Source organism: Chelmon rostratus, chromosome 6 (assembly GCF_017976325.1).
Source record: "Chelmon rostratus isolate fCheRos1 chromosome 6, fCheRos1.pri, whole genome shotgun sequence".
Classification (NCBI taxonomy): domain Eukaryota; kingdom Metazoa; phylum Chordata; class Actinopteri; order Chaetodontiformes; family Chaetodontidae; genus Chelmon; species Chelmon rostratus.
In genome coordinates this window covers 2,252,454-2,324,542 of record NC_055663.1, presented here as the reverse complement: position 1 = coordinate 2,324,542, position 72,089 = coordinate 2,252,454, and the positions used below count along the sequence as shown (strand labels likewise).

At 41.1% G+C, this 72,089-nt stretch overlaps 2 protein-coding genes across 2 annotated transcripts in view; both read left to right on the top strand.

Annotated features, from left to right (window-relative positions):
• The window catches only part of znf423 (zinc finger protein 423), a 160,323-nt gene extending 151,194 nt beyond the window's left edge, over window positions 1-9,129 (top strand). Inside the window, exon 21 of the mRNA XM_041938722.1 lies at window positions 8,226-9,129. Within this exon, the coding sequence (XP_041794656.1) occupies window positions 8,226-8,255 (30 nt within the window). The 3' untranslated portion in view covers window positions 8,256-9,129. The remainder of the gene's footprint in view (window positions 1-8,225) is intronic.
• Window positions 9,130-18,946: 9,817 nt separating this feature from the next.
• si:ch211-212o1.2 (uncharacterized protein LOC492735 homolog) lies at window positions 18,947-66,111 on the top strand. The gene is made up of 6 exons (XM_041939043.1): window positions 18,947-19,241; window positions 40,480-40,599; window positions 40,859-40,950; window positions 49,154-49,298; window positions 58,751-58,963; window positions 65,301-66,111. Exons 1-6 carry the CDS (start codon window positions 19,082-19,084, stop codon window positions 65,423-65,425), a joined length of 855 nt encoding a protein of 284 aa, XP_041794977.1. The 5' UTR covers window positions 18,947-19,081; the 3' UTR covers window positions 65,426-66,111.
• Window positions 66,112-72,089: the final 5,978 nt, after the last annotated feature.

The window sequence follows — 72,089 nt, the reverse complement described above, 5'->3', positions numbered from 1 at the left end:
ATTTGACATTTTGACACAGTTAGACCACTGCACAACATCAGAGCTACTCTGTCAGCAGCATGTTATTAATTTGTCTGCAGTCAGTATGGACCACCTCTTCAGCATGTTGTCCATACCTGAAAACTGAAAGAAATATTTAAAGTGTTTCCCCCAGAGCTAAAGTAATGAATTAAATCTTTGTTTTGGCAGTTAATGCAGAGCAGAGAATAGCTTGGCAGACTGTTCAGTGCCTATGGTTGTGATCAGGGCAGGGTGTGTGTGTGTGTGTGTGTGCATTTGTGTGTGTGTATGTGTATGTGTAAGTGTATGTGTGTGTGAAACAAGCTGTGTTCACTAGTCTGTCTGTGAATAATGTTGTCTTTTCCTTTGTCTGAATATAAGAGAGTCACTGTCTCCCTCTAACTGAATTATGGAAAGGTGTGGATGTGGCTGAACTGGAAATAGGATTTATCTATGTGTGTGCGTGTGTGCGTGCGTGTTCATCATTGTCTGTGTGTAGCAGTCAGTTATGAGTGTTGTATGAAGTCATAGTGTACTCTCTAGTCCATGTATCCCATGGCTCTGTGTGTGTGTGTGTGTGTGTATGAATTTGATATGTAGATCCCTGTGGAGCACACTCAGCTGCCCCACCACTCACTGGGAGACTCTCTGTTATTAGAAAGGGGGCCTGGGACACACACATACATACACTTGCCTCCCTGAATCCCCGGACTGAAAGGTATTTGCAGCAGGGGAAAGAAAGAGGGAAACAAAAAAGATTTTTTTAAAAGAGAGAGAGAGAAGACAGTGAGACAGGCAGACAGAGGCTGTCAGTGAGCCAGCCTGACCTCACGCTCAGCAGTTCTGCTCTGTAAAAACAGACTTTTTGTTTTTTACACATTCTCATTAAACTGTTGTGCAAAATTAAAAACTACATTATAATAATCCCCTTGACTCCAAATATACTTATAGAGCAATTGTTTTATTCTTTTCTGTCTCAAAACAAGAGTGATTAAATCATCTTATAATGGAGCGACCGCTATGTGTTGTTAAAGCTATTGTTAGTTGTCTGTGATCAATATAAATATGTCTGTTCTGAGTCAGTTGATCTGAGTAAGAATGATTCTGTGAATACATACATGAATGTCAACACAGTGATAACTTCCACTTTGCAAAAAAAAAACCACTTAATACCTTTTATTAATTTCCTTCAAGATTTCACTTCATATTTTAGTCATTTGGTTTCAGCTGGCCGAGTCATATAACCACAATGTGCTAATTCTAGTTTTTATGGTGATCTTTGAAGGAGAATGACTGGGAGGAGTCTCAGTGAGCGAGAAGTAAAGCAACTTCCCAAACACAGGAATCGAACCTACCTGGGGACAGAAATTTAAAGGTGGACAATTAATTTTCCTTTTGGTCATTTATTTGAATTACCAACGCTCTGAACAGGGACATGTGTTTAAGTTAATTATAATATTTTGAAGAACTTGCTTTTTTGTATTATTTTGTGTGAATGCAAAACTGAAGAGTGAACTCCCATAGTTCTCAGAGAGTTGTTTTTTTCCTGTTACAGCCTAGATTGTCGATATTGGTGTATTACTATTCCATTAGCATCTAACCATTACATGATAACTAGTAGTTACAAAGGGACCAGGTAATCGTCTGGAAATATTATAACTATAGACATGCAAACCCCAGAGTGTTCATGCTTTGAGGAACTTGCCACAAGAAAAGATAAAAGATATAAAGATGTAAACAGAATTAGGGACAGATACAAAAGAATAATACAATGGTGCCAACATCTGGAGGGTTTCTAACAGCTTGGACCATGTTCCTGTTATTTTGTGTGTGTGTGTGTGTGTGCGTGTGCGTGTGCGTGCGCGTGCATGCTTGTGTGCATACATGACAGGTGAACAAAAGCAATGTGCCACAGAACAGGATAGGCTCTGCATGGCGAAGTATTCTTTCAGCCCTGCCGTAATATACTCATACAGATATGGGCACAGCACACACACACACACATCTCATCACATTTGTTTGGCTCTGTATAATAGTATAACAGGCCTATTTGTGTTGACTTTTCCTCTCACTTTTTCACTTGAATCAGTCTCTGACACTCTTGTTGGGTAAAGTTCATTCTGGCTGTGGGGCTCTGTTTCATTAGGACTCTGTATTTCATTGGAAGCAGTTCTGTGTTTTTGGGCTATTTAAAGGAGGTTTTCATACATTCTAAGTAACTGTAACATTTTTCAGCAGTACACAATAGACAGTATTTGTTACAGGCTTCATTATACCTATTAATTCAGTGGTTCCAACTTTTTTGGGCTTGTGACCCTTTAAAATGAAGTAATGTGTACATGCTAGCCATCATGAAAGGGTGCATATGTCTTGGACTGCAACTGTTTTTTTTTTATAGTAGAATTTGCTTCTCAATTCATCGATTCATCCTGTGTTTTATAAAACGTTAGAATGTAGTGAAAAATGTCGGACACAATTTTCCAGAGTCAAAGTGCATGCAAACTCAAAGATATTTAGTTTACTATCATACAAGACAAAGAGCAAATATTCACAATCAAGTTGGAACCAGAGAATTTTGGCCATGTTTGCAAATGATATGAACAGTTAATTGATGATAAAAAATTGATTAGTTGACTAATTGTTTCATCCTTACTTATGTTATTTATGTGTGTGTGTGTGTGTGTGTGTGTGTGTGTGAGTGAGATCATTTTTGGAACATACCCACATTTTTCTCTATAACGTTGTGACTTAAATGCATCTTGTGGACTTCAGGAATTATTGGTTATTTGTGCTAGAGGTGAGGTCACATCCTAATTTGTGTAACAGCTTTCAGCAGGGAGCCCTCATCTTCGCTGTGAATCTGGCGAAGATCTGTTCGTGTTTGCCTTTGACATTGTGTGTGTGTGTGTGTGTGTGTGCGTGTGCGTGTGTGTGCGTGTGCGTGCGTGCGTGTGTGTGCGCGAGTGTGTGTGTGTGTGTGTGTGGGTGTGTGTCTGCCCTTCATACTGTGAGTGTATTTTGGGTTGTGTTTACTGGTCCAAACCTGGCTGTTTGGGCCAGCAGCAACAGGCAAGAGGAAGTCCCCTGGGAGAAAGAAAGGGAGTGCTCCAAACAGGACATGGTCAAACGGGTCACCCTGGGTGGGGTGGCAAGTGAGAGAAGTGGGGGTCATCATGACTGAAAAGAGAGAAGAAGCCGCAAAATGAAGTTTTGGACAGATAATCTGAACGTGATGTATAGTTTGATTTACAAAAGAAAGAAGCAAGACAGAGGAATGATGGGGAGAGACAGGTACAAAGACAGACAGAGAAAAATGGAGGAGGAGTGGGAGGGACACAGAGAATACGTGTCGGCGGGATGTTAAGGGCAGGGGGTGCGTTTATTTTTGATCTGCTCCCGAGGCAGCATCCTGTCCTGGACGGGTGGGGCGAAAGACAAGCCACGAGCAGAGGAAGAGGGCTAAAACAGCCCATCTGCTAGTCCCAGACACACACACACACACACACACACACACACACACACACACACACACACACACACACACACAGAGACATAGACACACTCACTCTGTTGGAAGAGTCTCAACTCTGAGCTATAAATATACTGAACCCAAAGAAGACCACAAGGCGACTAAGGTGATTTTTCATTTGGTGTTAAAAACAGCAGTGGAGATGGGGCACACATGCGCGCGCAAACGCACGCACACACACACACACACACACACACAGAAGGCATTGTTCCAGCAGCAGTGTTTCCTCTTCCTGTGTCTATTAGAGACTTGGCACCTACTTTTCAAGGAGTAGTTGTTATCATTATAGATGATTGCAGAGTTTTTGTGTGTTTGTGAGTTCAAACTATATTGAGAGAAAATGATATTGTCACCCAACTGACTACTGCCCAAGAACAAGGTCATTGCCGTATGTGGCAGAGGAAAAGTCTGGTTGTTCTCATTCTGATTTTACTCTAATTACAAGATGAGTCTTTTTTTTTACCTCAGTTTTGGCCAGATGGCGCATGCAAACACGCATGCATGTTTCTGCTATACAGATGAAGCTGACCAGGCATAACAGTGATCATGTGGTTGCACATATGTACACATGCATATTAAAGGTGACAGTGGCCCTCATCCGCCCCCCTAAAACACAAGCCTCAGCATCGTCACCGCAGCGCAAAAGCACACGCAGACAGTTTGTGTATAATGCAGTGGATAGCAGAATGGAGCAGGACAAGGCAGATTAGATTTTCTCTTATCTCTATCTCTCAGTTTCCTCATACCCTTCTCCTTTGCCCATGAGACGGTGTGTGTGTGTCTGGCAGTTTTGTGCGTGGGTAATGCGACAGGGCCGTATTTCCCCTGGGCCCAGGGCTCTGCAGGCTTTAGCCTCACTCTCTCTAAGCAGTTTAGGAAAAACAATGACAGGCCTATGTATTGACTGGTCTAGTCTGGCCTGGCCTGGAAGATGGGTTGTTCTCACTACAGCACACCCACCCTCTGCTACGAAAAGAACAGTCGAAACATGGTGAAATCAAGTCCAAACCAGGGTTCATGTTCATATATATTTTTACAAGACAGCACAATCCATATTGACTACCTTGAGAAAAATACACAATAGAGAAAAACACACTTCCACAGTAGAGTACAGTAAAACACTAAAAGGGCTGCAGCGTCGTATTCAAGCTAAGCTGTATCCAGCCTGCTGTTACATTGTGTTCATACCGTAAATTATCACAGAGTGGTTGAGGCCGTTCTTCTTCAGCTGAAGAGAGAACCTGGCCTTTATTTGAAATGCCTTAATTTCGTCTTTCCTCTGGTTTACACATACATTACATAGTCTGATCATGTTTAAGTCAAAAGCCTTCCTCTTTTTATTTACTCTTTACATTTTTGCACACTTGCCTCATCTGTTTCAACATTTAAATATTACCAGAAGTTTGAGGGACCCTTCACTTTGCTGGAAGGCTTTTATTGAGACCACCTACAGGTGTGAAGTCATTAAAGGCTTTGTTTGAGAACTGGCCACACTCATCACAGGTTCCACAGTTAATGCTAAACTTGCTTCTTCTTCTCCTCATGTGATCTGCTGTTTCTGTAAAATGTATCAATTACTCTGCTGCAGAGCAAATGTCACACTGTAACACACACACACACACACAGTCATTCATCTGTCCATTGTACCCCCTCTCTCCCCTCTACTGTACTCTGGGCTATATCCAGCAGTCCAGCGAGCTCCTCCAGGGAGTGATTGCAGCCTCCCTCCCTCTATGCCTCACTTTCCTCCTCTGTCCTTTCTTCCCATCCCTCGTTCCATCTACAAATCAATATGGCAGCGGCAGGACCGAAAGAACCTGGGGGAAAATAATTACAAACACACACACTTTCTTTTCCCTGTCCTCTCTACTTCCTTTTCCTTCTTGCAATCCTTCCTACTGGGTCATTTTTACTTTCCTCTCCATTCTCATTCCTAATACTTCTGCCTCTATCTGACCTCATTGTTAGGGGTCTTATATGAAGCTTAATCACCAAAGCCAGACATGGCCGTACTCTTCTAGAACAACCCCCCACCCACCCACCCCTCAACTCTCCTGTCCTCTGTAACTTCATCTCATAAAGAGGGATGAGCCTGACCTCTTCTGGCAGTGAGTGGAAGTGCATCCAATTAGCCTGCTGATAGAGCCGAGAGGATCAGAGCCAGCAATGAAGCGAGAGGCAGCAGACAGAAAGAAAGAAAGAGAGAGGAGGTTTTCTATCATAATGGGGTCAGTGGCTCCCAATGAGATCTGCTTCCTCACTAGAAAGGCCTCCACACAAACACACACATATATAGAAACAGATTTCACTGTCCGAGTCGTTATTCACTTGCACATTTGACACCTTCTCCTGTCTGTGTCACTGAGTAAGTTAGTGAATGTGTGTAGCTGAGGAATGCATTATGTCAATGAAGGTCACAACTATAGAAGTACAAGTCTCTCTCTCTCTCTCTCTCTCTCTCTCTCTCTCTCTCTCTCTCTCTCTCGTGTGTGTGTAAGAGAGAGTGTATGCTGTATGACTGTGCATGTGTATGACATTGTCTATCACTTTTCTTGAGAGGTCAACCTGTCCAGGAAAGCCAAGGGTTAATTCTTACACACACTACAGAGGCCTCCACACACACACACACACACACACACACACTTGCACACAAGGGCTCAGTGAAACATGCACAGCAAGATAAGAGCCATAGAATGACAAATAAGTGTTTATCAACCCCAAACCATGCATAATCCTTCACATTTCTGTCCCCATCCACCCCTCCATTGCCTCTCTGTTCATCCCCATATCCCCGCCTTTTTTTTCTATCTCACATCCACTCTTCTTTTTTGTACTTTTTTTCCTTCTTGTCGTAGTGGGGCCTTTCTGTGTGAGAGAGCGATTAATCTGAGAAAGCTGCTTTTAGTGGTGGTGAAGGGTGGGGTGATGGGCGTTGATTGGGAAGATCTCAGTGGGAATTGTGTGTGTGTTGTCTGTGTCTGTGAGAGTATGTGTCTGTGAAGAAGTAGGGATGACAGGAAAGATTTCAGAAGAAATTTGTGTGTGTGTGTTTGAGAGAGAGAGAGAGGAGGAACATTTCACAAGGAGAAAGCTGTACAGTCTGGGGAAAATGAGAAGACACACACACACACACACACACACACACACACACACACACACACACACACACTTGCATGTACACACAAATTCCAAGAGAAATCTTTCCAATCATCTCCCCATCCTTCACACACACACACACACACACACACACACACACACACACTGTATCCCCCAGCTTTAGATGTGATGCTTGCTCAGTTCCAAACCAGCAAGTCCAGATTATCATGAGTTCAGTTCCCCATTGTAGCTGATATGAAACAGCCACAGAGGACTGATGGTGTGTGTGTGCCTGTCTGTGTGTGTGTCTGTGTGTCTGTGTGTATAGAACACATTTTAAACCAACAGAGTGAGGGCAATTCTGGAAAGTGAGGACATTTTGACCAGTCCTCACAACTTTCACAAAAGGGCTGTTTTAGGGTTCAGACATGGTTTTAAGGGTTAGGTCAGAATTAGGTGTAGATTAGGGTTAGGGTTGAGGTTAGGATCTTAGCTGTGATGGTTAAGGTTACGGTAAGATGTAAGGGAATGCATTATTATGTCAATGATGATCCTCATTGTGTGTGTGTGAGATCATGAAGCAAGCATGTACAAGCTTTTGTGTGTGTGTAACATTCCACAAACAGGCGTGTTAATTCTTATGTATGTGTGTGTAATACTATATATCCTTCAGCAAAAAACTGATTATTAGTTGCATGTGTGTGTGCAGTATACTTGTCCATTTTCGTGTGTGCCTACCTGCCATTTACGGAGACAAATCCGTCTCTGTTCCTCCACTCCAGTTTTTACCCAGAGATCACTGCATCAGTCTCCCTTTGTGCTGTCACTGCTGCTGTGAATTTTAATTTGGGAAAAAGGTGTTTTTTTGTATTGTGATTGTATATTGATGTGTAGCGCACTGATGCCTTTGGAGAGATGTGAGTGTAGGCGTCTCCGAGGTATGGAGACCGTCTCTGTAAAATATTAATCACAATATCAAAAGACACAAGGGTTTCACGGATCTGAATAAACAAATTGAGGCGCTGGATTCCCAAAGATAAGAAATAAAACAAAAAGAGAACAAATACGATATAATCTGTGACCAAAATTTGGTTCTGCCTTTATTGGATGACTGGTATGTTTTTGGGTGTGCCAGAATGTGCAAAAATGGAAGTACAGGTGTCTCCCATTGTCAGTGTTGTATGTCTAACATAAGCAATGCATCTATGTGTGTTAAAATGCATGGTAAATGTTCTAAGATATGTATCAGATGGGGTTTATACCATTAAAATATTTCCTTCCCATCTTTCAAAGGTTTTGTGTGAGCAACAACACCACAGTAATGTACCTACTAGTTTCTCGTCTGCTCGTCTTGTTTCGTCTTCATTTTTCCTCTCTATTCTCTTGTTCTGTGTTCTGTCTCTTCTCTCATCAGACTATGTATAAAGTGAGGAGGCTTTGCTGTCTGTACCGTGGGAGGCAGTTGTGTCTCTGTTCTCTTCTGGTCTTTTATTGGGTGGAGGTGCAAGTGGAAAGCACTATGCTCGCGTAGCCCATTATTTCTCTCATCATGTGTTCTCACTTCTTCTCTCTCTCTCTCCCTCTCCCTCTCTCCCTCCAGAACCACACACTGAGTCAGCACGCGCAGTGAGACGGAGGCCTGGCAGGATCTCTCGGCTCAGCCGGGGCCCCCGACCCGGAAACGGCAGGGGACTCCCATCTCCACATCACAGCCAATCAAAGTGTCATTTGCTACTCACATGTAAAAGTCTAACGATCGCGCCACTGGGCGCGGCTATTAGGAGCAGCGGGGGAAAGGAATATTAATGGGATATGCTATTAAATAAAGAAAGGAAAAGTGGGTGAGAGAAACGGTAAGAGCTAGATGAAGAAAAGAGAGGAGTGCAAAAAGGTATTGTACGTGCAGTATTTTTTATTGTCCATGTCCAACCCCCCAACCAGCTTCTTCCCCTTCCCCTTTCTCCTCCCTCCCATTGCTCACCAGGTCAGGCATTTTATTTTTTTTAACAAATAGAAAAAAAAAAAAAAAAAGCAAGAAAGCACCCATTGTTTTTGGATTTTTTAATAGATTGTAGGAAAGAGCTTCACTTTCTTGTCCCCTCAGTTGCTTACTGTATTTAACTTCATAGGTGCCAATTTCTTTGATTTTCTTTTTGCCATATGTGCTTATTTTGTTTGGTTTCATTTTTGTACCTTTCCTTTCTTGCCATAAGTAGGTACTTGTGCTGTGTTGTGACTGTTTGCCAGTTGTAATATTCCTGAGTTTTTTCCCCCCAACTCTCCTTTTTATGATTATTGTTATATATTTTTTTCCTTTTTGTAATTACTATGAAAAAAGACAAACAAAATAAAGTGCAGAAAACCATACATATGTTTCTTTTTTTTGGATTGGGTTTTCCAGTCTCTATGGGGCCTATAATGGTTATTGTAAAAATGAATATCATCAATTTCAATGCGTCTGGTCAATGACTGCTTTTTAAACGTGAATTAACCAGATTGCAATAATCTAGTACAGACAAAAAGATAAAACAAATAAATAAATGACAAAGAGTTTCTGTGTGTTTGCATTTGTTCAAAAGACATGAATCTGTGAGCTTGTATGCATACCCACTGATATGTCGTCGATCAGGAGCATCTCTAGTAGTCCACTGCAATACTCCTCAGAATTCTCATGAGGGTGATTCAGCTATATGTGTGGTCAAAATCAATTTTAAAAGACTCTAAAAGGCAAGGAAGGGATTTATATATATATATATATATATATATATATATATATATATATATATATATATATATATATATATATATATATTATTTTTTGTATTATTTTTTTTTTCTTTCACAAAAGACAAAATTGGATTCTGGCTATGCAGTTCCCAACATGGGTGTTAAGCCCCTCCAGTAGGGTCAGAAGATGACCACTGGTATAGGACAGGAGAAAAAACATATTTCTGCTACATTTATTTTTCTTAATTTAATATGCTAATTTTCTTCAGATTTCTATTTGCAAAGAAAAATCCATTCTTGAAAGACTTCATCTTCGTTCAGACATAAGACCTCCAACTAACTGACTCCTACCACCTAACCTGGCGGGAGCATGAATGTGTACTCTCTGGATATATTATCAAATTGGCACCTTCTTCTCTGATGCTTATCTTAATGTAATAAGAAGGTACATTCCAGCAAGGTGGAAGTCATTTTCTTCAGTCTATTTAGTGTTAATTTCAACACAATGTAAAACGTTCTGTATGTCTACCATATTATGTACCTGCAGCAATGCTACCCCAGCAAATAAGACCAACACAGGTCCATCCTGAAACAGGAGGTAGATTTCCTTTTCTATACAAAGGTAAGGCCATGCAATTGTCATATTTGAGGCACAATCACTGTAGAGATGACTAAATGAAACAGTGCCATGCCATTGCAAGGTATTTGGCAACAGGGACAAAGGTAACGTTGACCAATTCACACACTGCTGTATGAGAAATACAGGTAGCCTGAACGGTTATAACAAGTGTTTGCAGAATTCTTTTATCTCCATTTCCACAAAACAAAGTACAGACTCTCTGCGTCATGAGACTGGGAGACTGTGCTGTCAGGCAGTGCAGTGTGATTATACCAAGGGAGTTCATTCACAAGGTAAGTGTGGGATTGATCACACTTTGCCACAATCATCTCAGAATGTACCAACTGATACATGCTGCTTGTTTTTACATTTTAGTACAGTGAAAGTGTTTTCAATTCCACTCATTCAGTAAGAAGTCACCTCTAACATCCTAAAAGCTTACAACCAAAGGTGCAAATTACTTTTAAATGGAAAATAATATTTGGAATGAAATGATGGCCAGGACAGGAACGCCCTGGCCAAGATAGCAGCAGCACACAGAAGTTACGAAACATGTCAGACTTTAATTAAAACTTAAATATGAAGAGCATAATAAAAGATCAACAGTTTGCATGAGATTCCAGGAACAATTTACAGTTTTTCTCAATTGCTTTGGTGCTTTCATCACATCACTCGTAAAATTTGCACAACAGTTAGTGCATTTCTCAGAACGATTAGTGCAAACTGTAAAACCTAGTGGCAAAAGCACATCACTTGCTAAAAATGTATAGTCCATCCTTCCAAAGCAAGTATTTATGTTGATGAAACTGCCAGTGTCATCAAAATGAGAAGTCTTGACACCATTGTGTATGAAAAAGACATTCAAATGGCCTTGTCTTGTTTTCATTATGACAGTTTATTCTGTCAGTGTTTTTCAATGCCAAAAAAGGTCAGAACTCTGTGACACTACCTGAAAATGCTCAAGATAGCACTGTACACTCCTTGTACAACCATTTGAAAACAACAGTAAAGCTACACATTGCTGTAGTTTGGGGAGTAAGTGAGTACAAGATGTACGTTTCACATTTTTACTGTATATGTGCTTTGCAGTTTTACAGTATTATGCAAAAGGAAAATACACTGCAGTCACTTATTTAGAACAAACATAAGAAACACCCTTTTGGTAGAGCTGTGCACAAATGTGAACAATCTAACAGTACATATTATAACTGAACTCAGGTAAATCATTCTGGCACATCCAGACGTTCCTGTATGTCTGGCCACATAATTGTTCATTTAGGAGACATTTCCAGGAAAAAATGATAAAAAAAAAGGTATAAAATTTGCTTGACAGAATTTGGTAACTAGTTCAACAATTTTGTATGTCATGACTCAAGCAATAAAATGAAGACAATTAGTTTTATTGGGAATGACTATTCAGCATCCATGAGTATAGTTCATTTTGACTGATGTGACATAAGCAAATGATAATGTTTAAAACAGCAGAGAAACATGTCCAAAAACATTTGCAATTGGTTCAGAGGAAGGAGAAATTACTACTACGATGTGCACGAATGACTAAATGTTGTGGAGGTTGAACTAAGAGAATTTTCATTCTGATCTGAGAAAAGCACGAAAGCGACTGAGAAAAACTGTAAAATGGACAAATATCAGTAAATGTGCATTTACTGAAGAAAATAAAACTGTGTGTAAAAACAATAGATGAATTATGATTAAACTGATATGCTTGATGGTAAAAGAATTGAAAAATCATAGCTTAGTTCAATGAGGTAAAATAGTCATTATTTGAAGGTGAGGTAATGAAGAGTGCAGTGAGATTGGCCTCTGACACTTTGTGTTCATGAGCATGTTAGTCAAAGGAAGCAGCAAACATGGTGCATATTTTCCCTAGTTTGGTGTTGAGCTTAGCAACACATTACAAATATGTCAGCCAGCCAACTTCTTTGCATTCTATTAACCACCACCTGATAAAAGTATGGTTTAGTGAATCAAACAGATGGCTAGATCTGGTAAAATGGTATGAATAACCTGAACCTGGTGCTGAACACAGGAAGGACCAAGGAGGTCATTGTTGACTTCAGGAGGTCCAGAAAGATGGGTCACTCCCCCCTCCTCATGGACGGAGAAGTGGTGGAGCGTGTGGACAACATCATGTTCCTGGGCCTCCACATCACATCTGATCTCTCCTGGTCCATGAACACCTCCCGCCTGGTGAAGAAGGCACAACAAAGGCTCTTCTTCCTCAGGAAACTGAAACGGGCTGGACTCTCCTCTCGGCTGCTCGTCAACTTCTACAGGGCCACAATTGAAAGCATCTTCTGCCTCAGTGTGACAGTGTGGTATGGCAGCTGTACGGCACAGGAGAGGAAACAACTGGCACGGATGGTTAAAACCGCACAGGGCATCGTGGGCTGCCCCCTTCCTGACCTAGACTCTATATATGAAGGCCGGGTCAGGAAGTGGGCGAGATCCATCTCCACGGACCCCAGCCACAGACTGTTTGTACCGCTTCCATCAGGAAAGCAGTACAGGAACATCCACCACCGACAGACTGCGGGAAAGCTTCTTCCAGCAGACTGCTCCATCTGTGGAAGTCAGTCTTTGTTTTTGAAACTAGGGGAGTAAAGTTATCTGACAATAGACCTGGTAACTCTCAGGTGACCTTAATGCCAAGATAGTTAAAGCCTGATATGCTGAATTTAAAGGGCCAATCCTGATGCATTAATTGAATAGCATTCACTTTTTAAAGGTTTAACTTACAACCTGAAAAGGAGCTAAAATTGTCCAGGATAGATAGGATAGCAGGGACACCAGACTGTGGATTGGCTATAAACAATGATAAGTCATCTGAAGTCCGTGCTTTTTCCTGCACGCTGAACAACTTAGTAAAACTTTAGTAAATTTCTCCAGCGTGAGATTAATAAAGTCTTATCTATCTTTAAAGAAGGGTGGTTCAATTGCAAAGATGAACAACAGTGGGGAAAGAGAACATCCTTGACTCGTCCCATGTGCAAGAGAGAAGTAATCAGAGTGACTGTCATTAGTATGTATGCTAGCTTGTGGAGAGCTATACAGAAAATGAATCCAGGACACACACTTGCCACCCAACCAATTTTTTTTTAACCCCTGAAAAAAATACTCAGATTCTACCCGATTAAATGCTTTTTCCACGTCGAGAGAAATTACAATATCAGGAAGTTCAGCATGACCTTTAGAATATATCTAATCAAAAAGAAGCATAAGCATAAAAAATATGTGGCTCCCCTTAATGAAAACCACTATGCTCCTCCAAAATTATACATGGAAGCACCTTCTCCAAACAAGAGGCCAATAATCTTGCCAACAGCTTAACATCAATAGACAGAATAGAATAGACAGAGGTCTAAAGGAGTTACAAGAAGTTATCTTTTTTTAGAAGCAGCATTATTAATGCCTGTGTTAAAGAAGGAGGCAAAGTACCACTCTCAAGAGACTCATTATACACAGACAAAAGGATCAGGGCCAACTTATCACAAAATGTGATGTAAAACTCAACAGAAAAGACATCTGGACCAGGAGCTTTGTTAGTTTGCAGCGCTCTAATCGGACATCCAATTTTATCAATACTGAGAGGGGCTTCAAGGTCCTGCACAAAAAAAAGGCCAACCTTTGGAGTCTCGAGCTCATCCATAAAATTGACCATATTAGAGGTATCAAAAGGAAATTCACATTGATAAAGAGATGAATAGAATGTTTTGATGTGTTATTGATTAATATAGGGTCAGAGATTAGGGTGTCAGAAGAATCTTTAATTTGAGGGATCAGACAAGATACAGGGCAGCTTTTTAATTGATGAGCAAGCAAACATCCCGGCTTATCGCCGTGTTCATAGTAGGAGCTACGTGATTTGAGTAGCATCAACTCCGCATCTCTGGTAGAGACCAGGTCAAATTCAGCCCGCAAGTTGAGCCATTCAGGGGAGGGATTTAAAGAATAGTTATGGTCAAGCTGAAGTATTTTTGATGTGAGCTCTTGAAGCCTAGTTTTGTGTACTTTGTTTGAATGGGCTAAAAAGGAGATATTTCCCCCCTGAGATATGCTTTCAGTGACTCCCACAGCAACAAATAAGAAGTAAAATCCTTTTGATTGAATGAGAGAAAATCATCAGTGGACTTTGAGATAAATTCACAAAAATTAGTGTCAGATAAAAGAAGAGAGTTTCATCTCCAAAGAGGAGGGCTTCTAATATGAGAGGAGAATTCAATAACTAAGGACAGAGGTGCATCATCTGAAATAACAATGCTTAAATATTCAGAGGTGTTTACATCTGACTTTGGTGAACTGTCTATGAAAAAATAATCGATTCTAGAATATGAGTGGTGTACTTTAGAGAAAACGGACAACTCTTTAGCAGTGGGATTGCGAAATCTCCAAGGAAAAACCATTCTGATTCATGAAATCAGAAAAAGCTTTCGACATACTGGATTGAAAGAAGTTACTAAGAGTAGATCGGTCCAGAGCAGGATTAATGACACAATTTAAGTTTCCTCCCAAAATAAGCAGATGGGTGTTAAGGAAAGGAAGATTACTCAGTAATGTGTGAGCAAAATTGACATCATCAAAATTAGGAGCGTATATATTAACCTGTAACACTGGAGTTTGAAAAAGAACACCAACTACAAAAACATAGCACCCATTTTTATCAGTTATAACTTTAGTGGAAGAGAACTGCATTTTATTTCCAAATAAAACTGCAACACCTCTGGCTTTAGAATTAAAATCTGTGTGGAACATCTGATTAATTCATGGACTCTGTAATCTAAGGTGGTCTTTAATTTTTAAGTGTGATAAGAAGACAATATCGGCATTCAGCCGTTTTAAATGTGTGAAGACTTTAGCTCTTTTGATTGGATTACCCATCCCCATTATGTTCCATGTTATAAACCTGACAGATGTACTGTCAGGCCTACCAGATGTGCAGTGGTCTGAAATGTAATCTGCCATTAATCACACAAGCACAAGACTGACATCTACACTCAGAGCGAAGGTTCACAGACCCCATAACGTCTTCTTCCACTTATCGCTGGGTCGCGGGGGACAGCAGTCTAAGCAGGGATACCCAGACTTCCCTCTCCCCAGACACCTCCTCCAGCTCTTCTGGGAGGACCCCGAGGCGTTCCCAGGCCAGCCAAGCAACATAGTCCCTCCAGCGTGTCCTGGGTCTTCCCCGGGGCCTCTTCCTGGTGGGGCGTGCCCAGAACACCCTCCCAGGAAGGTGTCCAGGAGGCATCCGATATAGATGTACCAGCCACATCAGCTGGATCCTCTCAACGTGGAGGAGCAGCGGCTCTACTCTGAGCTCCTCCCGAGTGACAGAGCTCCTCACCCTATCTCTAAGGGAGTGCCCCGCCACCCTGCGGAGGAAACTCATTTCAGCCGCTTGTATCCGAGATCTCGTTCTTTCGGTCATGACCCAAAGTTTATGACCATAGGTGAGGGTAGGAACATAGATACTGGTAAATTGAGAGCTTTGCCATCCGGCTCAGCTCCTTCTTTACCACGACAGACCGATACAGCGACGGCATTGCTGCTGCCGCCGCACCGATCTACCTGTCAATCTCACACTCCATCCTTCTCTCACTCGCGAACAAGACCCCAAGATACTTGAACTCCTCCACTTGAGGCAGGAGCTCTACTCCAAACACAGAGGGGGCAAGCCACCTTTTTCCAGTCGAGAACCTTGGCCTCGGACTTGGAGGTGCTGATTCTCATCCCAGCCGGTTTGCACTTGGCTGCAAACTGCCCCAACACATGCTGGAGGTCCTGGTTCTAAGGAGCCAACAGGACAACATCATCCGCAAAAAGCAGATTTGAGATCCTGTGGTCCCTAAACCAGACTACCTCCGGCCCTTGGTTGCGCCTAGAAATTCTGTCCATAAAAATAATGAACAGAATCGGTGACAAAGGGCAGCCCTGCCAGAGTCCAACATGCACTGGGATGCGAACCAAGCTCCTGCTCCAGTCATACAGAGAATGGACAGCCCTTAGTAGAGGGCCCCGGACTCCATACTCCCGAAGCACCTCCCACAGAATGCCACAAAGGGCTCATGCCTTCTCCAAGTCCACAAAACACATGTGGACTGGTTGGGCAAACTCCCATGAACCCTTGAGCACCCTGCGAATCCACAATGACCTCCTTGGTCTTCCCTGTGTTCAGCACCAGGTTGTTGGCTGAACACCACTGGGTGAGCTGGTGTGTCTCCTCTCTGTAGTCGGTCTCGTTGTTATCTGAGATGAGACCCACTACTGTAGAGTCATCTGCGAACTTCACGACTGTGTTGGTGGGGTGGATGGACACAATCGTGAGTAAACATGGTGAAGAGGGCTGGGCTGAGCACACAACCCTGAGGTGTGCCCGTGCTGAGGACCAGAGGGGATGATGTTATGTTCCCTGTTCTCACTACCTGAGGCCTGTTGGTGAGAAAGTCTCTGATCCAGTGGCACAGAGACGCAGGCAGACCCACTGCGTGTAGCTTCAGCGCCAGCTTGTCTGGGACGACGGTGTTGAAAGCTGAGCTAAAGCCTACAAATAGCATCCTGACGTAGGTGTTGGGCTGCTGCAGGTGGGTCAGGGCTGTGTGCAGGGTGATGGAGACAGCATCCTCTGTGGACCGATTCCCTCTGTAGGCGAACTGAAGGCTGTCTAGGTCTGAGGGGATGAAGCCTCTGATGTACCTGAGAAGAATCTGCTCAAAGCACTTCATAGTCATTCAGGCAGGTGATGGATGTCTTCTTAGGTACCGGTATGATGGTGGAGGACTTGAGGCACTCAGGAACCGTAGACAGCTGCAGAGACAGGTTAAAGATGTCCAGGAACACTCCTGCTAGCTGGTCAGCGCATGTCCTCAAAGTCTGGCCTGACACCTTATCTGGTCCCGTAGCTCTGCGGGTGTTGATCCTCCTCAGGGTGGATGTCACCTGGTGCTGCTTCGAGACGAGGGACTGGTGCTGCTCCTCCAGCCGGGGTAGATGTATGGCTTCTCTGCTGCCTGATGTGTCGAAGCAAAGAAGCTGTTCAAGGTGTCTGGCAGGGTGGAGCCGTGGCTGGCGAGGTAACTGCTAGGCTTTGTAGTCTGGCATGGTTCTGATGCCTCTCCACAAGTTCTGGGGGTTGTTGTTATTGAAGTTTCTTCAGCTCTCGAGCCCTGCTATAAGCCAGCCTGTCTCGAGATCTGTAGGCAGTATCCCAGGCTTTCAGCTTCATTTTAGTGAACCCAGATCTGTTTGGATTAAGGCTCTCTTTTTGTTAAATGTTGATAGATGATAAATCTTCACCCAGAGCTGCACATAGTTCAGTCTTGAAGATAGCCGCAGTATCTTTACGCAGATCAGCGAGGAGCTGAAATTTCAGGCATGAGGGATCGATGGGAATGTGAGCTGGGATGGTGGCGTCCACATTGTGGTAATACAAGATATTCCTCTGTCGGGAGATGTGTGCAGAGGGTGTGATCAAATTGAGGAAGTAATTGTTCTTCCACATCCCTGAGAATAACTGCTCTGCACAATTTCATCCTATTTTATCAGTTGACCTGGAACCAATAAAATAGGATGACATTACTTAGTATTTCAATGACTATAAGCAACTGTAAAGACATAAGATAAACTGTGATAAACTACTCAACAGATTAATATTGCTAAAAGACGAGGAACAATTGTCTACTAACAAAATAGCTGTGCAATTGACACTGGCCTGTTGTATATACACCAGTATAACGGTAATACCTCTACTTTTTTTACTTGGTTAGTTTTTGCTTTACCATTTACTACTCGATATTTATCTTTCTTCATGTGTCAGGTTTTCCTTTGGGAAAAATAAAGTACCTATATACAACATAAATATGTGTCTGTGTGCATTTTGTTTGTAGTTCAAGTTATGGTCTGACACTGGCTTTTACCTTCGTGTTTTACCGTTGCATGATTCTTTATTCTTTAAATGCCTTTCTGTTGTCTTCTAAAAGCAGAAGGGGCAGTGAGGTGACTCAGTAGACCTAGGGGGCATGGGTTCTCTTGCATTAGTTGAGATGGTACGGTGTCTAAGGCAGAATGCAAAAGAGGAAAAAGTTAAAATCAGAGTCTACATATATCACATTTCCATTGCAGCGACTGTAACAAGAAAGCCACTGTGACACAAAGTACATAATGTTTAAGTACAATTCCCGCAATGCATTTTTAACATATAAATTATGTATATATACCTTGACTATAGAGCACTACGTATAAAAAAACCCAAAAGATTATTTTCATTTTAGCCATACTGCCAAGATTTAAACTTTTGCTGTTTAAATTGAGCCCGCTGGCTGTGGTTTTCATGACTCACTACAACACTGACAGACTTATTTAGATGTATACTTTTTGCAGTGTGCAACCTTCTGTTTGTGTGTCTGGGCAGCTGGTTTTTTGCAGCTGTTCAGAGCCTCCCAGACAGAAGGTTGTTGCTTGTACACTTGCTTGTGTATTGATGGAACAGTAAAACGTTCCCTCTGTAGGCTCACATACAGTATGTCCTGTGTAAGTCCACTGGTTTCAAGTTTTGTGCAGATAATACTGTATCTGTAAAACGTCCCATGGCTTAAGCATATGCCTTTATTTTGTCTATACATTGGTAAACAATTAATTCTAAACAATTGATTCTGGTCAACTGTTAGTTTCTAGAGGGGGTTGGGTAAGCCACTTCCACTTTTTATCATAACTGCAAAATGCAGACGGTCCCTAGCTGACGTGACAGTGAAACGGGATGCATAAATAAAGTTTGTTCAACAAAACTCATGCGATAATAGTCGTGCTACGAAAAACTGTTGTGTGTCAGGCAAGTTTTCTTTCTCCGTTGTAAATGACCGGTTCATGAGAGGCTGCAGTGGTTAAAACCCTGTGAAATAGGTTTGTGTGTCAGCGCAGCTCAGTGTGTTTCCGGGTGGTACTACGCTGCCTCGGTGCATCCCAGTTAGCATCAGTTGATCCAGCCTGTTTTCTCCATCCAGACACGAACTAAACCAGCCAATTATTAACCGAGACAGATCTCTAATTGATGTAGTTTAGCTGAAGGCCAAAGCGGAGGGCAGCGGGCAGGAGTTATGGCGGCGTTACTTCTCTCCGAGACCGATATCCGGCACCGGTCCATGGCGGAGGAGGATCCGAACGGGAATGAGCACGGGGCGGCTGCACGCAGCGCGACGCCTCGCTGGGGACCGCAGCACGCGGGGGCCCGACAGTTAGCAAGGCTCTACTCTCCCGGTGAGGACGAATTTATTGTCGTTGATCGTTATCACCTGCTTTGTCGGCAATGGGACTAAGAATGAGAAATGGCAGCAGCAGAGGCCTAAAAGCCACAGTGCGACATCAGTGTTGATGGGCGCAGGGGTGATGATAACAAGGATGATGATGATGATGATGATGGAGACACTACTGTTGACAAACTACTTGCTATAGGCTAACTCAGCAGTGATATGCAATGATGCAATGATATGGCATTCATGACAAATCACGACTACGCATGATTGGTCCTTATTATGGAGACAGTACAGCAGGATACAATCTGTCATGTAACCTGCTGTGAATTATTGCATTAATCAGTGTGAAAACTTCCTGTCTGCAGGACCACGTTATGTGTGTCAGGATCACTCAGTTATTTTGACTATATTGGAAGCAACCTCACTCAAAGCCGGCCTTCACAGTAGGCAACATTTTAGGGCAGTGGGAGGATTGTATTTGTATCCATTTTTACAAGGCCCCTCATTCCTGATCTAGGGGTGAGGGGGCTGACCATGAATGTTGATGGATGTACAAATGTTTATAAACTAAATTTTTTTAAAATTTTATTTACTTTTCATGTCTGTCCACTGGCCAAATTTGTCTAAGCTTTACAGGCATTTCAAAATAACAGGAAATATTAACTTTTAGAAAATGTAGTTGTTGCATTGTGGAAGTGCATGTTAAAGTATATTTGGATCAATTTGGATGTGGGTTAAAGCAACTTTTAATCCTCTGTTTTGTTAAAGGGACACTGGTTTTACACATCAAGAGCGGTTCACTCATCTCTTAGCCTGTAAAAGCTGTTGCTTAGGGTCTTTTAGGACTGTAGAAGGGAGCTTGAAAAAATAGCTGGTGCTTGGATACAAAATATAAAAATGAGAAACCTGCATTAAAAATCGGCACTGCCGAGTTTTGTAAGACATGGCATTTTCTAGGCATGGAAGTTCTAAGGTAAGATACTACTGAGTTGCATCATGTGAAAAAGTAGGATTTAGTGTTTTTGTAACTTGGCCCGAACAAGGGACTAAAAGTCAGGATATCTCAGCCTTTGCTGCATCGATTTAGATTTTTCTTGTGCAAGTCGCCTGACTCTGTGGACATGCAGGAACATCAAAGTATGATAATGAATTCCAGCAAAACCCTTTTAACATTTGGAAAACAGATGGGTCTTAAAGGCCAACCACAGTCAAGTGAATGGAACGGTAAACGGACTGTGATATAGTGCATTTCTAGTCTGATGACCACTCAAAGTGCTTTTACATTCGTGCGTTCACCCTTTCACACACATTCATACGATGGCTAGGCCACCTGCTCATTACAAGCGTTTACCCATGCACACACACTAACACATTGATGAACGAATGCACAGCATTAGGGGCAGTTTGGGGTTCAGTTGCTTGGCCAAGGATACTTTAACATCTAGACTGCTGTCCTTCTGATAAGTGGACGACTGCTCTACCCCCTGGGCCACAGCTGCCCCCCGAGGGTGCCAAGTGCCCATATGTTTCAGGTGTCCCTAGTATTTGGATACAGGTGCACGAGCTACGAATACCTAAATAAAATGACAGTGGTTGTTGTTGGCTGAATTGCCTGCCTCCATCACAACATAGTGTTGCTTTATGGAACCTTTCTGGAATCTGAGATTTGTGCTCTACCAAGTGAGCTGCCCTGTTCTCTTTTGTGTTTGTTATCTTGTCGTCCCATTCATATTTGCTTTAATCCAGGACTTTCTCAGTAATCTGGCTCCTTTACTTGCTCGATAATCAAAAACAATAAAAAGGCTTGACTTTATTGGCTGTCATTGGGTTTTGATCAAATGTGAGCTCAGAAAAGAGAGACGGAAAGCAAAATGTAACCAACAGGTTAGAATAAGCCATTTTGTTACTGTAGATACATCGTGGCGTGGTGATGGAAGGCACTCTGTGCCTCAGACCTTAGCAGATAAAACCTTTCTCACAGGTTGTGTACCAAGCTGGACTGTGCTACATTTTGCTTGACCATCTGTACTGCTTTCCACTTCAATGAGCATTTTAATTGCCTCTAGTCAGTCCATGTTGGGTACTTGTTAACACTTCCTGAAATAGGAACGATGATCAGAGAAAAGGAAGGTTTGCACCACTCTAACTAGATTATTGTGAAGTTCATATGAGGACACAGCATGTGTGACTAGGTTGCCACTTGAATTCAAGCCCTCATAGCACCATGAGTGTGGTCATGCTCACAAACTACTGATCCCAATACTGCCTTCTTTGACTCATTGAACTGAAAAGGAACTTCTGACTGGACTGGTTACTAAGGACTTTTTAAAACTTTGTTTTAATTTAACCTCAGTCTGCATGCAGGTTGTCACAGAACAAGCCCCTCACTTCAGTGGAAGCTGGTAAGACCTGCAGTCTTATTTTGAGTAAAGGACTCACCTTTGCCAATAACGGAATTGGATCAACAGTGCCATTACATTACAGCAGGGGTCAAACCTTTCCCCCCCACGAGGGCCAAAACTGAAATTTAATGGTGGGCCACAGACCAAAAGTAATCACCTTTTGTATTTTATTGTATTCTTAAGTTTCCTTAATTGACTGACTTTCTGTGCAAAGTGTCACTCCGACTGACATGCTCACATTAAAATAATGAATAATTAGGAAGCCTACATACTTAAAGAGCATTTTTACTTCACAACAACGGAGCAGCATACACAGCGATTTATATTATATATTTCTTCATTATGCTTTATTTACCTTTTTTTCAATAGAATCATCTGGTACTCATGGTGGGCCAACTTTTGCCCACGGACCCCTATTTGGGCAGCCGTTTATTAGAGCGATAACCATCATGACTCTGGCATTTTGTGTTTTCTGCTGCCAAGCGGGGTGGACGAGATTACCTAAAATTTACATCAAGGTATGTTTATTTTTTTGGTGACAGTGTTATATCACGGTATTCTCAGAGTTAGACAAAGGGTAGGATCAGCAGTACTTATTTGGCAGAAAACCCAAAGTATATTAATAAGTATAGTAATAAGTACAACAGTCAGTGTACCACAGGACATGTCCATCAAGTACATTTACATATGGCGGCAACATACTGACGCAGCGGAGGAGACTTTCCTGTAACAATAAAACTAGCTGAGCCTGTGTTGCACTATGAAGTGTGGAGGTAACATTAGGTCTGGCTATGTGAGGCGACATAAAAAGCTACATAAAAAAATGTTACGCACATGCTGAACATTTACACAGTTTCTCTTGACTGCCTCTCAATATTTAATACTATAACACTGCTCCAGTGTACGAGTCTACAATAGATGCTACCAGCGTCTACCATCCTTGAGCTTCAGCTTTGAAGCGAACCCTGCTTTGTATTGGCACTCAAAGCTGTACAAAAAGAAGTGATTAACGCTCACCTATATAGCCTGAGAGTTTCCCAGTTGTTGCGGGGACATTTCCATCAAGTCAATCCACTGGGTCTTCACTTCCTTAGATGGTGGGAGTGGATGAAGATTTTTGTGTTGGTTCTTGCAGCCAGTAGCAGTGAAACTGGCATACCTTGCCTTTAATGTTGCAGTGCACATCTTCGTGTTACTGGAGTCGGCATTATAGAGAGGGGATAGACTTGAAAAAAAAAAACTAAAATAAAAGTAGCTAGCCATGACCTAAACATGTGCAAAAAATGGCATGAATTGTCTTTACCAGTGAATGATTAAAGCATGTACAATTTCAAAACAAAAACAATGCAGCAGTCAGTAGTTGTCCTTTTATAAAATAATTAAAAGAGCTGTTTGTTGGACAAAACTTTCCGTTTCCCATTCGCTGGTCATAACATGAGCTGTGACTGTAATATAGCTCTGAGTAGCTCGTGAAGTCCACCCATCTGTGCTTACTGAGATGCCCTCTGCTTCTTTGAGGCTGTGTGTCACTTTAGCTTTTGTCTCTTGGTACAGAGCTGCTATCTCTGTATGACTAAAGCGTGGCCTTGATGGAGCTGTAGACTTTTCCTCCAACTTGTTTTCTAGCCTCCTCTTGAAATCCATCATTGTCGACCACAGAAAACGGCCTTAAGTCTTTGGCTTTACATCCACTGATGCGTCTTGTTTCTTCAGTTCTCAGACTGTTATGGGGAAGTGGGGCTCCACAGGCTTCTCTCTGGCTCCTCCTGGTTTTGCGTTTGTCAGTTTCCTTTTCGCCATTGTCAGTGTTTGAAACGAGAAAACCCAAATGTTTCCACACATCAGCTCTGAAAGCTGATGGATCATCCTCAATCTCTTTTCATTATCAGCACATTCATCTGTCATTTTCTCGTTGGGTTTATTTTTAGCAGTGCTTGGCTTGCACGCAAAGGATGATTGGGATTCTGTCTTCTGGACTACTATGATTGCGCCCACTGCTGTTCAATCAATAAAACAATAACATTTCCAATGAAGAGGGATAAATAACCATGTAAGGTCACGGTAGATGAGTCACAGCCCACGCCAGCCTCAAGCCATATTTTTATCGCAATATTGCCACATATATATAACATATATATACATAACATGTTAAAAGATACCTAGTCGTGTGGTGGTGGTTGTAACTACAGTTCTATGAGTAGCTGGGTAGCCCTCTACAGGCATGTCATCACAGCCACAGTAAAGTGTTTAATATGAGCGCTTCTCATATTAAAGATGAATACTAACAGCTGAGATTAAATGTAGTCTCTCTCCCTTACAATTCATTCAGCAAGGCATGTGCCAATTAAGAATTTTACAGTACAGTTATCTTTGCAAGAATAGGCTGACAATACCTTATCCGTTCTGGAATTACATGTCTTGGATTAAATAAAAACATACAAATCACATATCATCACTTTTTAAAACTATTATTACCATTATTTAAACAAGGGGGGTGAAGAGTAGGGAGAGCTTGCTGGACAAAATGCATGGTAAACATACTAAATAAGAAGGATGCTGGTGTTTGTTATGCTGGCCTGTTGCTGTACTGTTAGTGTAGCGCTGATTGATGGTTAAGAGGATCACGCATGCATTTGGGGTCCCGACACTTTATCCGCTCTCGTTTAGTGGCCGCAGAGCTTAGTCCGTACACTGACTCTGGGTAAAAATAACCCAGACAAGGCTGTGATATGAGCAGCCTTCTGACGCAACACAGACTCTGCTAAACTCCAAAATGTTGTGTTATACAATAATAGTCAACAGTGAAGTTTGTACTCAGTCACTGAAACTAAAGTTCTGGTGAAGCTGTATTCATGATTCTATTTGTGATTTCAAAAGGTTAAGTGCAGAAAATGATGTTGACCTGCAAAAATTGTTTGTGGTTGCTTATTTCCTTCTGCTGCTTTGCCATGCTGCTCTCGCACTTTCAGAATGACTTTATTTTCTAACACTTGTGCTATCCATGGCGAGCACAATAATCCACAGTTACTCTGAATAATTCACAGATTTACCTGTGGATAGATTTTATTGGAACTACCATAGTAAAGAAAAAGGTCTAAGACACCTATAAGCTTTGTTAAGTGTTGAGGGTCTAACAAGTTTAAAGTGACTCATTATGTTCTAACATTTGTTTCACATTTGGGTGTACATGAAGGGAAATTTAATTTCATGACAACAAATTCTAATGAAAAGAGGTTTTGGTAATACAACAGTTGATGCCAGTATCGATATTTGATCATTTACTGGGATCAAACTGGGATGTCATGAACACGAATATAGATATTTATGTAGATAAATGCATAGTAAATTGCCTTTTTTTGGAGGATACCTACATATACGATTAGAGAAAACATGAAATGTTTCTATGGTATGGCTTGGACTAGGTTAAGGCTTCATGCTGTGGTCCTATTGTGTTTTTTTAGATGTCTATTTGCAAAAAAAGTTTCAGGTGGAATAAAAGTTCAGAGTGTTTCAGAAGAGACCCAAACCATGCATGTACTCCAAATGGTTCAAGAAGCCATCAATTTACTCTGGGTATGCCTTGGAAAGGTGTTTTAGGCTATTTTTTACTGGACTGGCAAGGGGTTCAAATTAAACTTGGTTGTTACAGAACTGTGGCCTGGCCGACGTATCTGTCGGTCTCATGCACACCACGATTATGACTTATAAATTCGAATTCAGTGAGATTCATTAAGACTCCAAACCATTGTCATGTGCATTTATAAATGTCGATTCAACTTTTTCTGTCATTTTGATACATTTAGCAATGTTATGACGGAAATTCTGTACAGGAATTTGTCATTTCTCAGCTTCAGTGATGGATAAACGCTGCTCAGATGCGGATTAACTTCAGGGACAGGAATAGTGTGGCATGGTTGGCATCAGTGGTCAAGGGGTTTTGTAGCTGAGAAAAACATGATTGTGTGTGATTTCTTTGTGCTTTCACCAGGTACATCTCAGAATGACTTATAGCTTTCCTTCATTCCAGCCAAAGGGCACAGCAGGATGCAAGTGGAAGATATGCTTAGTGACGCTAACAATACAGCTGAGCCATTTTATGATAACTTAAAAGCAAAAATGTTTCCCACATGCTGACAAGTGTGTGTTAAAGAAAAATAAACACCCCAAATTCAAAATGTCAAAGTGTTCATTTAAGGGAGCACCACGCTGTTATGTGCTTAGTTGTTTGGGTCCAGTTCAACACTGGTAGGAGGTAAATCTAAATAGCGGTTTGGCTTGTTAGAGTTTGGAGAAGTTAGATGAGGCGTTGGCGATGCTCCATAGAGCCAAACATGGGCTCATTACAGCAAAGCTAGGATGGACAAACAGCTGGATGCATCTCCCTCTCCCTCTGTTCATGCGTCTCTCTATTTCTCTCACCAACTCTATTCATCCCCTTGTCTCTCTTTGGTCCTCCCATATGTCTGAAGTGTCACGGTCCACTGACTGCCTCACTTCTCCTCTCCTCTCCTCCTCTCCTCCTCTCTTCCTCTCCTCCTCTCCTTCTGCTTTCTGTATTTTGCAAGATGTTGAAGTCTAGTCGAATGAGCAGAATGTATGTTTGTGTCTGTACATCTGCTGTGTCTCTTGATTTATGTGTGTGTGTGTGTGTGTGTGTGTGTGTGTGTGTGTTTGTGTGTGTTTGTGTGTGTGATCTTGAGTTACCATGGGGGATCTGCTCTCAGTGCCTGTAAGTGATCCAAAGAGCGATACTGATCTTCAGCCTCGTCCAAGTCGTCTCACTCTGACTGCTCACGTCGACCTGCTCCCATTTAACACAATATTTTTCTGATGTCTGGTTAACTTCTTAAATGACAACCTTCATCATATTTTATAACCTTGTAACAGAATTTTGTCTATTTTGTTAATTCTGTCCAGCCCAAAAATTTCAGAAACAACTTATTACTGAGTGTTTTATTTACAGTACATTGTGAAAAGTATAAATCAGTATGGCTTACCTGTAACACAGGTTGTATCTTGAGGTCTGACAGTCTTCCAGTAGTGATTTGAAGATCCTGAGGTTTAGCCTTAGTCTGCCAGCAACAAAATAACAATTAATAAAAGTATATTAAAAAAGTAATAAAGTAATTTCCAAACACTAGTATCAGTAACGTGCTTGTGTTGTGTCAATAATGAAACGTGAACATCACCACAATCTGCTGATGAAGTCCCCGTCTGTCATTTCATGATATCATCATATGTCTTACCTTGTGTTTACAGCTCGTTCAGTGTGTCATTACTGGTGAGACCCATATAAATGCCAAACAGTTAAAAAAAAGACAAAAGTCCAAAAACCTGGAGGTGAAAAGCAGCAGAGCCTCTTATTTGAGAAGACTTTTACCTGAAATTTATGTGGTATTACTTGTCACTATTGTGTTGCATCTCATCTCCACCTCTGATTATTAGAGAGTCAGCAAAGCATAATCCCAAATTGTGAGGTCCCTTTAGTTCATGGATCCATTAAAAACTTAGTGACAGTAGTAGCTGTAAAGCTAGAGCAAACAAATGATTTTGTTAAAAATAATTATGTGCAGGTCCATTTTGTTAGTTTTGCACCAACAGTCACAAGTGAAGATCGTCATCAGGCTGATGTGACTTATCGTCTCATGTTCTGGCTTGAGGAGAGGAGGTAATGCTTAACACTTAAAAAAAAAAAAATTCTTCATTATTTCACTGGCTTACTTATTTTGTTTTTTAGAATAAGCAAGACAACATTTTCATCCAAGCAGGTGACAGACACACAGATATCTGCTGATTTAAATGCAAAATGATCAGTTTGAAAAGGTCTGAATTATCTTATGTTACAAAACCGATGTTGCCTTAGCCTTATGTTGACATAATACCAGAACAACAGAAGCATGGCAAGCTCATTTAATTAGGTCAAATCTGAAAGTATGGATAACGGTAACATCATACAGTGTGGTGTCTCATTTCTGAAAGGCAAATCCTGTTCATATCATCATTCATAAGTTTCAACAATGTTGAATTAAAAACATTGATCATCTGGCTAAAAACCAAAAAAAAAATATAATCTCAAAAATAAAATGTGTGCGTGGCTAGTACAGCATCAGAGTCAGCAGAATCAGTTATTATATACAGTGTGTGTGTATGTGTATGTAACTGATCTGGTTAGTCTATTATTGATAATTACAGTGCGAAGAAGGATTGGTTTGCCTACTTTTTCTTTGTCTCACGCTCTCTTTCTATGATCAGTATTTCCAGGAAGTGTGAGTGCACTCAAATTTGTCAAAAAGGTCAAAAATAGTATGCCTGTATGTGTTAGTACTATAAAAAAAATCAATACATGAATGATTAATAGTAGCAACAATAATAGTAGTAGTAATAATAATAATGATGATAATAATAATAATAATAATAATGATGATAATGATAATGACAATAAACAGATGCATATATAGCATACGTCAGTATATAGAAAATGAAATAATTAAATGCATAGATTGCCATTAAGCACTGCTTTGGTACTGTTTGATGGAGCTTCATTTTTATTATTATTACTATTATTATTTTTATTAGTAGTAGTAGTAGTGTTTTTGTTGTATATATATCCCATGCATGCAGTGTGTACAAATTGATTGAAGCAGGGACAAGGGACATGTAAGTTGTAACTTGCATTATTGTAATGGATAACAGAACTGATCAATCACAAAATGTATAACTTGGAGGAGGTAGTCCTGCTTAAACCATGGACCCAACCAGATGCCATATGTAAGCAAAGTGAAAACTATTATTTGTTTGTTTACTTACATAGCTAACTTTGACCTTAATTTTCTTTTTAAAATCATGAAATACAGTTCCCGAGCCTCCGAATTTCTGTCGGTTGCAACAAGGTTTACAAGGATGCACCAGGATTTTTAAAATTGGGAGAGAAATTTTACAGATTGCTCTCAAATCTTGAACATGATAATGTTACATAGCGCTGTCCCTCACAGGTTTCCTCGCTCTGCCGCCATCCTGTTATCTGTCACACACACACACACACACACACACACACTCCCAGACGTGTGAGCTTTCTATCGCTGCCTCTTTGCCTCACACTCTCTTACCTGCAGCTTGTCCACATCTCTTCATTGTCTGTGTGGTTCTGGTTGTTAGCTGTCTCCTTTCCCCCCGCTGCTGTTCCTCAGACCTGCAGGCTGCATCTTCATTTAACCTAAAGTTACTCTAAAGTCATCTCTTTCCTCCTCCTGTCTGTATCTGCAGTTTATTACTGGCATGTTCATTTAGAGATGCAATAAAAGTTAATGTACACCCTCCAGTCAAAGCCATGACCTGGATCTAAAGTGGCTAAAATCATTATTATTGTTGCAGTTGTCAATATCAAAACATTTATTGAAATGTTATGGATTATTACTTTGAATGTATTTTTATTTCATAATAGGATAATTTAGCCCTCCTGTTATGTTCGTTTCTTAGGAACAGCAATGATATTCCTGGCTCAGTTTGACCCGGGGCATGTTTAATTATCCTAAAGGGTTAGAAAATATACATATAAACATTGTTTATAAGTCATTACTAACTCCATTACTAAACATTTCAATCAATATTTAGTGCAATGGTGTTCTTTACCTCTCACAGATCATGCTTCAATGAGGATAAATCACTCGTTTTTCATAAAAAAAAATGAATGTTTAAGTTTTTTTTAATGTGCATTGGAAAGACCTACATATCCACAATGTATTTAATATATTATTTTTGTAATCCAAATTTTTAATGTTGTCATTCAAATATAATGCACAGCACACACATATGCATAAATAATGTGTATATTCAGACACAGGCACATAGACATACTGCAAACACACCTACGCAGTGCACCTATGGCCGTAGGCGAGGCTTCTAGGCAGGATTTTGCTGTTGACCTTGATCAACGCAAGAGAGAAACTGAAAGTGCTGTGCATTTTGAGCTCAGAGTTGAGCTCTGTGCATGTGTGTGTGTGTGTGTGTATAATTATCCTTATGAGGGCCTCAGATGAATATGGTGGTAGCAGAAAGCCCAGGAGATAGCGGGATGGCATACAGCACACACACACACACACACACTCACACACACTCACACAAAGGGACACACACATGATGGGATGTGTCCATCCTTTTTTTGTCTCCACAGGGGAGGGAGGCTGGAGCAGGGCCTACTTACACTGGCTCTCATGTGGGTTCAAATGCGTGTCTATTATTGTGCCTGGATATATGCATCTGTTTGTGTGTGTGTGTGTGTGTGTGTGTGTGTGTGCACGCTTTTGTAAGCTATTGTGTCGGTATGCAGTTATTGAATCTCATTTGCCACATTCCTCTGTTTGTTGTTATTGAATCTTCAGGGTAATGGATTTATTAAGTTTGTCTAGCAGGCGTGTGTGTGTGTGTGTGTGTGTGTGTGTGTATATGCCACGTCCACATAATGTGTTCATGCTTGTGTGTGTGTGTTTCTTCATCTTCATCGTTTCTTCATCCGTGGTATGTGTACATTGTGTTGATGTTGGTTTAATGTGTGTGTCAGTGAGTGTGTAGGTGAGTGGGTTCGCCTGCATCCCTGTGTTGTGTACTATTATTGTGTGTGTGTGTGTGTGTGTGTGTGTGTGTGTGTGTGTGTGTGTGTGTGTGTGAGTGTGTGTGTGTCTGTCCCAGGTTCTATGGTCCACTGAGATCAGATGAAAGGAACGAGGCCTGTGACTGATCCACTCCTTCTCTACAAGGGAATTCGACCTCCCCTCTTTCTCCCCTCTCTCTCTCCCTCCCTTACCCACCCTCTTCGCGTCTCTCCACCTCTCTCCCTCACCCCATCTTCCCCTGCTGCTGTTATTCTCTATGAGCATCTCTCTCCCTCATCTCTCCCTGTCTCCCCCTCTTTCTTTCTTTTTCTCTCTGAACATGTGACCCACTTTTACCACCCACATCTCTCCCTTTCTCTTTTTCTCCCTCTCCCTCTCCCCAAGTCCCATCTGAAGACAGTCTACTGAGAGCAAACCAGGGGACATAGAGACAGAGAATAAAGAGTAGCTCTGCTCGTACATACAGTATCACCCTCTGTGATTGAGTGCCTAATGTTTTAGCAGTCAGGCATATACATCACTTAAAGTAAGTGTTTGTAAATGCAGCTTATTTCAGAGACAGACTGAATGTGATGGAAAAAAGTAAAAAAGCACAACAGGGTGTGGTTCGAGGTGGAAACACTGCTGCACTGAATGCACTGCATGACGCACAAGTCACATAACCAGATTTACCATTATCTGGAAGTTACTGTTGTTTAACCAGGAAAGTCTGTTGAACCCAACATACTTGCATACTATTTCTGATGTGAAAATACACACTGTTTATGCTGTGTCATAATGTTTGTAATCTGTTGCTATTTATTTAATTAAATATTTATTTAACTTTTAAAAGACATGTTCACATTGAATACATATACCCATACAAGTAGTATGTCTAGTATTGGTTTGCCCTGTTATGGGCATATACCCTATAAGTTGTTTCAGAAGGAACAATCAAACATCAGTTTTGGCCAATTTTGACAGCCCTATGGCTGATGCGCCCATTGATCATGGTCTGAGATGCTGGTGCTCTAGTGGCTGAAAATCTCAAGAACACAACCTTAAAGCTTGGAATTTAAACAGTGATTTCAAATAGGCGCTCAGCGTTGTAGAGAGAGTTGGATAATAATGAATGGGAAGCTGGGGTCAAAACAATAAAGACATTTTGTAGTGGTTACTCACAAGTGGGTGTAATCAGACACATCAAAGCCTCCACCCACTATGAAATTCAACTTCAGTTTTATTTCTATAGCACCAAAGTGCAAGAAAAGTTCTCTGAGGACACTTTCCATATCGAGCAAGTCTAGACTACACTCTTTGACTTTTTCACTGTTGTACACATATGCTGTATTTGGCTATCTGAAGTGTCTACCAATCCACAAAATGTGAAATCAGACAGTCCAGGATTTTTTGTTGGCTGGCCTGGTCAGAAAGCATGGGATTCAACAAGCCGTTAAAGATGACTCCCCACCCTACATAAAGAGGTGGCTCATTTGCATAACCCAACCCTCCATCTCAGTATCTCCACCCATGGCTTGAGAAGGAACTTGTTCTTGACGGCGTTGTTTTTCTTGCAAGCGCTGGACTGCTACCACGTCAAAGTTAAGAGCTAAGCATGGGAACTGCTCTGTTGGCTGCACAGAGCAGCACATATCTCTGCAACGGCCTCCAGCCAAAAACCCTTTTCTAAAAGACGCATCATACCAACTGTCTGTAGCAAAGGAGCAGAAGAGGGAAAGGTAAGTATTGCTAAGTGTTTCTTTGGCTGTGTAACGCTATCTAATGCTAACAGTTGAAGTAAATATTAGATGTATAGTTTATGGTTAGTTAGTTGCTGTAGGATCCACAAAAATGCTAACATTACTACTTTATTAGTTGAATGTCTGCAAGATAAACTTCATCTTCATCTTCAATGCATGCATTGAGCTCTTGGTGTTTAAGGCAGGCACATTTGGACAGTTGGCTGTGGTACATCATGTGCCTGTTGTTTTTATAAGTTGAAATTACTTAATATTTTTCAATTTGGCATGACCAATATGGAATGTCTGTTACTAAGTGTCAACAGCAGGCAGACAAGGGTATCCTGTAGTGATGTTGGTGTTGGCACTTCTCAACCATTCCTGACATCAACACTAATAAAGAGACCATGAGACAGACCTCGCTTGGAACTGGAGGAGGACATATGATTCAGCAGACTCTGTCATAGCCTTGACTGAGTCAGCAGATGTGATGTGAGTTATATTTCCCCTGAACATTTTAATAATCCATTTAAATCCATTACTTATTTCAGCACTTGCAGTATGGAATTAGATTTTTTTTTTTGACTTGACTTTTTTGTCTTTCAGGAAAGCAACAACTGCAGCTGGTGATCTGCTGTTCAGAGTCAGTTTCCCAAAGTCCAAATAGGGAGAATGTAAAGCAAAGCTAGTGAAAGCAGAACCAACCTTCATTAAGTTTCACAAGCTTTTATTAGGATCCCACAAAGTCAACTTTCAAAAAATAAATGGCGAACAATGTAACTGTAGTCTTTGATAAATTAATGTGATAATAAAGTGACAAAAAATTTGTAATACTGCAACAGAACTACTGGGTTATTGGACAATTTCACAAACTATACATAATCTTCTTTTCTGTATTACAGATTACATAGATGAACGGTGGGACCTCGTCTTTGATAGGCTTTTCCAGGACCCTGCTCCATATATGGTTGAGGTGCTGGAAATCCCCATTCCTGAGGGTCTTTCTGCCCAGTGTGAAAAAGCAGAGAAGCAGTGAAGCCGGTTACATGTTGAGATTCAATCAAGAGCAGATCTGAACCACAGGCACCTTCCTGGAGCGTCAGGGAACTCTGCCTGTATCCGAAGCACAGAAAGCCCCGACACCAGCTTACAAAGCTTCTGACAGGCTGAGCAAAGTGTACAAGACATTTAGTCAACAGGAAACAGTGACACCCATTTTATGTGTGCCCATCTTTTTTATGACTTCTAGTGTTATGTGATCTGACACAAATTTTCTTCTTGTTGTAAATATTTTTTTTAACATTTGTGCCGATTGTTACAGGACGAGGCTGCTGTCACAGGTGATACATTGAATAACTGTGTTTCAAAAGTTGTGTGGTATCTGCTGTCACAATTCTTCTGACAATAAAAGTCAAGTCTGTATAAAGTGTTCAGCGTTCTTTCAGACTTTAATATGTAACATATTAACATAATATGGAACATAAGCAGTGTAAGGGAACAGTATTTATTGTATTTTCCTCCTTACTCATCTTTGTATTACAATAGCAACTGGCCGTTTATAAGAATAAAAGAAACAGCTTCGAGGCTAGGATGATCCACCATGCATGATGGTTGGTTCTGAAGCTGATGTATGACAGGGTAAGTGCTGTACTACCTGTCAACAGACAGCAGTCTCTGTAATAGGATGTGATGGTCAATGGTGTCGAATGAAGCATTAACATCAAACAAGACTAGTTCAGAGACAAATCCTGTGTCTGACGCAGTTAGGTCATTTCTAACTTTAGGCAGTGCTGACTCTATGACACACTCTAAATCCTCACTAAAAATCTTCAAATAAACTATTGTTATGTAAAAAGTCACACAACTGATTGGCGAGGATTTAATAGAGAAAGGGGAGGTCAGATACACATGTCTATAGTTGGCTGAAACCCCCTGGATCAAGAGGAGGCGTCTTAAGAACAGGATTAGTTACAGCTACTTTAAAGGACTGCTTCACAGGAGCAGCAGAGTCAAGTGTCATCACCAAGATGATCGATCTAGGAAGAAATAAAGCTAGCAAAGGAGTTCTCTGACATATTGACACATGGCGTGGAATTGAATGCTGAAGCTACAACACAGATCACACATCAGACAATTCCATTAGACTCCACCTCATCCTTACTAGTAAACAGACCAAAGAATGATGGGATAGCCAGTCAGTGGCAGTTAATAATCATAGCAAACTCTCAATTTGAATTGTACCTTTAGGTATGTAAAGTTCAGTCTAGATTGTCAGTAGGCAAACTTTTAGGCTATTATTTGTGTTCTTGGTGTTCAGGCTATTTAGTTGGTGTTTAGGCAGCATTGGTTGATATAATTATCAAGAAAAAAGAAATTCAGGTTAAAAATTAATAATGATGAAAATGATGAATTTTATTTGCATAGCACTTACCAAGCATAGAACACAAAGTACTTTCCAAGAGGAACAAAATAAGATGCAATTATGGAACACTATTAAAGAAACATGGTAACTATATTAAAACAGAGCAAGTAATTAAAACAACAACAATCAGAGGAGAATGTAGTAAAAGTAGTGACATGAAAAGCTATCAAGACTAAGCCTGTATACTCTTTCAATCAGACTTCCACAGAGAGGAACATATTGGTGTTTTGCATGATCCCTGTCTGACATACCAACAAGATCCTAGAAAATGATGTCTAGAAAAGAGTGGGAACCCTTTGGTTTGGCCCATGGTTGTGTTGTGTTCTCACTGGATTAGTCATAACACAATCAAAAAGAATGTTTTCCCCGCTTCATGTCCTTTGTTGGTTGACACATATCAAGTGACAAAGCACAGCATTGGGCTACAGTTCATGTACTATTGTATGTACTCTGCAGTTTGTGTACAGTGTGGAATGGCATTCAGTAATATGGCAGCACTGAAAACTGAGTGATTATATCCAGAAATCTTGTAGAGTCAGTTTTAAATGTGGAGAGAGAACTGTCTGTCAGAGCAAAAAAGTTAGTACTACTCCACCCTGAGAACAGGGATGAATCTGTTCCACATCTCTCTGCTTGCATGCATGCACAGGCTCATTACATCCAGAAACAGCCCCAGAATACCAAATATGGTCAACCACATCCCTTTGAAAGTCCAAGTAGCCTTAAGTAGAGCTGTAGACAAAAGAAAAGAACAAAAGAGAAAAACATTATGGACAACGTTAAGGTTAAGATACTCTAGAATATATATATATATATATATATATATATATATATATATATATATATATATATATATACAAAAATCCTGTGACATCCTTGCAGCAGGCATGTGGGCATGTTTCCCAGAGTGCACTTGGCTTTATAGATAAAGTCTCATTTCCCTGCATTGTTAATGGGGTTAATTGTTGCACATTGTGTTCTACAACTTTTCACTACTTCCAAACTTCATGGTTGCCATACAAGTACAAAGTGTGATGCAGTTTGTGTGAATTCTCGTGAGATCCCTGATGTGCAGGTATTCATGTTTACTAGAAATGAAGCTGTGCCTGTTGCAGCACATTAAAATACAGTGTTGTGTCAACAGTGCTCTCTTGATGTCAAAGCTGAGAAGCTGAGATCACAATAGTAATAGATGAAAACATATTAATCCAAACTGTTCTTTCTTTGACTCGTATGGTTTTCCATTCAGTTTCATTCAATTTCAGTATGGGAACAGGCGACTGACAGATGATTCGCTTTCAAATAAAGGTTTGCAGGACACAACATAGGCAATTGCAATTTGTAGATTAGAAATTTGTTTTAATTTGATTTTTATTGTTGCACCTTTTAACAGTTCCAGCATAGCAGCAAATATACCATCACTTGAAGTTACTGGTCCTAAAACATGACGTTCCTTATTCATGCAGTCTGATTAGAACTGAATGTTGTTGCAGATCCTCTGGTTCTTCTTTGCATATTAAACTGCACATTCTCAGTGGTGCAGTACTAAAGAAACAAGACAAGTAGAAACTCATTTATTTCCAAATTAAAGCAGAAATGCATGTATTTAGCAATTATTGTTTACAATATATTCATTATGACATGGTTAACTGTAGAGTCAGGGTTTGTGCATCTGTAATTTAGGATCGGTTTGTCTGGGATCTACCATTGGGAATTTGTTGGTATGTTCAGGAGAGGTTCTCAATGTGTATGCACATTTCAAGCACAAGGAGAGTGTGGATTTGCCCCTATGAGCAAATCCACAGATTGTGGTGATTTTATTAATACAGTAGACTAGACCCTTAAACATTTTCCATAATTAACACTAATTATTCAAATAAGCAAAAATCAGTTAAAGTTTTAAAAAATAAATCCTACAATTTTTGTACATCATATTAATTTTACGAGTTAAACAGTTAATCTGCTTCGTCGAGATTGTGTGGATGTGGTTGGATCAGGATTGATTTACAGTGGCCTGACCACACAACTGTCATCAGATTCTGATTGAAATAACCTCTGTATATACTTTCTTGCTTTCAATCTGGATTTTAATCTTGCTTTGCTTGGTCGTTAAGGTGGAAATTGCTCATACTGTGTGTTTCAGTCCCTGATCCTATATTCTTGTTACCTTGTTGACAAACAGTAGAGATAGGTAAAGGGGTCTACTATCTGTCTCTCCTCTCCATTAGTATTCAGGATGTGTTGCCTTCCTGCTTGCTGCCCGCCACTCATTCCCCAGACAGTGAATCAGCTGGCATTGATTAATTTCAGCCTATTAGCGCTCCTCGTTCTCCTCCCCTGGCTCCGCCCAGGTTAAATCCCTGTGCACACCCATGTGCATGCTTGTAGGTGGGGGTGCTGCTGGGTGAGCGATGGTAGGGAGGTTGCCAGGGAGCCAGTTGTTGTCAGAACGACTATATTAATGTGATATTAATGAGTGTGCTGCTCTGGCCCCAAGTGTGTAGATGTGTGTGTGTGTGTCTGTGTGTGCGTGCTACGGTGTTTGTGTTTATATGTGTTCAAGTGTATGAACGTTTTTAATTTTGGTGTTTGTTTGTTTGTTTCAGAGCATGGTTTTGACCTGCTCTATATGGAAAGTGTGATGAAATTGTATGCCAAGTAAAGGCAGGTCAGGGGTGTGTGCATGTGTGTGCTACAGAATGAGAGGTTTGTGTTTGGTGAGAGTGTGTGTGAGTGTTCAAACAAGCTAAGATATGTCCGTCAATTACATACATGCTTGTAGAGGCTGTTTTTGTGTGTCTGTCTATAGCTGTGTGTGATATCCAGCAATGCCATGGCCTGAGGGACAAGGGCTTATGTATATGTGTGTGTGAGAGAGAGAGAGAGAGAGAGAGTGTGTGTGTGTGTGTGTGTGTGTGTGTGTGTGTGTGTGTGTGTGTGTGTGTGTGTGTGTGCGCGCTCTGCGGAGGCCTGTCCTAGTTTCCTTCCCCTCATCAGGGAGCCGGAGGATCCAAGGACTGACGCACATCACCTGACAGCCGCCCCACTGCTCCACAGCCCTGCATCGTGTGTGTGTTTATGTGTGTGTGTGTGTGTGTGTGTGTGTGTGTGTGTGTGTGTGTGTGTGTATGTACGTGTACATGACGGAGATGGACTGTCTGAATTTGTGTATGTGTCAGAGGAGAGGATGTGTGTGTCTGAGTGCTCACATATGTAGATGTGTGTGTGTGGGTGCAGGTGCAGGGAGAGAGTTGGAGAGAGTGAATTTTGGTGTACTGATCCCTTGAGGTGTGTGTGTGTGTGTGTGTGTGTGTGTGTGTGTGTGTGTGTGTCTGCACCTTGGGGCAGAGTGGAGAAAATGGTGTCACATGAATCTTGGAGACAACAGAGCTAACGGTGCTCTGTGTAACCTCAGTATGGACTGAAGCTGTGTGGGCTGAAACACAGCACGTTGGCTATATGGGGTTAACACGTTAAGTTATTTTACTACACCTGTGATACATGGATACATGTACTCAACACAGTGTTGTAATTTACTCTGTCATAAGTCAGGAGGACTGCGCTTGATGCAGCCGCATGTACACCTCATTGTTAATCGCTACCTTTAGGCCAGTGCTGACTCATATTGAACAGGAGAAACTTATATTCAGTGCAAGACGACTTGTAGCATTTCTGCAGGGTGGAGAAGCGTTGTGGTGCAGTCTATTTTGTTGTGGGACATGAGATGAAGACTTTTCTGTTGCTGTTGTATTCAGCAGCCAGCTATGTCAGCATAGTCACACAGAAAAATCGTTTTATTTTTAGATGACGTCGATTTCATTTTAATCTTCAAAATGTCTAATTGCCTGAGTCACACGTCCTGTAGATGAGTTTTGAATTTACCTCGAAGGGTTTCACTGTACAAATAAAATTATTTTTAATTCAAGCAGTACTGATGCATCAAACCGGTTTCATACTGGTTCAGACTGGTTTTTTGGCCATGAAATGATGCGGAGTAGCAGTAATTGTAGAATTGAAGCCTCTCTTAATGTTGTGCCGTGAGCAGGATGGAATAGGCCTAATTTGTCCAGGGATAATAAAGTAATAATTAATTATTATTAACAATGAATTAATGTATCATTATGTACTAGGATGTGACAAAATATTAGAAAATGTATTATTTGAACATATTTGAACTAAACAGAAGGAAAATATTGTGCCAAACTCCCTTTCAGAAATCTGACTAACAATTCCTTATATGTCCGCAGAAACACAAGATAAAGCATCATCATATATGATAGTCTTCTTGTCAATCAGGCAGCAGTATAATCCATAAAGATAAACTGTATTTCTTCACACCACTTTACAGACAGTCGCCTGAACTCCGGACCAGCCTCCATGGGGTAGCTCTGCTATTTTAGTTGGAGATGATGATGATGAACGAGAGAAATTACGATTTTTCACTAAAAGTTTCATCCTATTTCCAATCTCTATGATAAACTAAGCTAACTGGTGTAGGGCATCATAGTATCCAAAGTAAGTATACTAGATCATTGCTTTGTACAATTACGGTCAATAAGGAAACAATAGTTTTTTTCAAAACCTCCTTGATTTGCAAAGTCAAACTCATTTAAAAGCTGAACTTCCATCCACACTTGAAGTAGCCATCTGCCTCCCCACAACTTTGATACCATCTATTTTTAGAAGGTGAAGGGTCACATTTGATGATTCGTTAAGTATCCATAATCAGATATTTTAAATCTCTCATGAACTCTTCAGTCCATACCTTATGAGAGGCTGATAGCATATTCATAGTCACACAGGTCTATAGGCGCACACACTCACAGGCCCGTGTGCTTTATTAAAAAAAAAACTGTCATGAATATCTTATAGGCTGCTAGTGCCGTGTGATACATTAGAATCTGAACACATTAAAGTTTTAAAAGCACATTAGACTGGCAAAGAAAGAAGGATTAGGAGAGGAATGATGGGGATGAGAGATAAAGAACAAAAGAAACTGACTTAACACATCTACATATATTTATATTTGTCTATTTTTACAACACATTCACACGGACACTTGGTTACTTTTTAAGACACTAAGTACTCCCTCACTGTTATTTTTATTTAAGGCCAAGTTAGCAATGACAAATAAAGAATGTCTGGTTAGCAATGTCCATTTACACTTCAAATACTTGTATGTGATGAATTTGGACTGAGATGGGTTGATTTTTTATAGTTCGTTTCTCTAAGTGGGAAATTTGGTGACATATTCTGTCATCAAATGTTCTGCTTAGGCTGACAGGTCAGACAAGTCTAACAAAGAAAAGAAGCAAACAAGGGGACAGTTCAAAGAAATGTGAACTGTGAGTTCATGGAAGACCTCGTCACAGTAATAGAGGACCCTGCAGTAGGATGTGGTGCCCTGCCGTATTAGATGGGCTGTAGATGAGCGATGTGTTCGTGTGTCTCAATAATTCAGTAAATCTAATCTTCAGGGTTGTGTGGCTGAAAGGTTTTGAGTTTGACCCTCCTGTCTCTCTCTTATAATATTGATGATCTGTGAGTTTCAATATGAGGGGTTTTAGTTGGTCCCCCTCCCTTTGTCCTCCAGTTAATACTGCTGACCTATGAGTTTGGCCTTGTCCCTGCAGAGGCGTACCTCCCACCTTCAACTGCTTGTGCGTCTGTGTGTCCATGCGGGGTTGGTGCTGCGTCAGCATAGGTGTTTCACATATAAGAGGTCATGACCCCACGGCACAGACTACACTTGTCTTCATCTTACTGATTACATATTAACACCCTGGACACACACACACACACACACACACACACACAGCCATTGTGGTTGAATGGTCCTTTGACCCTCAGTAAGAAGTGAGCTGTTCTCCCAGTGGCTGCAGGGACCTCACCAGGTCATTAATACAACACATCAGAGCCGAACACCCTCAATTTCGTTTCCATTCTCTTCTTAAGCTTCCTCTCCTCTCCCCTTGTCTCCTTTCCGTTAGGATAACCAATGTATAATACCCAACAATATAATCTGTATTGTGATGATTCTAAGATCAATAAAACTTGTTTTCCTTGAATTTGTGCCCTTGTTCCTGTTTAGGTAAGCGGCTGCAGGAGTGGCTGTGTGTGATTCTGTGCCTCTTCCTTTTCATCATCAACTTTTCCTTCCTCCTCCTGCACTTCTCCACCGTTCACATCTACAAGATAATCCTCGGCATCGGTGAGAAAGACCCTGATTGATGACCAAGCTAAGATAGATATAATTTTAAAACCACTTACTGAAGTTACCATGAAACATTTTTCTAAATGTTGAAAATCTTTCTTGGAAATGAGCCAGTGCAGTCCCAAACCATTGTTCCTGTCCACATGAGGTTTTAGTAACAGTTTGTAAAAATTATGTTTTGGTGTTTGCTTGCACATCTAATAACAACATATGTTGTTTCTTTTTTTTGTTGTCTGTTTCTGTGTTTGTGTGCCAGTCCTTGGAATAGTGACAGCAGACTTTGCATCGGGTATGGTACACTGGGGTGCGGATACCTGGGGATCTGTGGATATCCCTGTTATTGGCAAGGTGAGCTCACATACATATACAGTATATACACACACACAGACAGTCAGGCTGCATTTAACAGCTTCTAGTAATTTGCCATTGATTAACTGTTGTACAAAGTAAAGCCTCATTTTCGTCACCATCCCGTAAAATCACTATTTCCCCACAGCTAATAACTGGCACATAGATAAGATCCCAGAAACTAGGTACACATTTTTGGTAACTGAGAAGAGAGAGAGATAGCCCTCTCTCCCTTGGCATTTTGGGATGTAGCTGTTCAACTTTTAAATGTGCGGACAAACTTTTTTATGAGTTCCAGGATTATTTTAGAATATAAAATATAGCATATCTGGTCAGTTTGAGCCAGTTCACACAGCTGTGCATTCAGATGTGTTTTGGTCCTAGAGTACCACTGCCCTGCATGTTTTAGATGTGTCCCTGTTCCAACACACCTGATTCAAATGAATGGCTCGTTATCAGGCCTCAGCAGAGCCCAGTAACGAGCTGAGCATTTCAATCAGGTGTGTTGGAGCACAGAAAGAAACGCAAACCATTTGGCTCTGTCATGCAAATGAATTTAGTGTCCACAACACAAAAAAGGAAATGACCCATTTATCCACGATAGTAATAATATCACTAATATTACATATAGCAGTAGTAGTATTAGTAGTAGAGTGTATTTCGAAATAGCAGAAATCAAAACAAACATGCAAGAAAAAAATTGGAAAATGGAAAAAAAAATCAATCATGAAAACAAAGCCATAACCATACCGCAGTTTCAGAAAAATGTATCTGAAAGTGGAGCATGAATATTGAAATAAAGCAGATACATTAAAGACAGAAGAAAAATTAGAAAGGAAAGGCTATGTTCAGTTGACTGGCATTTTCCGGGACATAACCCTGTGCAAAACCACAGCGTCTCATTGTTACATTTCCGTTTTTGTGTCAATTAAACAAATGTACAGTACAGTACAGTAACATGCTAATTTAGGGAGCTGGTTGGTGGATTTTGTTACCTTTGGACAGAGCCAGGCTAGCTGTTTTCCCATGTATACAGACTTCATGCTAAGTTATACTGGCTGCTCGCAGTAGCTTCATATTTTTACCATTCAGATATGAGATGTGTCACTCTCCTCATCCAACTCTCCACAAGAATCCAATAAGCATAGCTCCCAGAATGTTACAGTGTTCCATTCACAATCCATTGTTTTAACATTTTTTAGCAGTCATTATACAGTGCCACACGCATCTCCCTTTAGCAGCTGTATGTTTTTTCTTAAAATTGGTTGAAAGCTGAAATCAAACTTACCTGGCTTTCTCTGCTGTGTGTTTCACTTACTTTTTGTATATGCTCTAGTTTTCCCACAAAATGTGAAAGTATATAAGAATATAGTTAAATTTTCTGTGATTCAGTGAATTATGGACTACAGACAAGATACTGTACCATACCTCCAGCTCAGTGTCCCTTCTCTCATGAGGGATCACCATGGCAGCATTGTGGTTGCACCTTATTCCCCCGAGCCTCTGGACTGCCAGAGTGACCTGGAAACTAAATGTCACTGTCTCACAGAGGGATCTCACTGTAGACATTAATGTCCATGGTTCCCAATACACACACGACGCACACATCCACTCACACATATATACAGACACGTGCTGTGAATGGCCTCACCTTAAACCTCCACCACCTGTATATGTATTTAGGCATGAATACAGATAGACGCACATACGCTTCATTCTCACATTAAAACGTGTCACCTTTATTAATTCACGCACACATTTTGCCACATTTCCCACAGCCAATTAGAGTAAAGGTTATCCTTATTTCAGCCAATTAAAATGTTAAAATGTGCAGATTGGTTCATGTGAACTTTGTTTTGATTGGTGGGATGAGAGTTAGGTTAGTTAGGTGTGTGTGTGTGTGTGTGTGTGTGTGTGTGTGTGTGTGTGTGTGTGTGTGTGTGTGTGTGTGTGTGTGTGTGTACCGTGTATTCATAATGTTGTGGGGACATTAGTCTGTTTACACAGTCACACTCGCCTTCCATATGGGGACAAAATGCAGGTCCCCATGATATGAATCATTACATTCTAGGGTGAAGACTTGGGGTAAGGTAGGGGTGAGGTTATGGTTAGGGTAAGTCTACAGGAAATGAATGTAAGACTATGAAATGTCCCCAGAAATGATGGAAACAAGGTTAATTGATGACTAATTAGTGGAAATGTTGAAGCTCACGTGCGTTTTGAGACCTGAAGCATTCTAACAATGATTATTATTTAAGCTTAACCCATACATTATCAAAGTATGATTAATATTGTTGTGCATCTCTTTCATTAAAACAACCAGCAAAAGAATGCTTATTGTAAGGTTAATTATATCCAGATTTACTATACGATCATCTAAGTGGTGACAGTTTAGTAATAATAATAACAATAATAATAGTAACAATAGTGTTTTGTGTGTATTAGTGCAGTAATCTCTTAAAAACACACCTAGTGTAAAAGTCAAACTCCTCACGCTCATTGGTGCCTATTTACAGAATCCAGTTTGTAAATGCATCAGAAGTAAATCCAGCACAATTACACTTGACCATTGCAGCCTTGAAAGTGGCCATTACTTGATTTATAAAAATCATTTCAGGTGACTGACAGTGTTTTGTTTTTGTAGTTGATGGAGCTGCCCACAGGCCAGCTCTTTACTGAGGCTCTCTATTAACATGTCCTGGAGTCGCATCATTTCAAACTTAGCCTGGTTATAATGAAGCAAAGTGTTTACTAAGTGCAGAACTACGGATCACAAATTAAAGTTCACACCACACGGACTAGTTCTGACATTGAGTTGTGACTAAGTGACTGAACTAAGTGACACAACTAATGAGAGCTTGCTAATACTTAGAGCTGACACACGCCACCTGACACTTAATAAAATGTTTTTTAATGATATAACCTGGAAAAAAAATAAACACACAACACACAGCCACTGTCATCACCTTTATAATGAGTTGCAGCATTAAATCCCTGTAAATTGTTTTATTTGTTCGCCTCTAAAATGTTGTTATTTCATTTAATCTACTATCATGAGTTCATTCCTCACAGGAAACTGCTGTTAAGGCTTAGTCATCACAGGCTTGAGATAGGTGTCTTTTAATGCAATACAGTCTGACACTAAGTGACTCTAAAAAGAATATTATTGATTGATCTGTTTAATTTAATGAATTCTAATGGTTAATGTCATTGTTTTTGATTTGATGTTGATTAGGCTTTAATGCAATACTTTGTGTCAGGCTATCATTGTGTCACATCACTGTGTGTGTAACTTTGTACCTAATATGTTTTGTAAAGGAGGATGATTTTGTGGCTACATTGTATTATTAAAAACACAATGTTGTACATGTATCTTACCATCAGCAGATATAAAGATTGATTTTTCGAGCCTTGTGCCACTTTTTGTGTTTGCTGTAATATGAGGCTTGATGTTTATTTATGATGTGGTATTTGCTGGGGTTTGGGATAGTTACTGGGACCAAAAGCACGGCGGCAGTCACAGATTTGCATGGTGTGTTGGACACTGTTGGAGACTCCTAATAAAGAGTTTAACTGAAAGACAAGAATGGACCTTTGCAGAGAACAGAAGGGTGACAGTAGACTAGAAGAAAGTGTGTGTGTTTGTGTGTTTGTGTGTGTGTGTGTGGGGGGGGGGGGGGGGTAAGGCAGGCACCTAGGTTTTTGTGTGTATTTGTTTTGAGACTGAGAATAAAGCAGGCCTGTGCTCCCAGTTAAGGTTCATTTGAATATCAAAGACGAGCATGATGGAGAACACCTGAGGCTAATAGTGGTTGCAGATGAAACATTGAAGACAGCGTCACTCTTTGTTATTTGCTTGTTCTGTCATTGTATTTCTTGTTATTTTTGTACGTATATACTGTGTACCAGTATGGTCAGCAGGACCCGAGGGAAATGTTTGTCAAAAAGGTCACAGAAGGGACAATCAATATGTTCAGTTTGTGATTTGCACATAAAAAACTATTAGTAGAATAATAAGGCGAGGAAAACCCATAATTCTGCAACAACACAAAATCCCAACATTTCAGACTCTTTTAAGGTAGAAATGTTTGCATATCATGTAAGTGCTGTATTCCAGCTCACTGCTCAGACTAAATTCTGATGAAAATAAGGTCCCAATTCTTATGCAGCATTTGATGCCATTGATCGCGGTATCTTAATCTGTCATTTTAAAGGTTGGTTGGCCTTTCTGACTGGACAAGGCTGCCTTGTCCCATTGCTATTCTCACTACACATGCTGCCACTTGGTGACATCATTAGAGAGCACAATGTATGTTTCCATAGTTATATAGATGACACACAACTGTAGACTCCATTATTAACTGTCTTTTGGCAATAAATACATGGATGAGCAATAATTTAATTTAACTCCTGGATTAAATCTGAGATTTTGATGTTATCCTATATTTAGATCTAATATCCAAGTCTCACATCAACAAGGTGATGAAAACATCATGTTTCCACCTTAGAAACAGCTAAAATATGACCATTTATAAATCAAAAACATGCTGAAAAACTGTTTCATGCCTTTATCTCAAGCCAACTCGATTACTGTACGAACTATTTACTGGCCTCCCAAAAAACCACAGAGAGACTTCAGCTTTTTCAAAACTCTGCAGCTCAGCTATCAACCAGAACCAAGAGGAAAGAGCTCATCAGTCCAGTTTTAGCTGATCTGCACTGGCTTCGAGGAAGATTTTAAGTCTTCCTCCTTGTGTACAAGGGCTCAGACCAAGCTGCATTACTAAATCCCTTGTCCACTATTTGCCATGAAGAACACTGTGATCATCTGCTGCTGGTTTATTCGAGGTTCCCAGCAACTTTGAGCTGCTATTACTGCATGAAAGGTGCTATACAAATGAAGTTGTTATTAATATAGTCACTATCTAATAAAGGCAAAAAAAGAAAGAAATGAAGAAAGAAAAAGAAAAAAAGATTTAAAAACCTGCTCATGCACTGATTTACAATCTATTTTGATGAAATTTCAGAAATTTGCTAAACTTGCATAATAGTTTAATGGAAACAAAACTATTACCTGTCCCTTCTGTGGTTCTCTTGAACTAGTCACTGCAAATCTGAGACAGTTTCAACATATGTTCACATTCGGGCCATAACTGACGATTATTTTCATGATTGATTTTAATGTACTCATATTTTTTTCAATCCACACATAGAAGCTGGAACCACATAATGTTTGCCATTTTTTCACTATTTTTTGCTTGAAAATTTACTGAAGTGATTGATCAGTTATCAAAATAACTGCAGTTACATCTTCAGTCGATTGACCAATTGACTAATCTGTTTATTGAGTTTCAACTATAACTGACCTCATTCCTCAAACTTTACGGGCAGCTGTCTTTCTTTGTGTAAAATCCCAAGAATGAAACTCCAGCTCATTATTACAGAAGCACAATGTTAAAAAAGCACAATGACAACGTTCATAAAATGCCTTTTTGTCACCATCACACATCCTTAGCACCGTGATATTGCTCTGCCTCAAACCCCCCATACCGTACACTGCTACACTGCTCTTCCTTAGAAAATGTATATTCATGACTAGCTTTGATTTGAATACATAAAAGCATACTAACACTGCAACACTATCTTAAAAAGTGCACTGTATTCTCCCAGTAGTGTTTAGAACCAATCCTTTGTGAGGCTTTGGGTCGTGATGTTTTTTTTTAACCGTCATCATGTCGTTAAGCTTTAATTGACTCAACAAGGATTTAGTAGTCCTCTAATGACACCACTTTGAGGACAGAGTCACGCTCATTAGTTCCCAATGATGCTCGAATCACATTAAAATTTGCCAGATGTGCTTACAGTTCGGGGATAAATTGTATATTTGAAGATCTTTTATCTAACCGTCTCTGTTCTGCAGTCTTTTAACAGCCAATACTTTTCTCTAACAAACATGTCTCTTTCAAGGCTACTCTCTCGTGAGGCTGAATGTTGAAGTAGAGTTAATTGAATGACTTAAGTCAGTTCCTGCTTAAAAGCCAGCACTGATAGTAAAGGAAGAAAGCATAGATAGATATATTTGGCCAAAAAGGAGACAGGCAAAAAGAAAAATCAACAGACATTGAGATGAAAACAGTAGAAAGGTCAGGAGGACAAACAAAAAGAAGGGGGTGGAAGGGCGTGTCCATCCAACCAGTGGGACAGCGTTGCTTGCTGGGGCGATGGCCGATGTGAGCTGGTGATTAATGGATGTCGTGCGAGGTGGGCCGTTAAACGGTGTGGGATTAGAGGACGCGTAGCGACCGGTGGCCCACCGTTAACTGGGAGCGCTGATGCCTCCTCGCTCGGCACGACCTCCGCAGCTTAGCCAGCCTTTCATCTGGCTGAGGGCTGTGGCGAAAGGAGGAGAGGAGAGGTGGGGGACAGGCAGGCGAGAGCGGAGATGGGTATATAATTGTGCAGATATCAACAGATAGTTTCTGACACCTACCAACAATGTCCGCTGATAGGCGCGTGTGATTGGTTCGAACAGCTAACACAACAGTAATGAGTTTTCATGCTGATACTTACACACACACACACACACACACACACACACACACACACACAGATGCACACTGTGAAATACAGATGCAAACCTTCCTTTTTTGCTTTTTTCCACAGAGGGAAATAAATTACCTTTATCCTGTGTGTGCATGTGTGTGCGTGTTTCTTTTTGTCCTCTTTTGTGCTTCTGAGATTCAGATTCAGTCTTTCATTTGAGACCCCCATGCTCTCACAGACAGGTGTCTGCCTCTGCACAGCGCAGGTGGGGTTTGTGTGTGTGTGTGTGTGTGTGTGTGTGTGTGTGTGTGTGTGTGTGTGTGTGTGTGTGTGTGTGTGTGTTTGAAGCTCACATTTTCGAGCTTGTGTGGGGTGTCCATGGGTCATTTATGCTGATGAGTGTGTTTCTGCGAGCCAACTGCTGTTCTGTGGTTTATTAGGATGCTGGATATGAGCTGTGGGGTTGCGCATGGTGCTCGGCACTGCTGAGTCGTGGTGTGTGTGCTTGTGTGTGTTTGTGTGTGTGCATTTGATCTGCATTTGTGTAAAGACTGTAAACAATGCTTTCCAGTGGTTTTCTTGTGTTACGATTAAAAGTGAATGTAAATGAAGTAGAAAATCTACCAGGTTTTGCACCTATTGTTTATCACATCAATTCCATTTAGTGAAAACTAGATGTTTGTAAGTTTAACTGAGAGAACAAAGCCAGAAACTGAGGAGATTTTTGCATTTGGCCTTTTTAATAGAATTTGTAATTTCAACTAAATAAAGACACAGCCTCTCAGATCATTTCAAAATGTATGTATCATTGCTGTTGCAGAATTGCTGAGTGTGGTTTGTGCTTTAGCCAGTAGACTGGTGCACTTTCAATAAGGATCAGTATCATCAGTGTCAGACTCTCCTTCAAAATGCCAGTCAAGTTGCTATGGCTCAAAAACAAGCTGATGAGGGTTAAAATGGCCAGAGATAAGTTTTTTGAAGTTTTTTGCTTTAACTTATTGTTATTTTTATTATGATTATTAACCCATAGGAACCCGGACCAATTTCAGCTTTTAGAAAAATTATGGGGGACATTAGACTAAATAGACCACATAGAACACATTTCTGACATTTTTTTCAAAACACCGCCCCCTACTGTCCAAGATCTCAAATGTTACATATGTGTCACATTGGGCGTTGAGAACTCGGATTATTTCATGTTTTAGGAAAATTTGGACGTGTGACACCTGTGTCACCGTGGGTTCTTACGAGTTAAGTAAACATTGATTGTACAATGTACTGGCTACAGAATAGGGACACAGTCAGTGTTTAGATTGGTTGCCTATAGACCTCGCTTTTACTCAGCAGTTCTGTCTGCCACTGGGTACCATCTTCTGGTGGGATGAGGGTTGGATTAATGGCACAAAGGAAGAGTCATCAACCACAGTGAGCCAGTTGATCCAGTTGATCTACCTGTTCACGTAAAAATCAGCAGACGGAGCAGATGTTGTCAACGTCTTTTTGTGAAAACAACTTGAAACCAACCCAGTTAGCTTTTCTCGAGACAACGGCAACCTGTGCTGTAGTTATTAAACTATGTTAGTAGTGGTGAAATTATGGTATTATTCCATATAAATTTTCACTTTACATCCTCTCTCTCTCTCTCTCTCCCTCCCTCCAGGCATTTATTCGTCCATTCAGGGAGCACCACATCGATCCAACCGCCATCACTCGACATGACTTCATCGAAACCAATGGCGACAACTGTATGATCCCCATCCTACCACTGGCTCACATGGCTTACAAGTTCATCACATACACACCAGGTAGCACACACAGAACTTAATTTCCTCCACAGGCTGTATAGCACAGAAAGCACACACATATACCAGTTAGGCTCATGCATGTACAGTACCAGAACAAAATGGAAATGTACATATGGCATACATGACACATACAGAACTTTGGGGTGTAACACCTGCAGAGGTTCGAACTACCCCACAAGATCTCACCCCCACTGCACAGTTGCTCCACCAAAGCAATGGGCAACATGGATGTGATCCTTCACTGGCTTCCCCCCAAACACTGCCAACATGCTTACTGTCACACACATTGTAATGCTGTAATGTGACGACTTTAGAGGGTCAACTTTATAGGGTTGCAGTGGCTTAGTGTTACAGGATGCCAAAGGTAGCACAGACTCTGGCTTAAGTGAGTCCACTGATCATGGGAAAGCATGGGGCAGTTTCGCTGTAATCATGTGCCTTGACCTCATGAGCGCAGGGCAGGATGAGAGGGACTGGAGGAGAAAGATCAGCAGGAGAAACAAAGCAACCTGTTATTGAGGAGGTGACATCTCCACCTGTCATGTCTGCACTTCAACTTGAGCCAGAAGGTCAAAGATGGGTAGAGAGGTGGAGGGAGGGGGGTTGTCAACACTTAGTTGGGGTTAAGGGATATGTTAGCTTAGGCCTTTTACAAGCATCGTTGATATGTTTTGTCTGCAGTCATGAATAAATCCAACTCACTATTTAATCAGATGTAAAATCTATATGCCACCATCCTATCAACCTCTTTAACCAAGAGATATCAGGTTACAGTGGAAGGAAATGACTCCAACATTATATGAAAAGTATAACAGCAATACTAAATACTATCCATGTTTTTTTTTTCTTTGTTGCAGCTTTTTTTTTGTTTGTTTGTTATGACTATGATTTCAGTATATCGTACTGTCCGTCCCGGGGTGCTACTGTGTAGTGAAGACTGGGCTTTGTCTGGTAACAATTCTGAAACTGTATTATAATTTGTAATTTTAATTTTATTCGTGTGGCTTTTTCTTTCTAACTAACTTAACTATTTGAAGAATTACATTGAAATTTTGTCCAGGGTTGTCTGTTCATGGATTTCAGAGGATAAAGACGAATTCATTTAGTCTTCCCCAGTGCCACTGAAAAATAAATTCAATAGTTACAAACAAATCAGCACTGTCAGCCTGTTTGATTGTTTAAAGTGGTACTGACAGCAGAGGTGACTATATTTGTAGCACTTTTCATTCAATATTAGCACATTATGTGCATTGATTACATTATCATGTGATTACGTCATGTATCATCGACTACACTTATGTTCCAAATAGCATCTTCTGCAGGGGAATACCATTAATTCGTTTTTCTGCGTTAGTTTTGGAGGGAAGGGGCACAGCTCCCATAACACAGAATACATTTACACCAGTGGTGGACTGTAACTACATACTTGAGTTACTTTGCAGATTAACATTAATAGTACAAAATATAATCTACAAATAAATTATGATATAATTTTATGGATTATATTATCCTGAGAGCGAAATTCACAAGATAACCAGTGGTATATAGAGAAAGCTCCACCTTTATCAGATGCAACATTAATATGTATTTATTAATACTTCAGTAATTGTAATTCAGTAATATAGATTATTCTGAAATAGGCCAATCTGTGTAATGTACCTTTACTTTTTGTGCTGTGTGTTTAGATACAGAGAGTATTAGAGAGAGTATGTTTACATTAATGTTTTTCTCATGCTTCTATGGTCGCAGTTACTTACATCCTAACATAAGCATGCATGTGTGAATATCAGTAACCCCCAGCAGCTGCTCAGTTTATGCCAAAAAGAAGTTTGATCAATAATGCAAAAATAAAGAAGGCAACAAATTGCAATCAACACAAAATTGTATTACACAATGCATTCAGGGAGAGGGTAGATAAGTTTTTCCTTGAATAGGAAAGCAGAAAGCAGGCCAGGAAAGGCAAACAAGTGTTCAATTAGGGAGCGCTTAATAAACTTCAGTGGATGATCACTGCTCAAAACATACACACACACAAGAATCACAGAGTCAAATGCTTATCCAGACAGTGATGCCATCAACATTCAGCTCCACAACACAAATAACGCTGCAGTTACTTGAATTTTTTGGAGAGGGTATTCCACTGCCAGAAGCAGACCATGTCATAGAGCCCAGGGAAGACCAGGTCCAGCCTGTCGCTGCTGGAGAGAACTGATTTTCTGTCCCTCCAAATGCATCACAATGTGAAGACCAGTAGCTGAACAGAAGGGAATTGATATATGTCCCATGTAAATGGGATGTATTGTGCTTTTCTTGTCTTACTGACCACTCAAAGCACAAAACATGAGCCATTCATACACACATTCAGAAACGGGTGGCACAGCATCAGGAACAATTTGGGGTTCCGTATCTTGCTCAAAGACATGAAGAGGAGCCAAGGGGGCCAAGAATCAAACCGCAGACCCTCTGATAAGGGGACAAACTCTCTACTGCTGAGCCACAGCCTCCAGTGTACTCTATTTACATATTTCCCAAAATGTAGAAGAGAGCTTGTCTGGATTTTTGTTGGTGGGATTTGTTATTTGCACTCCACTACTTTAAGAATAACATTTCCTTCAAGCCTATGAGCGTATATGTAATTTCCTGTTTATTAGGTACACAGAGCTAAAACTAATGCAGTCTTCATAAAATACAACCATTGACTACATTCATGAGAGGTTAGCCAATGCATTAAAATGTAAAAAAACCTAAAAACTAAATAATCAACTTACCAGCGAGCATGTATTGGGAGTCCTGATAGTGAATGGAAATGAATAAACACAGTCAATCATGTGTAGGAAGAGAATTCTGGGAAGAATGTAAAGAAGTTTTAAATATAAAGAAAAGAAGAAGATGAGCAAAGGTGAAACTTGCAAAGGTCAACTGCTTGTCTGCAGCAGGGACCAGTGAACAGGAGTGAGGGAGGGAAGATTAGAGGGGCAAAGCAGTAGTGAGGTTCACCTGTAGGTGACATCCACACCTGTCATGTCACACACCACAGGGAGTCAAGAGGTCATGTGACAGATAGGGAGAGAGGCACTGACATCTACACCTGTCATATCTGCACCTTAAGAGGTCACTGCTAAGAGTTTGAGACAGAGGGTAAGAGTGCATGCAGAACAGGGAGCGAGAGAGCGTTGGGGATGAGGGTGGCAGAGGGTCATGTAGCGTTAAGATGACATCTAAACCTGTCATGTCAAGCTCCTCACAGTGTGAGGCGGTCACCAGACAAAGACAGCGGTAGATGGAAAAAGCTGAAAGCCATGAGGTGACATCTCCAGCTGTCATGTCTGCACTTGAACTGGGGTCAAGAGATCGATGTGTTAACCTGAGACAGGGAACGAGGGATGGAGGTAGGCAGAGAGACAACAGCTGTAAGTCAAACAGACAGAAAGACTCAAGTGAATAACAAGAGTTAGTGGTGTGATAGACACGCTGTAGCAGAAACAAATGGACGTATTTCAGACTCACTAACCAGTGTTGGCAACTCAATTGAGAATCTTTATCAGCATCAGCATCTGAATCCAAATGCTGTTCAAACAGTAATAGCCGAGATTCACGCTGTTTTCATGCATGTTTCTGGAAACCTGGGCTGAGGAAGGGGACAACATAGCAAAATCTGTGAGGTGCAGAGTGTGGGCGACACACCCTTTAAAGACCGAAACGTTGTATCAAACAACACTGTGGCAGCTACTGTACAAGTCTGTTGAAAATGGACAGGATGCTCAGGAATATATTATCTGTAAATCCATGGCATGGATTTGCTAACACACTGCCCGGATGTGTCCTAATGCTGCTGGACCAGCTGTTGAGGCTCCCAAACCAGCCTTCCCTAATGACACTTCTTACTGGCACAGCACCAGCGCCAGACCCAAAGCATCGACCCCAGCCAGACTTGGTCTGACGTCTTCCACAGCACAGGCAAATCCAGTAAGAAATCAAATAAGAGAGCACCAGTGCTCACTCCATCACCTGAACACTCATTGCAGCACAGGTATGATCCACTGACCCTGAGTGACGAAAGGTGTGATAATACTAACAAGGTTGTCACACCACTACCATTATAGCAAACCGAACTTCCCACCTGATTTACAAGGACCAGCGTAAATACTGGTAGCTCTACACCTGCTAAGCCAAATACTGCTGTGATTGGAGACTCCATTACAGATTATAATTTATGATGGATCCTTTGACATTGTGCAAAGCACAACCGGCTCAGAGGTCCCGAACAGACTTTTGCCTTGTACTGGAGAAACTGAGCCACTGTCAGTCATAACATGAAAGGGGGAAAGAAACTGAATTGACAATCGAAAGGTTGCTACATAGTTCTTGACAGTGGCCATAATGTTTCAAACATTTCATTAGTACTAACTACAAAGGCAGTAACTAACTGAGCAGAACAACTACTGAAATACACAACTCATTACTACTACATATACAAGTAAATGAAGAAATGGATGTGACAATTAATAGGCTAAATACCACCATTACTAAATACAAAGAATACAGAATAAACAATTAATAAATGAATGATTGAATAGCCGAAGTCAATGCAGCAACATACCAAATTTGTAAATGTGAATGAAAGTTAGACATTTAACTGGTTCATGGAGAAAAAAACAGCAAATTAATCTATAACCAATTTACCATTTACCAAACTATAACAGTTAAATTCTGTTTTTGCACAAGTACTCTTATTTCTAGTTTATATACTTTATTAATCTCCAGCTGGGGAAATTTGGTTGTTTCAAGCAGCAGTTGCAAAAAAAAGCAGCAATAGAAACAGAGAAATACAAAATACAAATAAAAGCTGACTATAAATATGTACAATCATAGAAAGGGCTTATGTCAAGTATTAAAATATATATATATAAATGCAAGAACTGTAGAAAAAAAATTATACCATAAAATTATGCTGCCAGGAATACTGTAATATTTCACAGATGATACACAGGTTGCACATGGAATGGGTAAAATGACTACAGCATTAATGATATTGCACAGAAATAAATATGTCTATGTCACAATAGAATACTATTATGTATTGATATGTACAGTACTCAATGAGAGTAGGAAGAGCAGTATTTCAAGGAACTAGGTGTATGATAGATCATACATTGCTGCAAAAAAAAAAAACCCAAAAAACAGTCCGAGTATGGAAAACAGTGCTAAGTTAAGCAACGCTGGAGTTGGACACTCTAACGGCTGTTGATATACAGGACCTGCAGTAGCGTTCCTTCTTACAGGGTGGATGCTGCAGTCTGTCCCTGAAGGAGCTGCTGAGGGCCCCCACTGTGTCATGCAGAGGGTGGGAGGGGTTGTCCATGATGGATGTCAGCTTGGCTAACATCCTCCTCTCATCTACATCCTCAGTGGTGTCCAGAGGGCAGTCCAGGACAGAACCAGCTCTCCTGACCAGTTTGTTCAGTCTCTTTCTGTCCCTCTCAGAGCTTCCACAGCCCCAGCAGACCACTGTGTAGAAGATTGCAGATGCAACCACAGAGTCATAGAAAGTCCTCAGTAATGTCCTACATACTCCAAAGGACTGCACAGGGCATCAGTGTTATTAGACCAGTCCAGGTTATTCTTTAGGTGTACCCCCCATCTATTTGTACTCCTCAATGTCAAAACCCTGGATGCACACCAGTGTAGTCTGTGGTGCTTTCCTGAGGAAGTCTATCACTATCTCCTTAGTCTTGCTGGCGTTGTGCAGATGGTTTAGTCCACACCAGTCAACAAAGTTATCGATAACTTCCCTGTATTCCAAATCGTTCCCCTACGATACACATCCAACAATGGCTGTATTATCGGAGAACTTCTGGGGGTGGCTGCTGGTTGTCTTGTGTCTGAAGTCCGATGTGTAGAGGGTAAAAAGAAAAGGAGAGAGCACAGTACCCTGTGGAGCCCCGGTGCTGCAAACTGCCACATCCGAGACACAGTCGCGAAGCCTCACATACTGTGGTCTGTTGGTGAGGTAGTCGATGGTCCATGCAGTCAGGTGACAATCTACTCCGGCACTTTCCAGCTTCCCCCTCAGCAGTGATGGCTGGATTGTGTTGAAAGAACTGGAGAAGTCAAAAAACACAATCCTCGCTGTGTTACCAGTGCTCTCCAGGTGGGAAAAGAGCTTTATTATGCTCGCATTCACAGTTTCAATATTTATTTATATATGTTCATATTTGCAGGGCTGGAGTTATGTTTAGTAATTGTGATACATAGAATTTTCTTTTCTCTAATGCAGGTTTTCTCAGGGACAAACAATCAGCCACTATCTCTTAACCTTTTCGAGCCACAAGGGTATTCACAGTGCTGGAGATGCATTTTGTGAATGCTTTTTTAAAACAAAGGACCCCTGAAATCTATGCACAGTCTGAGAAATTTATCTTTCTTAGAAACTAAAAAGAAACCAGCACTGACAGGAGAAGAGGATGGGCAGATGATACCTTCACTGAGTGACTCATGGATGTAGGTTTCCATAATTTCTCTCTCATGATGGGACAGGCTGTATAACCGACTGGTAGGAAGGGGACCTCCATGGAGGAGGTCGATGGCGCAGTCGTATGGACGATGAGGCACTAGGGAGATGCCCAGCTACTTCCTCTAGGTCATGGTAGCCCTTAAGTACACAGGACAGATCTGGAGGAGATACAGACTTATGGGCTGATGAGGTTTGTACAGGAAATGGAGCAGATTGCAAACACTGAGAGTGCCAGAATGGTCTCCAGGTGGCGATCTTATGACTTGCCCAATCAATGTGCAGGTTGTGGATTTTGAGCCAAGGATAACCAAGAACTAGAGGTGTGTGAGGAATTGACATGACACACAATTGGATCAGTTCAGTGTGATTGCCAAGGACAAGGAGCTGGGGAGCAGCCAGGCACAACATTGCTGGGAGCCGTGCTTCCCTATGGGGGCCATTTTGATGGCTAGCCTGCTCCCACAGAAAGGGGATTCCTGGGAAAATGCTGAATCAGCGTGGATCATGCTTGGGCTAATAGTTGGGAACCCGGGCCTGAGTCTTGGTCTGATAGCTGGGAACCTGGGGCTGAGGAGAGCGAGGCTGAGGAGTTCTGCCTCCAGAGACAATCAAAGACTTTCAGAAAGTGCAGGTCCTCATAAAATACGTCATGTGTTACCAAGTTGCTGCGCGTGTCTGCAAGGTCCAAGTGTGGCCGGATCATTCTGTTACAGATTTGCAAAGTGAACCCAATTGCACGACACAGGCACAGAGGTTTGCTGAAGTAAAGCATTTTATTTCCAATACAGGAAAACGTTAAGTTGGCAAACAAGCAGGCAGGTAGGCAGGCAGATGAGGGCCAATCCTGAGGCACATGGAGAAAAAATTATTGAAAAACACAAAAATACTAAATTACAAGGTGTGATACACTACATTTGGCCTGAAGATAGTGCCCACTGTGGTTGCAACAATGATCCAGCAACATGCTGGAGCAGAGCTGGGACTGAAGTACTGCCAGGCGGAGGAGCTGATGGACAGCAGTTCAGCAGGTGTGCCTCATCAGTAAGGATCTAGGAGCCTCTAGGAGAGGGTTTTTTCCGCACCCACACCACAGACACAGAGGGTGCATCTCATTTCTCTTAATTGTCGTGTCCTCGCTCCTCAATACTTGCTCGAACCAGAAGTACTTCTGGTCCGCCATCTTGCTGGCTGTCCCAAACGGCTCAGAGGAGCGAGGAGCGAGGAGTGAGGAAGGATCGAAGAGGAGCCATGAGCTAGGATACGTGAGTGCATCCTTCCCGGAAGTCTTTCAGCTGAACGGTATGAAGACTCCGCCCCCACAGCTGTCACATTTGAACAAGCTGGCGGAGAAACTGTGCAAGTGTAAGTATCCTGCAATGAATGGCTGTAATTAACGTTAACGTTACGTTCTCCAAAGAGCAATAATAAATATTCTTGTATTATCCTTAACATGACAATCCGTCATGTTTCGATTAAATGTATTTTATCTACAACCTGTTTAGTTATGTGATAAATCTCACTAACAGCAGCCTCCCAGCATGTGTGGAACATATTTGATCATATAGACGACAGCACTGTTATTTAACAAAGTTCACATGTCGAAAACACGTGAAAAAAAGACATTATGATTACAATCCTTCACATGGCCACGTTATGTTTCCAGAACCGTCACTGATAAAGCAAACACATCGGCTTCTTGTCAATTGTTCTGCTTGTTATCTGAGTGTGTTTCATGGCTTGTTGGTTTCCCTTCACTGACAGCTCTGAAATCTGTCTCATTGAACAGGAAAGAAGACACAGCGAGGCTGATAAAGTCAGAAGATGACCACCTGTTCATTGGGAAGAGGCTTCCAGCCAAGAATGAACTCATTAATTCTCATGTGTGATAATAAAAGTGCTACATACTTATTTGCTAGTGCTGGAGACTTTTTAAATATAAGTGAATGTGTCTAAATAAATACATAAATACATTTATGAGACCAGGATTGGTTTCAGAAATACAGAGGAAGTCCATGTTTGGTTCTGACAATAAATTAATCAACTGTTCACCCACTGAAGTAATACTTCTGATGATCAATAATCCACTAAAAAGTCCTCTCGATTTCCACTTGTGCTACCCCAGGAGTAACTGCCCCAGAGAGCAGGAGCATCATGTGGTCGATCCGGTGGTCTGTTCACAGAAATAGAATGTGGTGGAAAGTTTCATGACATGCATTTAATGGGCATTTACAAGTACATGGACAGTTTTTACCCAGATGAAGACAAGTCCTGTAGATTTTTAAACATTATCTCACTCTAGGCCCAAGTTAGACTCATTACACTGAATTGAGGATTTTCCTCCAGTCTCTCCCCTTTGCCCAATGAAATGAATCTACCTTTATGCAACAGCTTTGATTGATCCCTTATTGTGTCAAGTCTTGGCCCTGTATCGTCTTTCAAAAGAAAATGCATGCAGAAGGTTTTTTTTTTTTTTTTTTTTTTTTAAAAAAAAAAAGCAATGTGTGGGTGTGTATGCATTGGGTGGGGGGATCTGTGATTGCAGTCTGTGACTTTTGTAAGACATTGAGATTCAGTGCTCTTCTGCTGTTACATTACAGGCTATTTTGTCCTCTCTCCTCATCATCCTGCTTGTCTGTCTTTGTCTTCTCTTCCTCTCTCCCCTGCCACCACTCTTCCCCATATCTCTCTCTCTCTCCTCTTTTTTCCCCCTGATCCTCATCCTCCCCCTCGGTCTCTTCATCTCTCTGAGGCTCCTGCCAGCATCCTCTCTGTGGGAGTACTACTCCTTCATGCTGGCCCCCTTCATTACACTAAACAGTTTGATCAATTATTCTATTATTACTTTCATCTCTCTCTATCTCTCTCTCTGTCTCTTTCTTTCTTTCTTTCTTTCTTTCTCTCTCTATATATATATAAATTCCTGTCTTTCACCTTTCAGAAGCCTTGGTGGAGTCCTATCCCTGGGATTGCTATGTCTTTGCCCTGGCAGTTTTTGTGACGCTGACCAATCAGATTCATAAGTGGAGCCACTCCTATTTTGGCCTCCCACGCTGGGTCACGCTGCTCCAGGACTGGCATCTGGTGTTGCCACGGAAACACCATCGCATTCACCATGTCTCGCCGCATGAGACATACTACTGCATTACTACAGGTAAGAACTGGTGTTAGCATGACAAGTAAATAGTATGTCTGCCACTTCTCAGATACGGGTTTACATACTATAGCTATTATTTACGGTATTACGGAAGTGTTCTTTAGTGTTAAGTCAAACACATGAATAGAACATTACATAAATTGAAGTAAAAACTACCAAAAGCAAGTATAAATTAGAATAAATAGATAGAAATAAATGAATTGGAAAATAAACCCTAAAGAGGATGGCTGGATGAAGACTACCTTTTGAGGTACCTTAGGCTCCAACTTGCGGAAAGTGTAGGCTTATTCATAGTTAGCATGATCATGAACAAGACTCTGGGCAATTTTGCCCTTATTATATCAGATGAAGCAAGTGGGGAGAAAGAGAGGGATGACATGCAACAGAGGTCTCAGCTGGACTTAGACAAGGGATCTGGGGGACTCACTTGAGGCATGGTCAGCAATTGTATCAGGGTGCATTGGCCTCCTGAGCCCCCCTTGGCAGTGCCCCTGGCCATGCTAAATTATTGAACACACATATCACACTAACCTCTGTGTTGACTGGAACTGCTTCTCTTTGGTGAGGCGTCTGATGTCAGGTGGTAGTGATGATGAAGATGCTATTTGCAGCTGGTTTTCCAGGTTTGGGTCAGTCAGCCTTGAGCAGAGCTTGAGTCTTAGCGAGAATCAGTTTTGTAAAGAGCTGCTCACAGTAGAAGGTTGTTGCTTTGTCAGGCACAACGGCTGGTTCCACATTAAACAGCGTAGCAAATATGTTAAAATATGTTATTTTTACTTTGTATGTCCAGAAACCTCTCGCCAAATGCCTGAAGGAGTTTTTACACTCCCCAGCATGTTCAGATGTTATAGTAAGATAAGATAAGATAAAACTTCATTTATCCCCAGTCGGGGAAATTTGGGCATTACAGCAGCATGTGATAGCAGTGGGAAGAAGAATAGCAGCCGAGGTAGACATTCAACATTCAAATAAGAACAAAATACAAAATAAAAAGGTGGACTATATACAAGCAAAATGAAAATTGACAATATAAAAGAAAAATAGAATATGTAGAAAAAAATATATAAAACATATGTAAGTTTGTATTGCCCCAATAGCTGTGGAAAAAAAGAACAATGTATGCTGCCTTCAGATTAAAAATAATAATAAATAGTGTTACTACTATTGCACAGAACAATAAAATATATATGTGTGTATATATATGTGTGTATATATATGTGTGTGTATATATATATATATATATATATAATATATATGAGCGTAATTTCAACATCAACACAGTCTTATGTTAAGTGATGCTGGAGTTGAATAATCTGACAGTTGATGAAATGAGGGACCTGCAGTAGCGTTCCTTCTTAGACACTGGATGCAGCAGTCTGTTTGCTGTCTGTTTCCAGTCTCCTGTCTAAAGGAGCTGCTGGCCCCCACTACGTCATGCAGGGGGTGGGAGAGGTTGGCTAACATTCTCCTCTCACCTACATCCTCAGTGGTGTCCAGAGGGCAGTCCAGGACAGAACCAGCTCTCCTGACCAGTTTATTGAGTCTCTTTCTGTCCCTCTCAGAGCTTCCACAGCCCCAGCAGACCACTGTGTAAAAGACTGCAGACGCAATCACAGAGTCACAGAAAGTCCTCAGTAATGTCCTACATACTCCAAAGGACCTCAGTCTTCTCAGGAGATGAAGACGACTTTGGCCCTTTCTATACAGGGCAATGTCCAAACCCTGGATACACACCGGTGTAGTCTGTGGTGCTTTCTTGCAGAAGTCTTGCCGGCATTGATGTTCAGGTGGTTTAGTCCACACCAGTCGACAATCTTAGTGATGACTTCCCTGAATTCCAAATCATTCCCCTGTGATACACATCCAACGATGGCTGTATAGACGGAGAACTTCTGGGGGTGGCAGCTGGTTGTGTTGTGTCTGAAGTCTGATGTGTAGAGGGTGAAGAAGAAGGGAGAGAGCACAGTACCCTGAGGAGCCCCGGTGCTTCAAACTGACACATCCGACAGTTAGTCATGAAGCCTCTCATACTATGGTCTGTTGGTGAGGTAGTCGAAATCTGCAGAGATGAGGAGGAAGGCCTGGGGGTGCGATGTCTGCAGCTGTGAGACCACAGTGTTCAGGAGCTTGCATGCTGCTGCCGCGTCAGCCGAGTTATCGCGATGACATGCGAGAACTCCCTCGGCAGGTAATACGGATGCTAACAGCTAGTAGTCAATGTCTCTTGTACAGCCCTGCTCCTTTACATTAATATGCGCTGGATTATACCATCTCTTGTTCACAAACATCACTTTGTCCTCTAACCACACTCCGTCGCTCGCCTGTCCGCTTTCAGCAGATGAAAATAATCCAAAGCAACATGTTTGTCCGTCATCAGTTCGTTCAGTCACGTCTCCGTGAAACACATGATGCTACACTCCCGATACTCCCGCTGCAGTCGGTTAGCGCGAGGTTCAGCTCTGAGAGGGACTTGTCTACCACAAAGGCCAAATCACACAGACACTTGCTATCACTGAGTTTCCATGTCAGGTTTTCTCTTCATCTCTATGAAATATTCCAGACACTTTGGAACAATTTAACTCTGTCCAGTTTTAGCAGTTCCACAGTGACAGCAAGGCTCTCCTTCATAAATTCTCCTTCTGATTTTCAGGTTCTTAGCTATTAGCTCACTCACCACAAAACTTACCTGCACAACACTATCTCTGTCAGAATGTGGTCTTGTGAAAGTCGCTCCAAGTGTTAACTTTATCCGAGGACATTGGTCTTTGCAGGTCATCCAGTTTAGCATGTTTGAAGCTGTAATGACTCTTGACATCGGTCTTTTTCATCACTATGATCACGTCCCAACAAACCAACTTGCTTCAACAAAAAAATAATCGTTTGTCCATTTCATTGGAAAACATGACACTCCACATGTACTTATGTTGTGTTGACAGGCGCCATGAGGCACATATGTGCGTGCTATGTGCGTGCTATGTGCAGGGACCATTCAGAAGAACGTGTTTCCTGGAGGTACCAAATGGAACAGCTGCGATGTGGTTTTGTTCACTTCAAACCCACTGGCAGCGTTCAGACGTGGGGCGCTTTGCCTGCCTGATTTTGTTCACTTGCCCAGATTTAGCTGATTTGGTAACTTTTCCTTAATACTTGTGCTTCTACCATGGGTAAGTAGGCTACGTAGTAAAATGGATTATTGTATTTTATTTTATTTTGCCTGTTTTGTGTTCATTGCTGATATACAATCGGGAGTGTGCACAGGGCGCTTTGTTTTCTACACCATTCCTGTGTCTGACATCCTGCCGGCCTCGATCTGCTCTGTGCAGCTTGACGTGTTGTCCGTCAAAAATGGACTCAGCACGTATTCTCTGGAGCAGAGCGGAGTGCCGCTTCTGGGATGCTTCTGAAACGCACCGTGGCACGCCCGATGGAATTGCACGCATTGTCTAGAATGGTAGCGATGCCGGCCACGTCGCGGCCAGAACACCTCCGATGGAATTTAGGAGTTAGTCTGCTATTTTATGGTGTTTTCTTTATCACTGAAAAAAGGGGACCTGAGGTTCCCCACCGATGGTCTACTATCATGTCCATCAACAGTGTTGTTTGTACAAGAGACGAAAGCGTTAACATCTCTGTAAGGATGTATAGATCTTCTGTATATATTGGAGACCACATCAAAAATATTGGACCATAATGAATCCCCTGAATCCCCACCCCTCCCCCTCCCCAAAAAGGAAACCAACATTCCTCCTAGCATTTTGCATTCAAGACGCTGAATGTGTGTAATGTGACTTTTGAACACTATCATATGTTTAACAGTGTGTATAATTTGAGCAGCCATTTTAGAGCCACAATTGAAGCTGATGATTCCAGAAAAATTTCACGTACAAGTCTCAACAGACTGGGACAAAATGGCGGCCGTGTTTGTCTGTCTGTCTGAGTGTCTGTCAGTTTCTTATAAATAACTAAAAGAAAATGTTCTGTTTGTGTGCGTGTGTGTCTTTAGAGACACAAAGCCTCTGTAATAGATCCACATTCAGTATTCTGTGTGCACCTGGGTGAGAGGGAGAGAGGGAGGGAGAGAAAAGAGGGATGGATACACAAGGGGGATTGAGCTAGTACGTCACCCTGCGCCCCTGCGGACGACAGATGTGTGTGAGTCAAGTTGAGGGGGTTGGCACAGGCGAAGTGTGTGTTGTACATGCACACACTTGTATATATCTGCATACTCGAGCATCTGTGTGTACTGCATGTCTTTTTGACCTCCTCTTCGGTTCCTAACCTGTCTGTGTGTCTGTGTGTGTGTGTGGGAGGTGGGTTAGTGGCGGTCGGGGGCCTTCAGGGGACAGTGAAGGCCCCCCGCTCCCCCAGCCTGGTTGCCTGGGCCGAGCTAGGATTCCACTGGGGCCCGCCTAGCTGCCTTTGTGTTCGCCACCGGCTGACAATCCCTATGTATATTTAATGCTAACCGGCTGTCTGTTCTAACAAATAGGACTTCACAGGCAGAATGGGGGTGTGGGGGTGGAGGACAGGGGAGGGAGGGTTGAGAGCGGAGGGTGAGGAGAGGGTGGGAAGGAAGCAGGGATTTGGAGGGAAAAAAGGAGGAGTGTGCAGCTAGAGATTGAGGGAAAGAGAGTGAAATCAAACAAAACCGCTGGCCGCTTTACTGTCTTCCTGCAGAGAGAAGGTCACTGGAGGGACACACGAGCGCTCAAACAGACACACACATACACACACACCTGCAGCTATAGCATGGACCCTATGCAAACACGTCATGGGTGGTGGTGTGTGAGCATCAGACAAGGGTAGCCTAAGTACACACAACCCATGTGGATGACTCTATTTGCCTCTTGCCAGAGTGTGCACACGTCTGCATGTGTGCACCCTGACTTTTTTATTTCTGCATTTGTGATCGATGAATAGATACATAGATAAGACTTTAGCAATCTCACAATGGTGAAATTTACTGTTACAGAAGCTCTTCAGAACACACAAGGGGTGCCGGGGTGCAAACAGCATTGTGAGCTTCAACTGTGTGGGAGCTAAAAAAGTAAACACCATTTTTGCAGGTGCTTTACATGCAGATGTACAGATTGTGTGTATATGTCTTGATAATAACAGTAAAAAAGCTTTTAAATGTCAGGGGACTGCTTGGCTGATTCTAAAGCAGTGATACTCATACGTGTGTGTAATGTGTTCAGCATAGATGCGTGTATGTTGGAGCTCTATGCACAGAGAATATTTCACGATCATGCATGTATGCATTTGTACATGTAAGTGTACTTTAGCCTGCAGCTATACATACATTAATGCACAATGTATTTAGCTCAAACATACAGTAAATTCAGGGCTATTAAAAGTCTGTAAACTGTAAAAGAACGAAGAATCTGGAAATGTGAATGTGTGTTTTTCTGTACTAGTAGGGGCCAAGGACGTCTCCTGGGAGAATCCCCTCTTCCCTCCACCCCTCTAAAATCTAGTATGAATATGATGATGAAGGTGAGACTAGAGGGTAGATACCAATAAAAGAACTGAGGGTTAGGGCGCTGTTGGGGAGAAAGGTGGAAAAGAAAGGATGTTCAGGACAGAAGAATGAAATCTGAGGTGAAGGAAAGAGAAAAAAAATCAAAGAGTCTAGGATGTTTGGTGGGAAAAGAGAGAAGGGGAAAGCCAGAGGTCGGAGAAAAGATAGTTGGAAACAGGTCAATATGAGCCAGTGTTGGCCCTGTGGATGCGGGTCGAACGGTGGGCGGGACCACAAACAAAACAAATGTCTAGATAGAGTAGCAGAATCCCCACAGGGCTCCAAGACTATGGACTGATCTGTCTAAAACACTTCGGCTTGTACATCAGTGTCATTCTTCAAGTCATTTCATAATGTTGTCCAACGTGACTGAATGTTCAAGTGACTGCCATGTCAGCAGGCGTGATGCTCTGTGGTGTGTGGATTTTATGACTGAGCAGGACATGTTCTTTAACTTTCTCTGACTGTGTGGAAATTATATGTTTTCGTGTCACAGATGATGAACAATAACGTTAAAGCATGAGCCTTGCATGTAAAACACGAGACTAATGTAGACTCATGCATCCTTTTAAAGTGCCAACTCCGAGTCAACTCTGAAAAATCCTTTTTCGTGAACATGCTGAACTAAATACAACACTACACTACTTACAGTCCTTTATCTCTCCAAATTATGTATGTTCCTTTCAATTCTTATCTTGCTTTTTTACTTCTTTCTCTCTAATCCTCTTCCCCTATCTCCTCCTTCCCGTCGCTCTTCTTCCACTTACTCTGCTCCATTTTCTGTCTCTTTTTACATGTTTCCTGACATCCCAGGTTGGTGTAACTATCCGCTGGACCAGCTAGGCTTTTGGAGATGGATGGAGCAACTTATCCAGCGATTTACAGGGCAGAAACCGCGATCAGATGACCTGGCGTGGGCCAAGAAGACTGACAGATAAACCCACAAACCCAGACGGATGGATGGACTGACGGGCTTGCAGATGCAAACACGTGATGAATGGGGAAACACACACACACACACACACACACGCAATTTACTCATGTCTCTGTGCTTCTTGCTTTTTTGCTAAACAGCAAATATTCAAAGAAACTGTAAAAAAAATCAAAGATGGTGCGAGTGATTTCTGTATGATAACACTCTGCTGTAACAGCCTATCAGCTTGCAGTCCTGTTTAATCAGTGAGGTGTGGTGGTGTCATGGTGTGTAGGTGTAGGAGGTTTCTGGAGGTTGGGCTCTCCAGGAGTGACACCATGCTGCCTGTCGCAGCATCTTACACCACGCACACGCACATACCTAAACACAACACAAACGACTTGTTCAGTCACTGTCTTTTCTGATTCCTTCGTGTCTGTTAGTATTGTTTTTTGAGTTTTCAAATCCCCTTCGAGAAAACTCACCACCCTCTTTAACTTCTCACACCTGGTTTTACACACAAGAGGGTAAAAATCTGATGATTGTGTGCTTTAGAACAAAGGTGTAGACAGTTATAACTCCCCTCTTTTGTGCCTGTGCTAAGATGACCATGACAAGACTTAGGAGGACAAGCGTGCAGAAAAAAAAAAATACAGTCAGTAGCTTCCATAATAACTTTTATAGCGCTAATATAAACATGTCAGTTGTCAAGTTGCAGATGCATACTTACACAAACTCTCTCTAAATGCATACATACAAGTAAAACAATTAAAAACCATGTTGTGTTGTCCAGTTTTAATTAGTACATAACATTTCTTCTGTTCGTCCTATTTCTGCTTTGACAAATTGTGAAACTTTTCTTGTGCAGACATTTCTCAAAAATCTTTTTGTACAGAACATTTTTTAATAGCTTTAGGAATACATTCTCTGTGTGCAGACACTCTAAATGAATGTTTTTATTGCATAAAGGCTGTAGGTAGTGGGTGTAAAGCAGGTGGAAAATTGAAATACATTTAGGGAAATACACTTACATGCTTACTTGGGTTAGATGAAAAGATTAATACCACTTTAGGATGATAAATATGGGGCTACAGCTAGTCGGCTTAGCATAAAGATTAGAAATATCTGGGCATGTATCTGTCCAAAGGTGAGAAAATCCACCTATCAGCACCTCTAAAGCTCACTAGTTAGTTTCATCCGTACAGTCATCTAAAATTTGATTTTGTTACCTTCAAACAGAGCCTGGCTGTCTGTTCAGAGCTGAGCAAACTAAGCCGGCTGCTGGCATTAATTAATTATTATAGTACAAACATTTGAATAACATCAGTCCTCTTACCAAACCCTTACCAGCGAGCGAGGTGAATTTCCCAAATTGTTGGACAGTAATGCAAAGACTTTGATTGAATAGAGAGTATGACATGAAATTTGGATGGCAGGTTGGTGTTTCTGTACAACCCCAATTCCAAAAAAAGCTGGGTAAAACTTAGATACAACAAAATGCCATCATTTGCAAAGAAGCATGTAAACAACAGTTTACGAAGTCTTCCAGAGCCCATGTACTAATATCGTTTCTACAGGTATGTGTTCACAAAGTGGTGAACCTTGCTCCAGCCTTGCTGTTACCAATGACCCTGTTCACCTGAGGATCGTTCCAAACAGGTCTTTTTAGAGCACTCCACAACATTCCCAGTCTTTTCTGGCTCAACTTGTTTACAATGTGTTGCTGGCATGAAATTCACAATAAGAATACATTTCCAGAAATCAATGAAGCTGATGAGGTAAAACATTAAATATAATGTCTTTGTAGGTCAATAATTAACATCATCATCTCATTCTCTTTTATTGGCGTTTGAACTTTTTTGAAATCAGGGTTGTATCAGCATGAGTTTCTTTCCTCTGTTTTAACAAAAAGTGGCTTCAACAGAACCTTCAGTGGTTTCTCCTGACTGTACTTCTGCCATGCCTACAGACAGAAATCTTTCGTTTCCTGGATGATTTTGGCTCGTGGCTGCCCCAGACGCCATAAAATGAGTTATATTTAGTTAGCATTCGCTTTGTTGGTCTTGCTTCTTGTCACATTCTGCATCGCTAGGAATTTTTATTCAGCTCAGAACAGCCAGACCACTGCCTAAACCACTTCCAAATTGTTTAGATTCTTACTATACATTTGCAGTCTCAAACCATTTGAATCATTGCTGCATTCACATCCTAAACCCTTCAGTACAAAATACAACAAAATCTCATCAGCAGTTCTGCAAGATACTAATTGGTGCCGCTGTCAGCCTGACTGTGCTGCTTATTCGACAGCAACTGCAAAAACAAATACTAAACACGTAACAACAGGTTTGCCACTGAAGAAATGCACGTCAACATTTTTACATGAGTTTGTGTCAGCTGAGGGAAAAGGTAGAGGGAAAAATACCTGTTGCACTGAAGAGAAAAAAGATTATGTTTCAGCAAATCCTGGTTATCAAGTTGCTTATAGAAGGCAAATGATGTCTCCTGTATCTGTAGTTTTTGTTTCATATGGTGACACATGCACTTTAGTTACTAACGATAGAGCTGCTTGAATTGTTATTTAAATTCTCGGGTGGAAATCCCTTTGTTCCCAGAAGGTCAGTGATAACAGCACTTTATTGTTTTACTGAGTAAATGTCTGAAAATGTATCCTGCAAGTACCAGTTCACTCCTGATTACACACACATTAAATCACACATCTCACTTGCATGCACGCACACACACAACAAATCTTTTGAATGCAGTCAAACACAAAGAGACATACACACACATGCTGTTTCTCACATTGTATTCTGTTGTTTTCTCTGGCTTTATAGTTTTCTATTTTTTTATCAATGGATCAAGCCTTGTATAGTTAAATTTTTACGTTCCATTTTGCAGCTCAATGCTTGCTGCTCGTCTTGCCTTAATGTTTTTATCTGCGCTTTAATTTAAATAAAGGTTAATTACTCCAAATGTTCACTTGGTATGGTCATCTTTAATATGAAACACATGTTTGGAGATGTCTCACTGATCTATGCAGGATTTGAGCTGCACTGCTCAGAGGATTGAAGGTTTTAATGTCACATCATTTTAATGCTGTTTCAAAAATGGGGACACATGAGGAAAGGATATGCGCTTTTCATTTATGTTAAAGCACATTGTTCTGTCAGGCTTAATGCTTGTCCGGCTCAAAGTTTAATTTGAGAGAAATGCAACACACTGTAGTTAAAAGCCACTGCTGAAGTGCCAGTGCCCTCTAGTGTACGGTAGAGGTGTCTACTCTTGTTAAATTAATCCTCTCACTTGTGATGGATGGATGGATGGATAAGTTTCCGTTTCCATTTTCTCAGCTTGAAGAGTTAATTATGCATCTGACATGAAGAACTCACAGCTCTTTCTGCTCCTGGTAGACACCTGTTGTAGCAGGATTAGTTGCAAGGACACAAAGTAAGTTTCTCTATTTCATGTGCTTTCTCAAACTATAAAAAGAAAGGTCTCAGGATGGTTTTAACACACAAACCGGGCATGCTGGGAAGTCTGCTAATATGCTGATCGTTGTTCGAGAACTGTGAGGGTTGAACTTGGGGTTGAATGAACTGCACTGCATTGATTCAGACCATCATTTCAAGTCAAACGTTTCTGAGTTCTCAAGTGGTCTTGAAAATATTTTATGAATGTGTTTTGAAATAAAACTTGCACATTTCTGTTAACTTAAAGTCAGGGGATCAGTAAAGTAATTTAGAAACCTCCTCTGGGGATTGAGCGATGTCGGTCTGGACCAAAGGTGGACCAAACTTCAGCCTGATATTGACATCCTTGGAGCCACACTGCTGACTAAATTCAATACAGCATAAATCATTAATAAAACAATCACTGTTCAAACATGATTGAGGAAAACAAGTGATGGATTTTTAGTACCTTCTATACTTTTGACAAGATGTTTTGGGGTTGTTAATTTGTTGGAATTACTTCAAAGAAGCAACTATAGGTTAACAGGTCACAGAGACGGTGTCTGTCGTACCTGAGTGTGAACATGTGCACACACACACACACACACACACACACCAGGGGATGTGACATGTTGCAGAACTCTTGCTGATCTCACACGTCTTCATATAGCTCACAGTTAGAGCTCCTTTGTCATTCCCACATTACTGCCATCACTTCCACTGTTACACCCAGCGCTAACAAGACACACATACAGTTAGCCTTCCTCTCATACACACACACACACAAACACACACACACTTCCTCTCTGCGTGGCGCTGACATATTGGATCTCACTGTGCTGATGTGCTTGGCTGATCAGTGTCTCATGCTGGTAGCTATTAAAGTTTCTATCAGACATACTGAGACACAGGGCTTGATGGTAACGCTTGCAGCAGAGAGATGCAGAGACATGAATGTGCAGCTTTTTTAACTTGATAATTCATTGTAAGATAAAAGTTAGTTTTTCTTTATAAAGCAGTACACATAGTGATCATGCATGTCATTAAAATGCCCATTTCACTTGTGAGAATTATACTGTTCATGAATTTGTATGAGCTCTCAAGCTCTCAGTCCCAGCATACACATATATATGTCTGTATGTATTCTCCAAATAAATAATAATAATTATTATTAAATTATTCTAATATTCCCAATGACAGACTACAAATTTATTAAGCATCATTCAGTCATGAATGAAATTGTCGCTGTAGGAATACAGCTTGTATTGATTATACGGCACATATATCTGCCCATGATCGTGATCAAAAAGAAATATTGTTTAAGATTCTGGGGAAATGAACTCTCTGGATTATATCTGAGGTTACTTGGTCTTGTTGTTATCCTAGATTCAGATCTAAGATTCAAGTCCCACATCAACAAGGTGACGAAAACATCTTAGAAACAGCTAAAGTAGGACCATTTTTAAATCAAAAAGACACTGAGAAACTGATTCATGCTTTTATTTCAAGCCAACTCGATTACTGTAACACATTGTTTACTGGCCTCCCGAAAAAACACACAGAGACTTCAGCTCATTCAAAACTCTGCAACTCAGCGTTTAACCAGAACCAAGAGGAGAGAGCACATCAGTCCAGTAGGACCAAGCTACATTGCTAACTTTCTCATTTATTATTCACCCTCATGATCACTGTGGTCATCTGCTGCTGGTCTATTGGAGGTTTCCAGCACAGTTGAAAGAAAATTGGGGGTGCAGCCTTCGTCTATTATGCCCCAAAGCTCTGGGACACACTACCTATGGATTTCAGGGAAGCAGATCGCTGAGTATTTTCTAAAGAAAGCTAAAAACCTAAAAATCTTTTCACTTTAGCCTTTAACTAGCTCTGACTTCCTGATGCAGGTCTGAAACTTCAGTACTTTGCCTCGTGCTGATTTTCAACTGTTGTATTTTACTTGATTTTTAACCTGTATTTTATTATTTAATGCTGTGATTTGATACTTTATCCTTATTTTTATTTTCATTCTTACTCTAATTTATTCTTTACCTAAATTTTATTATTGTATTCTGTGGTTTAATGCATTGTCTTTATTTTTGTTTTCATCCTCATTATCATTATTAAGTGGGTTTTATTCTCCACTTTATTTTATATTCATTTTTATCTGTTTTTTTCTATGTAAAGCACTCACTTGGTGCATATGATTTCTTTCTTGTAAAGCACTTTGACTGTAAAGACTTCCTGTATGAGAGGTGTATACAAATGAAGTTGATTATTATCAATGTCATTATTATTTCCAGGAGAAGATCTTGTCTTCTTCTATATTTGTGAGCTTCTAGGCTAACTCCTAAAAAACATTGAAATTCCTCGTCTTCATCTGGTCCTAGTCCAAAATTGAGCGATTTCGGGAGAGATTCAGCCCAACTTATTCCAGTTGGGTCTGTTGGGTTCATCAGGATCCAAAGTGAAGTCAAAGACTGAAAGTAACAGAGCACCTCGACTCCACTCTGATAACATCTGTAAGCGTGGCTGCAGGTGACATCTGACAAGGTGTGAGAATGCCACGACAATTCTTGTTACAGATTGAGGTGTGCTCACACCCTTCACAGCAGCATGCTGTGTATGTGCACACCTCAGTGCATTAGAGAATGTATTTGTCTTGCAATTTTTACATTGTGCGGATGCATAAAGTATAAGCATCTTTATGTATGAAGTTCGTGTGTGTGTGTGTGTGTGTGTGACTCATCTGTAGGTGTTTGTACAAGTGAGAAATCCAATTATTAGACCTAACAGACAAGCACAGAGGAATTAGAGAATTTGTCACTCTCAAAACACAACTTCAGTCGGAACGTCAGAAAGTTTTGTTTTCAGATCTTTGAGTGAAAGTGCTCTTAATGCATTTCACTTTACTGAAAGCATAAGTCTGCTATTATTCTTTTTTTATTCTTTTTTTAAATTACTAGCTTAATGGTCCAAATCAACAATGTGTTCAGTGTCTCAATTCTTGGTGACATCACTGCCCCTCCTCCATAGGCACTGATGTTTTTGCCTGTGGGTGTCCAAATTAAATACCACCAAGGTGGTGAGTGTCACAAACTCACTTTTATTTTCACTGTAATTTGAAGCAATATACTGTAGTGAAGGAGCTCTCACTGTCCAATGTGTTGGGCACAGCGGCCATAAAGACGGCACATCTTTGCTTTGGAACTCCTGAAACCAAGCAAGTTGTTTTGGTGAACTGCACAC

Bases quoted from the DNA above. Each gene is read 5' to 3' on its own strand.
- si:ch211-212o1.2 (XM_041939043.1), top strand. From the start codon at position 19,082: ATGGCGGCGTTACTTCTCTCCGAGACCGATATCCGGCACCGGTCCATG. The intron at 49,299-58,750 runs GTAGCACACACA...TTCACCTTTCAG, and splicing joins GTTCATCACATACACACCAG to AAGCCTTGGTGGAGTCCTAT. The intron at 58,964-65,300 runs GTAAGAACTGGT...CTGACATCCCAG, and splicing joins ATACTACTGCATTACTACAG to GTTGGTGTAACTATCCGCTG.